The 72,089-nt window shown below is 43.5% G+C and overlaps 1 protein-coding gene across 1 annotated transcript; it reads left to right on the top strand.

The window, feature by feature from the left end:
- Nucleotides 1-4,478: 4,478 nt before the first annotated feature.
- TMEM267 (transmembrane protein 267) lies at nucleotides 4,479-47,915 on the top strand. The gene is made up of 3 exons (XM_089687796.1): nucleotides 4,479-4,636; nucleotides 17,569-17,941; nucleotides 42,251-47,915. Exons 2-3 carry the CDS (start codon nucleotides 17,630-17,632, stop codon nucleotides 42,584-42,586), a joined length of 648 nt encoding a protein of 215 aa, XP_089543922.1. The 5' UTR covers nucleotides 4,479-4,636; nucleotides 17,569-17,629; the 3' UTR covers nucleotides 42,587-47,915.
- Nucleotides 47,916-72,089: the final 24,174 nt, after the last annotated feature.

The raw sequence follows: 72,089 nt of genomic DNA on the forward strand, positions 1-72,089 counted from the left end.
TATCACAGTACCAACACTTGAATTCACTGAGCTCCTGAGAGCGACCCATTCTTTCACAAATGTTTGTAGAAGCAGTCTGCATGCCTAGGTGCTTGATTTTATACACCTGTGGTCATGGAGGGGATTGGAACACCTGAATCCAATGATTTGGAGGAGTGTCCCAATACTAGGTGTAACTAAAACCTTCAGGGTGGCGGAACGCTAGTGCCCGGTCACAAGTGCAACCTTTGCAACAGTAGTAGCTCTGCTACTGGTGTCAGTAGTTTTTTTTTTTTGCTATTTTATTTTTTTTATTTCTTACCACTGTATTTTTTTTTTTTACAATTTTATTGTTTACAATTTTTTTAGGAGCCCTGTTAGGGGGCTTTGGTGAGATATCAGAGATCTAAGCAGACCTCTTGTCAGGAATGGACTTGCCAATAGTGGTGGGACTCACCTGCCTTGTGGGCTGCAGTACCAGGGCTGGCCAGCAGGTGCTCTCAACAACCAGAGGCTCACTTTGGCAATTAGCCATCACCTGGGGCTGACTGCAGGTGGTGTATTTAAGGGATGGCCAGACCTGCAGTCTGTGCCTTGTTGTACTGTTTGCTTGGCCCTGGTTTCCTGATCCTGTCTCTGCTGTCCTGACGCTGCCTGAACTCTGCCTGTACTGACCTCGGCTAGTCCTGACCACTCTCCCGCCTGCTCCTGGTACTCCGTTTGCTACCGACCCGGATTGCCTGACTACTCTTGTATCGTATGTTTGTTATCTGTTGGAGGTTTGGTTCAGTTTGTTTGCACTGTGTTATGTTTAGTTTTGCACTGCATTTGTATTGTTAGTCTTATTAAATTATATTATTTACTATATCTGAAGCCTACGTTTCCCTGTGTCAGTCCACACACTTCTGGTCACACCCGCATTCCTGACACCTCTGATGTTCTACCTTTGAGACAGAGAAAGGAAATTAAGAGCACAACCCTCAATCTCTCATCTCTGCAGCCTCAGCTATACAGAATGTATGGACAGCGATAGCTGTGTACAGAGCTTCTCATTCACTTACAAGCTGAAGCATAGTAAACACAGTTTATTATGCCTCAGTTAGGAATGAACAGTACAGATCACTGACTCTATTCATTAGGACAAGGTAGGGATCGGTATATGACACATTTAACAGCCCCTACTCACAATCTGCAGCTGCTGGTGGGAGAGGGGGCAACCCAGAAGTGCTGCAGGGGATGACGGAGGGGTCAGGCAGGGCTGGGTCTAGCCTGTCTGATCTAGTGGTGTAGTAAAAAAAAAGTCGAATGGCCTGCCTTCTGAATGAAAAAAATGAGACATTGCGAACTGCTGATGTAATTTGATAAAGAAAACGAACTAGGTAATGTTAGCCAAATTATGTGCACAGGCATGTGTTCATGTTACGCCATACAGGGGTTGCTGCATTACACACCACAGATAAAGCAAATAGATTGATGGAGATTGCCCCTCTCGTTTTTTTTCTGTCTCTCCAGCTCCCCCTTGGACTGCCCTACAAAAACAAAAACCACTAGGCTGTGTCATACTCCTGATCATTGCACACTGTAAGCTGTGCCATATATTACATACCTCTACCTGCAGGACTCTGTATACCATGCAGAGCAACAGTCATGAGTACAGTGCAGGGGCCATTAATATTAAATACCTTCTTCCTTAAATGACACCCCCTAAAGTAACCATCCACTGCTCACCTCTGCACCCCTCTTCCATAACTCAGCTCTACGCCCCCCATCCACAGCTCATTTCAGGGCACCCTCCCCACCATAGCTCACCTCTACACCTGCTGTCTACAGCTCTCCTCTGCTCCACTTGCTACAGATCTTCTCTCCCCCTGTCCCCTGTCCAAAGCTCACATCTGCGTCCACTTCCACAGCTTACTTCTGGGTACTCATCCACAGCTGATCTTTTGTTCCTTCGTCCTCAGCTCACTTTGGCGTCCCTGTCCTCAGCTCACCTTGGTGTCCCCGTCCTCAGCTCACCTTGGCGTCTCTGTCCTCAGCTCACCTTGGCGTCCCCGTACTCAGCTAATCTTGGAGTCTCTGTCCTCAGCTCACCTTGGTTTCCCCATACTCAGCTAACCTTGGAGTCTCTGTCCTCAGCTCACCTTGGTGTCCCCGTACACAGCTAACCTTGATGTCCCCGTCCTCAGCTCACTTTGGCATCTCCGACCTCCGCTCACCTTGGTGTCCCCGTACTCAGCTCACCTTGGTGTCCCCGGCCTCAGTTCAACTTGGCATCTCCATCATCAGCTCACCTTGGCGTCTCCGCCCTCAGCTCATCTTGGCATCCCTGTCCTCAGCTCACCTTGGCATCCCCGTCCTCAGCTCACATTGGCGTCCCCGTCCTCGGCTCACCTTGGCGTCCCCGTCCTCAGCTCACCTTGGCGTCCCTGTCCTCAGCTCACATCTGCATCCACTTCCACAGCTTATTTCTAGGTACTCATCCATTGTATTTTGTTCCTTTGTCCACAGCTCACTTTGGCATCCTCGTCCTCAGCTCACCTTGGTATCCCCGTCATCAGCTCGCCTTGGTGTCCTCATCCTCAGCTCGCCTTAGTGTCCCTGTCCTCAACTCACCTTGGTGTCCCCGTCCTCAGCTCGCCTTGGTGTCCACGTCCTCAGCTCGCCTTGGTGTCCACGTCCTCAGCTCGCCTTAGTGTCCACGTCCTCAGCTCGCCTTGGTGTCCCCGTACTCAGCTCACCTTGGTGTCCCCGTCCTCAGCTTACCTTTGTGTACTTGATCACAGCTCATCTCTGCATCCCTCCTCCACATCTGATCTCTGCCTACTTCTACATTTCACTTCTGCACCTCCTGTCCTCAGTTCACCACATCCACAGCCCCCTTTCTCACCACAGCTCTATCGTACCTTCTCCGCTGCAAACCCCTCCTCGGCTCACCATGTGTCTGGCAGTGTAAGGGCTCGTTCACACTTGGCTGTTTTGCCAACGCTTGCCAAACGCCCCTAAAGCGTTTGGCAAGCGTTGGTCCGGCGTTTGTGGGGCGTTATTAACGCTCGGCAAACGCCGCATGCGCGGTTTAGTGGCAGTTGCTAGGCGTTTGCCGAGCGTTAATAACGCCCCACAAACGCCTATAATACAGTTTGAGTGGTGTTACCGCTCTGCAAACGCCCCGCAACCGCACCGCAAACGCCAGCTGGGCGTTTGCGGAGCGGCACCATAGACGAGAATAGGAGGCTTCAAAGCCTCCTGACTCGACCAGAGGCGCCCGTTTTGCCGCGACACGACGCGACGCAAACGCTCCCGTTAGAACAGCACCATGTGCTGTAATGTGCAGAATTGGCAGAGGCGTTTGGGAAGCGGTAAAAACGCTTCCCAAACGCCTCTCTGCCGCCTGCACACAAGGCTAGTGTGAACGTAGCCTAAAAGGAAACCTGGCTGGCAATTGGCGTCTGCATGCGGGGCAGTAGGTGAAACATGCAGGCATGTACCCTGAATTTCAGGGTTGCTCTGCAGAGAGGTGACACCACAGCAGGATTAAATCAGGAGCACTTAGCCCCGCACAACCTCCAGAGCAAACTGCGGCATGGCACAGAAATCTGGGAGGCGTAGCTCACCCCCCCAGATCTGGCTATAGGGCTGGGGCAGGGGCGGACTGACAACTCATGGGGCCCCCAGGCAATAGGGGATCATGGGGCCCCTGTGTCCTCGCCCCCACACTCAAACCACACCCAAAAAACCCTATGAAAGGTACTAGGGGCATCTCATGGGGCCCCCTACTGACCCTGGGCCCTCGGACAGTGCCCGAGTTCCCAAATGGTCAGTCCACCCCTGGGCTGGGGGAGTTCACAGGAGCCCGGGGCTGCAGGAGGTGGATAAAAGGGGCGGTGAGGCAGTATGTAGAGGGACTGCCCCCTCCATTTTCCTCCTGTAGCTGCTTAAGGGCTGCAGGAGGAAAATGGAGGGGATCGGTTCCTCTATATGCCGCCTCGCCGCCCCTCCTATCCAGGTGTACAGGGGCCTCATGGGCCACCTGGAGCACGGGGCCGGGTACTTACATCCCTGTACTTACATCCGTTTCAAAGGATCACTATCCAGTATTGCAATCATTTTGATTAAGTTTTCCAATAATGTTTGTATACTATGATGTTATCATAATTGGACTAACACCAAGCCCTATGTGATAACATGGTGCACATGACAGGTCCTCTTTATGCAGATATCAGGGGTCTAGGAGAATCCTGCCGTCTCCCCTGCAGCTCCCCAGGACCGAGTTTGGTGGATTATCTGCTCCCACAGCTACACCATCCGGGGAATGACAGCTGAGAAGCCGGAAACACCCAGAGATAACATCTCCGGCTTCGTACACAGAAACAGCTGTCTGCCGCCAGCAACACCAGGCGTGACTGGGCATGACCCGCCTCTGCAGTCACGCCTCCAACATGGGTGGGGTTATGTGAGTGGCTCCCTAGGTCAGCCAATGGCATGTTAAACTGCACTGGCCAATCGAAGGTGGCTATAGGGGCCAATCCCACCAGCGCTTCCCGGAAGAGCCCGGCAGGTGCGGAGGGATCGTCTGTGGGAGAGGAGCTCTGTCTATGTGCCGTCCTCTGGGGGCCCATCCGCTCCGGGGCCACAGTCTGAGCCGTATGGAGGACTGGAGGTAAGGAGCCGCTCTGCCATCCCGCTTTAGACCGACAGGAACCGGACTAAGCATGGCATGGCTCCGTGTGTCCGGGCACGGTGACTGGTAGCCGGGAATGCAGGCTGTGCTGCTGTGTAGATCCGTGTACAGGACAGGGGGCCGTCCGCATCATTATGTACTATGGAGGACAGACTGAGACCGACTGACCGCATACCTACCGCACAGGGACCACCACCATCATTAATGACAGGAATTGCAGTATTCATACTCTCTTTATTATTCCTAATTCGTTTTATTATTTTTATTAGGAATAATTATAAGAATCATTTTATACCTAATAATATTAGTATTATCCATAATAATGTTCTATTATACCTCATTTTATTATTTTTCTATTTTTTATGCTTAATATTATTCTTATAATGCCTAATATTTTTATTATTCCCATGATTAGTTTTATTTTATTATTCATCCTACTTATTATTATTAATAAAACAGTTACACTGTTTCTATTTATTATACCTTTCTTTACTTATTATTAAAGCAGTTATGCTATTTTTATTTATATTTTTTCTTCCTCTTTATTATTATTATTATTATTATTATTATTATTATTAAAGCAGTTATGCTATTTTTATTTATATTTTTTCTTTTTATTATTAAAGCAGTTACGCTATTTTTATTTATATTTTTTCTTCCTCTTTATTATTATTATTAAAGCAGTTATGCTATTTTTATTTATATTTTTTCTTTTTATTATTAAAGCAGTTATGCTATTTTAATTTATATTTTGTTTTCTTCTTCCTCCTTTATTTTTATTATTCTTACTTATTATTAATAAAGCAGTTCTGAACTCTGAAAGCAAAAAATTAAGTCAGCAGCTACAGGAAATGTCACTAACCTGTAGCTGCTGACTTTTAATAAAAGGACACTTACCTGTCCCAGGGATCCAGCGCCATCCTCTCCCGGGCTAGTTCTTCACTAACCTTTGGGTTCCCGGCGTAGGCATCCTACCTGCCGGCAGCTGGCTATGCTGCTTGCGGCTTCACACTGCACATGTATGGGTGGCATTGCACTTTGTGAATGGTGCGGCAGTGGTTTGGGATAGGTGACAAGTCTCAGAAGACTGCAGGGAGGGAGGTGGGGAAGGAGAATTTCCACTTGAATGGGAGTGGGTACCTGTCAAAACGATGTACCTGCCTCCCCTCAAAAAAAAATGAAAAACAAAATTCATCCCAGATATGGTGGGGGGGTGAACTTAAAGCAGAAGTTCCACTTTACGGATAATAGTAGAAATAATAAAATTATTCTTAATAATATTCACATTTTTATGATTCTGGTTATCATGTGATTCTCTCTTTTTAGAGCGTGATGCTGTCTTTTTATGTTGTAAATTGAGTGAATTGCTCCTGAAAGTGGAGCTTTACCCCTCCCCCACTCTCTTACGAGATTACAGCATTTTATTTGTTCTTCTAACCACTTTTCATATATGCGGCCTCTCGGCGGGTGGGCCTTAACATTGATCAGCCGCGTATATGCGGCCTTGTTTTAAACCGCTTGCCATGCTGAGAGCGCACTCCCAGCATGGTAGCCGGAGGGGATCCGGTAAGCTCCTAATGCATACTTGCCATCAGGAGCTTTCCAATCATGTGACAGCCAATCACAGCGACCATATGTCTCAAATGCCGCCTCCGCCTTCCGATGTTTACAAGCTCTTAAAGGGCTAGGAGGTCCTGCATCCTCTAACCAGCTTCTTTTGGGTGCTGAGCTGCTGTCTTGACTGACTGGTCCAGGATGATGTCACTCAGCACGGGAGTGGTTGTAAAGGTTGAAGGTTTTTTTTTACCTTAAAGTGTTACTAAACCCACAACAGTACAATCAGTCTGTATATGCAGTAAAACATGCTTGTTATACTCCCTGTGGAACCTAAGGGGTTAATCCTCTGCATTGTGTAAAAATGCTGTTTGATCCTGTCTTCGCTGCCCCTCTTCTTGTTCAAATGTCCATGCTGATAAGACAGATTGAACCCGTAACCCTTCTGCACATGCTCAGTTTAGTGTGTGTTGCTAGAGAGGTTTTTTTTTTCTTGGGAGAGTGTATGTGATCAGCACAGGGCCAGTCAGCACTGTCCAGACAGAGGTCAGGGGTTCTGCATACTCCTAGAGCAGAAAGAAAACTCCTACAAGCTTTAACCAGTGCTCTGCTGAAGTCTCAAGACTGCTCTAACTTCTGATGACAAAAGATATATTTACTAAAATAATTACACTTTAATGTTCTGTATACTGTGGGAGACCAGATGTAGTAAATGCAGGGTCCGGGGCTTAGTAACACTTTAATGTAATCTCTGCTTTGAGGTAAAAATCCATCTGTGTGCAGCTCCCCCCCCCCCCCCCCCCCCTCATATTTACCTGAGTCCAATCTCTGTCAAGTGCTCCCTCCTAATGTGTTCAGAGGGAGCAATTGGCTCCTGCTGCTGTCAATGAGGACAGAGCAGGGGGTGGGGCCAAGCCATGCGTGCCCCCATAACAAACAGCTGGCTCTGGGGGTAGTCAGCAGGGTAGAGGAGGAGGAGCGCCGGGGGGCGCAAAAAGAGGAGGACCAGGGCTGTTCTGTGCAAAACCATTGTACAGAGCAGGTAAGTATAAAGTGTTATTAAAAAAAGAAAACTTTTAGGTTTACAATCACTTTCAGTCATCCCAGCACACAGGATCTGTGCTAGAAAATGAAGTAGGTGTCTTGTATTGCTTAAAGGAAATATTTCTCTTGTGCAGTAAGCCTGCTATCAGTTTAATTGGAGATGTTCGTTCTGCTTTAACGAGCAAATAACCCTTTCCGTGCCGTGGACCCCATTGCAGGGAATTGATCCAGCTTCTCAGTTGATCCTCTAAGGCACGGGTGTCAAACTGGTGGCCCTCCAGCTGTTGCCAAAATACAAGTCCCGTGAGGCATTGCGAGACTGACAGTTACAAGCATGACTCCCAAAAGTAGAGGCATGATGTGACTTGGTAGTTTTGCAACAGCTGGAGGGCAGCCAGTTTGACACCTCTGCTCTAAAGCTTCATTCGCATGGGGTGTGGTATACTGTACGTCTGTACAGGGCCATGTTGATCTGCATGGGGATGCACAGGTGGTCTGTGCATTCCCATTGATGTTAGTTGGGGCACAACGGCTGCTTGAACACAGCCGCTGAGTTCCAGTATGACATTCATGTGGGTCTATGACCCCTAACTCTGTCTGCAGTCAGGATCCTGCATCCACTCTGCTTGTCTGCAGCACATCTGCTCTCTCTCCCTCACAGGTCTCAGAGGCAGCAGCTGGAGCCATTGGCTACTGCTGCTGTCAGCCAAATCCTGTAAGGAGGCAGTGGGGCCAACCCATGCTATGCCGTAACTTTTTGTTAACTACAATGCATACGTACAGTTGGAAACTCCTGAACCCAGAAGACGGGAAAAGATGGCCAGCAACAGAGACGGGGGGGGGGATTGTGGGTTTCAGCGCTTGATGGGGGCATTGCACCATAATGAGCAAATATGCTGTGTGCACATTATAGCAAGTGTGTGTGTACTTGGTGTTCTTTAAAAGGAGCCCGGCGTTCTGCTTTAAACTCACAGTGCGAAAAGAAAAAAAAAATCCCCTGGGCTTTGTGTCTCCCTCACTGCAAGGGTTAAAGGCTAAGTTCACCTTTAAAAAAAAAAAAAAAAGTGTGTGTGTATGTGTATACACACACACACGTGTATATATATATATGTATGTGTATATATATATATATATAATAATTCACATGGTTATGCAGGTTAAAACAAGGGTTTTTATTTTTCTCCAGAGACTGCAGAGAATTGTCCCAATGTTTAGTGGATTGGGGATGCCATGTCAGGCTCCTGCAGGTTTCTTGCCTGTACCTCTATACCAGTGATGGCGAACCCGTGGCACGCGTGCCACAGCCGGCACGCCGAGCCTTATCTGTGGGCACACCAGGAGAATCCAGCGGCGCACTGTCTTCCCGGCTGTAGTGTGCGTGACAGCCGGGTCCCAAGTGCGCATACACAAGAAGCAGTGCTCTTTGTGAATGGTAAGGCGGTACCTGGGACACATGACAGATCCCAGAAGCCGCCGGACCAATCACAAAGCGCAGCGCTTCTCGCGCATGCGCACTGGGCATCCGGCTGTCCGAGCGCCCACACTACAGAAGACGGGAAGACAGCGCGCGGCTGGATAAAGGAACAGGTAAGATAAAAAAAAAAACTCTGCGGAAGTAAGAGCGGGTACCTGTCAAATTCTGGTACCCGCTCCCCCTCCCTCCCCAAAGGTCAGCAGTCATCCCTGTGCTGTCCGCAGTCTCTGGTCATCCCCTGTGCTGTCCGCAGTCTCTGGTCATCCCCTGTGCTGTCCGCAGTCTCTGGTCATCCCCTGTGCTGTCCGCAGTCTCTGGTCATCCCCTGTGCTGTCCGCAGTCTCTGGTCATCCCCTGTGCTGTCCGCAGTCTCTGGTCATCCCCTGTGCTGTCCGCAGTCTCTGGTCATCCCCTGTGCTGTCCGCAGTCTCTGGTCATCCCCTGTGCTGTCCGCAGTCTCTGGTCATCCCCTGTGCTGTCCGCAGTCTCTGGTCATCCCCTGTGCTGTGTCCGCAGTCTCTGGTCATCCCCTGTGCTGTGTCCGCAGTCTCTGGTCATCCCCTGTACTGTGTCCGCAGTCTCTGGTCATCCCCTGTACTGTGTCCGCAGTCTCTGGTCATCCCCTGTACTGTGTCCGCAGTCTCTGGTCATCCCCTGTACTGTGTCCGCAGTCTCTGGTCATCCCCTGTACTGTGTCCGCAGTCTCTGGTCATCCCCTGTACTGTGTCCGCAGTCTCTGGTCATCCCCTGTACTGTGTCCGCAGTCTCTGGTCATCCCCTGTACTGTGTCCGCAGTCTCTGGTCATCCCCTGTACTGTGTCCGCAGTCTCTGGTCATCCCCTGTACTGTGTCCGCAGTCTCTGGTCATCCCCTGTACTGTGTCCGCAGTCTCTGGTCATCCCCTGTACTGTGTCCGCAGTCTCTGGTCATCCCCTGTACTGTGTCCGCAGTCTCTGGTCATCCCCTGTACTGTGTCCGCAGTCTCTGGTCATCCCCTGTACTGTGTCCGCAGTCTCTGGTCATCCCCTGTACTGTGTCCGCAGTCTCTGGTCATCCCCTGTACTGTGTCCGCAGTCTCTGGTCATCCCCTGTACTGTGTCCGCAGTCTCTGGTCATCCCCTGTACTGTGTCCGCAGTCTCTGGTCATCCCCTGTACTGTGTCCGCAGTCTCTGGTCATCCCCTGTACTGTGTCCGCAGTCTCTGGTCATCCCCTGTACTGTGTCCGCAGTCTCTGGTCATCCCCTGTACTGTGTCCGCAGTCTCTGGTCATCCCCTGTACTGTGTCCGCAGTCTCTGGTCATCCCCTGTACTGTGTCCGCAGTCTCTGGTCATCCCCGTACTGTGTCCGCAGTCTCTGGTCATCCCTGTACTGTTAATTAGTTTGCACTACTGTACGAGTTGTTTTTTCTAAACCAAAAGCTCGATATTCAGGTTTCATTGCAGTGTTGGCACTTTGAAAGAAATAAGTTGGTTTTGGGTTGCAGTTTGGGCACTCGGGCTCAAAAAGGTTCGCCATCACTGCTCTATACTGACTTTTAGTTAGAAAGCTGTAGGGAGTGTTAGTAAATGACTTGGCACTCATCAGCACCCTTGCAGTCCATTGAGAACAAGAAGCCGTCTGCTGTGATGGCATCATTCATCCATTAGTTCATCCATTTACAGATTAGTGTGAATGAATGATGTGACTGTGAGGGGCCCCGCCCACTATTATTTTACATTTTTGTAAAGAAGCTTTATTGCCATATGCACACATATACATAGCATAACACTTCTTGAGTCATATTACCAAGTACAGAAATCTTAGAAAACCATATTTTCACCATGTATTTATATACAGTCATAACATGACAGCACACTTTTTGGGTTATCTGAGTTCCCAGCCAAGTGATATCAGCAAAGCAATGCTATAAAGAAAACCGTAACTGACAACATAAGTACATATATATCATTTTCACATTTTTGGATTTGTCAATTTGTGGTTATTACATATGTAGAGAAAGGGAAAAACAAAAGGCAAATTTGAAACCAAACTTTTCCAAGTAAACGGCTACCCTTCCATCACAAAACAATATACTAGTGTCAGTGTTTTATTGATTACCAGTGCACCAGATCGGCAGTATATACAGTGGACAGGTGACCTGTATATCTTACACAATACACTAAGTATATCCCTGAAGGGCTGTTTTTCACCGTATCTGAAGACTCTCCATCTAGTCCAGGGGTGGGTAAACTTTTTGACTTGAGGGCCGCAATGGGTTCATATATTGGACCCGGGGGCCGGAGCAAGAGTAGATGAATGATGTGTATGTGTCATCCATAGTAAGTATAGTAATATTCCCCCATAGTAAGCATAGTAATTAATCCCCCATATAGTAATTCATCCCCCCTATAGTAATTCATTCCCCATATTAATTCATCCCCCATATTAAGTCCCCAAGTCCCCCGTGTCAATTCACTTACCTTTGCTCCGCGCGGTCCTCTCGCCGTGTTCCCGCGCCGTTCCGGTGTAGCATGAAAATCTGTCTCCTATGAGGATCTGTCCCCCTCGACGTATCTGCGCATGTGCCAGTTTCAGGCATTAGCAGCCGATCGGCGATCTCCGGCACATGCGCAGATACGTCGAGGGGGACAGATCCTCATAGGAGACAGATTTTCATGCTACACCGGTCTTCAGGGCGGACTGTGAGAGGAGCCTAGCGGGAGCCTAGCTCCGCGGGCCGGATTAAAAGGTCCGCCGGGCCGTAGTTTGCCCATTGCTGATCTAGACCATATTTACAGAAATTTTGTCATTTCATATAGAGACATTAAAATGTAAATTTTTTTTCAGGCTGCTAAGCCAATGAGATATGTTTGTGTCCAATGTAACACTATCAGTTTACTCACATAGAAAAATCGTAATCTCAAAAAAGTTTTTGTGGATTTATCCATAATATCATCCTCAGTTACCCCTAGAAGGCAGGTCAGCGGGCTCCATATGTTTGGAAAATCGAAAGTGTCGGCTATAAACTGGTTGAACTTTAGCACATTGCCACACCATATCCCGGAATGTTCCCTCAGCTGGCAAGCATTTATGGCAAGTTGCAGTGTCTCTCCTGCCCATCTTGAATAAACACGCTGGTGTATAATACGTCTGGTATAAGTATCGGAGTTGTATCATCTTATCTTTGGAAGAAATGACAAAAGCTACATATGAGTGAAGCACCCCTGCCCACATCTCTTCTGTCATTTCTGGTATAAGAGCACCCCATCTTTCCCTGGTCCTATGGCATTGTCTATCATCAAAGTCAACGCAGAATAATAGCTAGATGCCAATTTATTATGCTCCGGCTTCAGAAGAGCGTTTCTAATTTAGTATTAGAGACACCACCTCTGCACCAAATTGTCGTAGTGCAGCATATTTGAGCTGAGCATAATCAAAACCCTGAGAGGTATGTATGCCCCAATCAATCTGCAATTGTTGAAAGGATTTAAACCTCCCATCCTCATATAAATGACAGGTATTTAACCCCATAATATGCCCATCTACGACCGTCATTTAAATGTGAAAAATCGCCCAATCGCAGGTTATACCACACACAGCGGAACACTCGGAGTAAGACCCAGGAGCGCATAGAAGATTTGATTCATGTACAGCCTCTGTATATTTTTAGAAACCTTCAGTATGGTCATGCCCCCAGAGGAAGGGACCTCACCTCTATAGAAAAAGTTGAGCAGCGCCTCATAATAGGAAGCCACCGCTGCTTCAACTGCCATTGCTGCATTGTTTAGTTGAGGGAACATTCGCCAATGTGTTTACATCACTTGGGATGCAAAATAATAAATGCGAAGATCCGGAAGCGCAAGACACCCCCTCCCCCCCCCCTTTCCACAGGATGTTGCAGAATTTCAAGGAACCCCCAGGGTACCTTAGTACCCCACAAAAAGGAACTGAGCAATGAATTAATATGGTTAAAAAGCCTTTTAGGAATATATATTGGAGCATTGGAGGGAATATAAAGAAATTTAGGTGGGTGGATCATCTTAAACAAGTTAATCTTACTCAACAGAGTTAATGGGAGATCCTTCCTCTTCTGAGCCCGTTCTTGAAATGATCTAATAACAGGCCAAAGATTATTATCTAAAAAGAAGGGTAGTGGGAGCCAAATATTAACCCCAAGATATTTAAAGTTATCTGAGACAGCAATGAGACAATGAGAAGGAGGTTGCAAGTTGGGTTGATTGTCCAAGTCGATTTATCCCAGTTAATGTGAAAACCGGAATAGTCTCCAAATTCCTGAATGATTGAGAACGCTGCAGATAGTGAGGAGTCCAGATCATTTAGGTATAATGGCATATTATATAATGAGAATCGCTCTTCAAATTCCCGCTATATATTGGCCCTGGACATCAATGCCCCCCTCTTAATTTCGCAGCCAATGGCTCAATGGCCAGTGAGAATAGGAGAAGAGATAAAGGGCAACCCTGTCTGGTTCCGTTTAAATCTGAAACTGGTCCGAGATAAGCCTGTTGACCCTTACTTGAGCCACTGCCCACTAATTTTGAAATGTGACAGTGGGTGTGGGGAGGGAACCCCTGATTGCTCTATCAGGTGCACCCTAATAACATGCTGCGCCTTCAAGAAGGGAGTAATGTCTAACGTGCTTTAAAGGCTTTAAATGCTTGTTTGGGTCTACGGGAAGGGAAAAGCAGTTTTACTTGCCTGATCCTCCAGTTATCCTGGCAGACTGCTCCCATATGTTTTTAGTGATGGATTGTACCTCAGCGTATTCTCATCTAATGCAGGGCTGTGGGCTCTGCATTGGTCTTGATGTCAGAGCTTCCAACCGCCAGAGCATGGAGTAGAAGTGACTGCGGGGAACGGTCTTGCAGAGCGGAGGAGCCTGCGGGAGCAGAGGATCAGCTAAGTAAAACTGCTTTCACCCGATCTAGACCTAAGCAAACGTTCAACCCTTGTAGTGCTGCGGCAGCCACACTGCATGGGGGGATGTTTACTTTGGGTCCTCAGAGTTCAAGTTCCACTTTATTACAGTTAGGAATTTCATCAAATATAAGAAATACTGTAGTCCAAACAGGTTATATAACAGATGGCATACAAGGGTTTTCCTACAGCGGAGAGAGGATTTATATTACAGTCATAATATTAATGGGCAGACAGAAGGATGTAACATTAATTACATTGTACATCAGGATGAGAAGGGAAATGGATGGGCACAGAGAGCAATAAAATAGGAGGAAACAAGGCAGTGTCTTCTGTAATTCAAGGTCATAAATAGGAGAAGATGTAGGTTAGATCAGTGGGCACCTGAGTCACTGTGCGGCTAATTAAACAAAGAGCCGGAAATAGTGTTTTACAGCTGCACTGCCCTCATTTATTAGCTTGATATATCCCCGCAGTGATTAATGGGTTTCTATAGCCGCCCTCCATATCCTGGGCAATGAATATTCATTTCTAGACTTCTAATGAGCAAAACTCCTCATCTTATAGGTTAAATTACCCATTTTGTAATTTAATGTTGTTAAAAAGGGCCACTTCATTCTCCATCAAGCTGTGAGTTTCTAAAACTATCATGCCTGTTTAGACTTCAGTGCTTGCGGTAGCACGCCTTTCCAAAAAGCACAGTAACGCACTTTATATCTGCGTTTCCATTCATTTTGTATTGCACACTATAGTGCGTCACAACGCACAGGTGCAAATGCTCTATGTCTTGCAGTGTGCTGCATGCAGAAAATACCAGGTTTGTATTTCGTGGACTCAGCATCCAAAAACATATGTACCACGCATGCTTGGTGTAAATGAGACCTACACATGTTACGTTTTGCTTCCCTACAACCCTGGCAACAGGACTGTGATCATGTCATATACACTGTTGGAGGAGACGATTCTGGCCATGGAGAATGATAACCCAGTCTTATAACGTTCCCTTGTTCTCTGAGGGCCTGTTCATTTCATTGTGGACAGATGTTTACATTCATCATGGGAAGATGGATGGAGCCAAATACAGGGCAATCTTAGAAGAAAACCTGTTAGAGTCTGCAAAAGCCTTGAGATTGGGGCGGAGGTTCACCTTCCAGCAGGACGACTGTAAACATCCAGCCAGAGCTATAATGGAATGGTTTAGATCAAAGCATATTCATGTGTTAGAATGGCCCAGCCAAAGTCCAGACCTAAATCCAACTGAGAATCTGTGGCAAGACTTGAAAATTGCTGTTCACAGACGCTCACCATCCAATCTGACAGAGTTTGAGCTTTTGTACAGAGAAGAATGGGCAAAAATATCACTCTCTAGATGTGCAAAGCTGGTAGAGACATCCCCAAAAAGACTTGCAGCTGTAATTGCAGTGAAAGGGGGTTCTACAAAATATTGACTCGGGGGCTGAATACAAATGCAGACACACTTTTCAGATATTTGTAAAAAATTTTGAAAACCATTTATCATTTTCCTTCCACTTCACAATTATGTGCCATTTTTTTTTTTTTTTGGTCTATCACATAAATCCCAATAAAATACATTTACGTTTTTGGTTGTAACATGACAAAATGTTACATTTCCAGAAGTATGAATAATTTTTCAAGGTACTGTAATCGTGGAACAACACTGGGCAATTCAAACTAACCATAGGATGGAAAGTAAACTCATATAAGTCACCTTCAGTGCAAACCACATGTCAAAATGAGGGATATATCGAGATACAGGCAGCTCAAGTTATGTACAAATCTCTACTTTGCCCGTAAGGCACCTTTCACAAGGGCGGACTTCGCCTGTGTCCGTTTTCTCTGCAGGGGATCTGTCCGCTGAGCAGGCGGATGACTGATCCGTGTTCGCTCCACTTATGCAGAAGAGACACAGCCTGGTCTCCTATATGAGTGGTCGGATTTAAACGCCTGTCCATTTACACCTGACTGCCATCATTTACGATTTCCCCCCCCAGATGGAGGGGAGTGGATCCCATCCATTTGTTTTTAACGGATTGGATTTTATGTAGGTTGGTTGGACACATGTCCGTTTTATTCCCTCCTCTCCATAGAGGAGAATGGAGGCTCCAATTGGATCTGCATGAAAAACCAGAAGGGGACTCGATCGGACCGTTTGTGTGAAAGGGGCCTTTAGCTTGTTCTACCACTTGAGCCTTCCTGTTTGCTTTTTGTGTGGTGGATGGCCTCACTGAACACTAGGATGCCTCAGGAGGTAGCAGGGACAGGGCTAAGCTTGGCTTTTTCAGAAAAGGTTGAGATTTGCACATCAGCTGTCTGTTATTCTTGATTGGATGAATTTGCTGTGCTTATACATTTTTATCCTATGTTCTGCCCAGACAAATTTACTCTCTTTTACAAAGTAAACTGAATTGAGCTGCACTTCACAACACATTCATAATATTGCAGGTGGATGCTTGCGAAAACATTTTCTGGCTCCATTCCCAGTGGAAATATTGTAAGTGGCCGTTATTAATAAGTTAATTACCAAAGCCCAGTAGTACTGTTGGCTAGATGCAGCTCTCAGTACATCTCACAAGATGATTTTTTTTTTTTTAATCTACCGGATTTGCTTTTTTGTTTTCTGAGTTTGATAAAGATTTAAGCTTGATAGCAGAACAAACGTCTTGGCTGCCATCCTCGGTTCTTCCCTTTTTTTTTTTTTTTCTTTGAATACCAAACCTGTGATGAGAGAAATGTAAAAGATGCTGTTGCTAATGCTCTTGTGAAAATACCAGTTGCCTGGCTGTCCGACTATATTACTGTCAGCGACTTAAAACAAGCAAGACAAGTTGGAGGGAGGTCAAAACTTGAGATGTACAAACCTTCTCTGGGTCAGTGACTCAAAGTATTGGTAAGCCAGATAACTAACATTTTTTATATTGAGTTCAGCAATAGCAGCCTCCTTGTATCTCTCTGGTGGTTTTCTTTTAAAGCTACCCTTTTAAAATGCTTTTTTTAAATTTTTCTTTTGCACGTGAGTGGGTGTTCTCTGCAAAGTGAAGCTTTACCACATTTACTAGGCTCAAGGGATCTTGCACTGTACAGTATATTTTCCTTTATTAAATCATCCACCACCTAGTGCATAGCTCAGCCCCCCCCCCCCCCACTACCACTGGCTGTGATTGGCAGCAATGGGAGACAATGACTCCCTCTGCTGTTGCTCAGCCGATGAGGAGAGAGAAACCTGGGAGAGCCGCTGCTCACGTGCACAGCGCTGGATCGAGATGGGGCTCAGGTAAGTATTAGGGGGGTTGTGGGGGGAGCAGCAGACAGGAGGCCTTTTAACTTCATGTATAGAATGCATGAAGGTAAATACCCTTCAAGCTTTACAACCACTTGGCATACCTATAATAGAAGTCTTTAAATATCTTTTCTGCTGACCCTACCACCAAACTCCACTTTGATGCTGAGAAATCTTCTCCTGAAGTCTGCACTGAAACCAACATTTCTGGAAGTATCGATCTCCTGGGTTCCCACAGCTCTTGGTGGTTCCTTCTTCCACCTCCAAGTCACTGCTGAATACTATGATGGGTAGAGAAAAATCAGAATGAGGAACCAGTAAGAGCTGAGAGGGACTTTTACAGGTACTCCTGACATTAAAGTATCAGTATTCCTTTTCTTAAGCTTTCAGTGCTTGGGATTAGAAAATGTATACACATCCTTAATGAAAACTATGTTATATATGATGTCTGCTATTAACCATCAGCATCTCTCTTTCCAATCTTCACTCTTTTGCAAAGCTACAGCTACATGTGTTTTCTTTAACGCATTTCTCTTAAAATGTTTAAAATGGTAGAACTATTGTGGAGATGCTTTCCTTTTCCAAGGTTTAAAATGTACTCATGCATTCCTGTATTTTTCAGAATGAACCACTGTTGACATGGGCTGGTGGCGACCCGGAGATTTAGTGCCTTCAACGTTGCAATGGCTTCAGAGGTGGAGAAGGCAGATGCTCTCCTCCAGACGTTCAGCACTGCCTCTGTAGTCTCCAGCTTGGGCTTGGGTATTTTCTGCTTTCTGGCAGACAAGGCGCAGCAAACCTCTTTAATTCAACAAAATGACTGGCTGAGAGCCATGTCTGACAGTGCCACCCATGGGGTGATAGGCATGTGGTCATGGGCCATTGTGATTGGCCTTCGTAAGAGAAGTGACTTCTGTGAAGTTATTCTTGCTGGATTCTTTGCTTGCATCATTGACCTGGATCACTTCTTTCTGGCTGGGTCTATATCATTAAAGGTAGGTGATAATTTTGTTTTCTACTTGCCAAAACTGGATACTAGTATTTGTTAAAGCAGACATTCATCTTAAAGGTGATGTTGTGCCTCCTCTCCCTCCCTCTCTTACCATTAGAACATTCTTTGTGCTTTCCGCCTTTATCACCTAGTCAAATGTGCCACAAGTCTTTGGTCCCGAACAGAGGCGAACTGACAACTCATGGGGCCCCCGAGCAATAGGGGATCATGGGGCCCCTGTGTCCTCGCCCACACCCAAAAAAGCCTATGAAAAGTACCAGGAGCATCTCATGAGGCCCCCTACTGACTCCAGGCCCTCGAGCAGTGCCCGAGAGCTCGAATGGTCAGTCCGCCCTGATCTCGAAAGAGCCCTGCAGCTCACTTGTGAATGTACCAGTTTAACCATTCATCTTCAGGGTTTTTCATGCATGAACAAAGACTGCTAGCTGGGAAGCCTGGATAATTCCCAGTCTTTGCATGTGCGTGGAAATTCATCTGCACGTGTGCATATGTGCCGACGAGCTCTGCCGGGACCCAAAGGCTAGGCAGAGCCCATGGGCACATCTACGTGTGTGCCATAATCATGCCATTCAGGGAGGATGGACTGAAGTTCATAATTGTTTAAAGTTATTTTAGTCATCTGTAAGGTAGGACTACACCAATTTGTTTTCTGCTGTAGAGCTCATTCAAACTAGCAGCTGAGGGGCAATAAAACTCTGTGGTTGAACAACGTTTTTACCCACCCATTCAAATGTGCTAGTATGGGGTTATATCAGGCAATGAGGACACAACGCCTTCTCACTACCTCACAAATAATCTCTGAATAGCGATCTGAATGTAGATTGCTCTTCAGAAATCAAAGCACATGTGAACAAGCCTTTAACCTCCCTAGTGGTCTGATTATGTCCATATTTCTGTGCTCAAAACCGTACATTTTTTGCATGGATATATGTATTTTTTTTTCTTTTATTGTAGGCCTGTAATTTTTAGGAATAACTCACTGAAATCTGTCCGAACAAGAATCTAGTAAACATCCTGGGTATGATAAAATTTCAAACACGAAATCTTAAATTATAATTTAATAAATAATCATAAAAAATAATAATATAATAATAATAAATTTAATTCAATAATATAATCAAACCAAAAACACTGAAATTTGAAATATAGCGCCAAGTATGCATATCACTGAGCAAAGTCGCAAAATCGTTTTCAGTGTCTGACGAATTTCCCCACGAATCATTATCACTCAATTCTGCAAGTGGTTCTGATTTACTATCGCTGTTCTCTAGTTGATCTAAAACTGGTTTTGACCTAAAGAGACGCTTTTTGGACACCATGGACATTTCTCAGTTTCCAGGCAGAAAGAACGATACAAATGCAGGCAGGGCACAGGACAAAGCACTCGGGACAAAATGTATGTGAAATGGTTTGATACAGTAATGTAATACTATGTGATTTTAGTGTATTGAGTAAATGTCATTTTCAAATTTCCCGCCGTTCTGTCCCCGTACGTCCCGACGCTTGCAGAGGACGGAACCCAGATGACAGATGCCGGCATCCGCCAGATTACATTGCCGGGGACACCGCAGGGGGGGCATCGCGGGAGCGCAGGACAAGATAAGTGAAGAACAGATCCCGGAGCAGCGCCGCATAGTAAGCCCGAGTGTAGCTCGGGGTTACCGCTTTTGGTACTGAAACTTTACCCCGAGCTACACTCGGGAATACCGACAGGGAGGCTACTACAGTAAAATAAATAAAATGACATTATAATAACATTGTATGAATATAAACAGAGGCGTCTGTATTATAAATACAGGGAAATGTTATCAATGTTATATAATAGGATCCAATCCAGATCTGCTCTACATCCCAACATCCAATCCAAAGCCGCTTGGGCTGGATCCCAGATGAGCCAATCAGAGTAAAGCAGGCTGAACAGAGGAAAAGGAAAAGGAAAAGGACAATGATATGAAGATTATGGAGGAACGAAGAAATTTCATCAAAGACTCCCCAGATATCCGCATGGAGGGGGGGAGCATGAAGATTATGGAGGAACACCGATATTTCATCAAAGACTCCCCAGATATACGCATGGAGGAGGAGAGAACCATGAAGATGATGGAAGAACTGGAGCAGGAAAAGGTCAGAGAATTGGAAAACGAGTCCCCAGGACCCATCAGTTGTTTTTCACTACTGGCCACCACTCCATTCTGGTATAAGGGGACAGCCCTGATAAGTGTTCTCATTCTGAGGTACATCCTGCGCAGGAATCGCCTGGCCACAATATTAGCACAATATTTGATGTTCCTGGAGCTGATTGAATTCTTTTATCTGCTACTCGATATCTGGTACAGCAGGGGGCCAACCTCAGACAACACAGTTCTACCCATGCTTAAAAATGCCACTGACTGCTACCAATGGATGGTTGCTGAGCTCCAGTCAGTCTGGTCCAATGGGTGGGCAGCCTTAGAGAACACAATCCCATTCATGCTTATAAATGCCGGTGATTGGTACCAATGGATGGTTGCTGGGCTCCAGTCAGTCTGGTCCAAGGGGTGGGCAGCCTTAGGGAACACAGTGCTACCCATGCTTATAAATACTGTTGCTGAGCACCGATCAGAATGCTTGTTGGGGCTTATCATCTTGCTGCTGGTACTGTTCCTAAAATATTTCAAGCCATTTCACCAATGGATCCAACCAACGAAAAGCAACATCAACCCACCGACGATTGACATCAATCTAACAACAGACAGCACTATGGACCAGGCTGACTTTCGTACTCCCATCCCCACACCTCCTAGGAATAACGTCCGTTTTCACATAAAGGTTTTACTCCAGGAAATGAGGAGGATCCAGCAAAACAAGCAGCTCTGGCACATTAACATCTTCCCATCAACAAGTGAAAGTGTGGACAGTGCTATGGAAGAGACTGACTTTTCTATTTACAGAGTCGCACCTCCCAGGGATGACATCCGTGCTCACCTACGGGATTTAAGCCGGCCAATGAAGAGGCGCAGGCCAACCAAGGAGTTCTGGCATGGCTACATCCTTTCATCAACAAGTGAAAATGTGGATAATGCTATGGAAGAGACCGACTTTCCCATTCCCAGCATCCCACCTACCAGGGATGACATCCGTGCTCACCTACGGGATCTATGCCGACCAATGGGGAGGCACAGGCCAACCAATGAGTTCAGGCACCGCAAGCTCAATCTACCAGAGAGTGACCACATACCACCAAAAGATGAATATGCGGACAGTGCTACGGGTGATTCTGAAGTTCCCATTTCCAGCATTACACCTCCCCATGAGTACCTCCGTGCTCACCTACGCCGGCAAATGAAGAAGCGCAAGGCAAAAATGAACATCAAGGAAAGAAAATACTTTCCACTACTGATGGACGTTCTCCGAACAAGTGTCAAAATTGCAGCTGCAAGTGCAGACAGTGCTGTGCACGAGACTGATTTTCCCATTCCCAACGTCGCACCTCCCAGGGATGACATCCGTGCTCACCTACGGGATTTATGCCGGCCAATGAAGAGGCGCAGGCCAACCACAGAGTTCAGGCATGGCAAAATGTTCTCATCAATGAGTGACGTCATTCCACAGGTTGATGATGCTGTCCCATCAACGCATGACATCATTCCTAAGAGATATTCTACCATGTCATCAATCAGTGACATCATCCAACCACCAAGCGATGACATTAGTTCTGGGACTGACCAACCGACTGGCCATCCCAGCGGCGCATCTCCTAGTGATAGCACCTGCTTTAATCTACACAATTTATTCCAGCGAAAGAAGAAGCACAAGCGACCTAAGGTGAAAAATTACAAAAATCCCACCTCATACCAGGTCGGCGTCTTCTTGTGCGGGAGACATCCAATTATATGTCCAGCAGACTGTTTCATCTTCGACATCTCTTAAATATCGCAGCCGTATTCACCTATTGTCAGGGGTCGGGTGTTCTGCCGCGATACGCCGGGTGGCGCATGCACAGAACAACGACACGCTCTAGCCAGCGGGCCCTGGGCGATCGTGGCAGCGGCGACAGCCGTGCATGCGCACTCACGATCGCGGACACGTGCCTGGCACCAATGACAGCGCAGGGCGTGCTATTTAAACAGGACATGAGGTATGTGTAATTGCCGTTTAGTCTTATTGTCCTGTTCCTGTCATCTGATTTGTGAAGTTTCCTGTTGCCGACCTCTGCTTGATCCTGACCCTGCTGATTGTCTCCTGCTTGACCCCTGGCTTGACCTGACCATTCTCTGCCTGCTCCTCCGGTACCTCGCTGCCCGCACGTTGCTGAACCCGGCTCGTGACCCTGACCATTCTCTGCCTGCTCCTCCGGTACCTCGCTGCCCGCACGTTGCTGACGCGGCCTGCCTGACTACCCCTTACGTTACGCTGACTGTCCATCCATCCCGCATGGATCAGTCCCTGCTGCCAGGCCTACCAGCCTCTTCACGTCAGGCTCTATTTCCCGCAACACCTCTGACGGTACTCTCTACCACTGCCGGACGTACTCAGGGGTCGCGCCCTGGTCTCGGTCTGCTCCAAGTCCATTCCCACCATCAGGGGCCCTGGTGCATAAGCAGATTGGGACTTAGACCCTGCGTGCTGAGGAACCCCGCACTGTGGGTTGCTAGAGATACCGTCAGGGGGTATCTGACACCTATAGAATGTATTGCGGCTAAAGAAGAAGCGCGGGCCAACAGAAGAGGCCGGACAGAAGACTCAGAGAGAACATTGGATACACAGATATTCATACACATTTCTGCGTGTCGCCTATTCAAGCGTTTGTCGCACCAAAGAAACTCAGGGACAAAATTTCAGCCTTCAGCCAGGTGCGATGTAACACACACGTTTTCCCGCAATTCTCATGCGTCTTGCCATGCGACAATTGCAGCAACATCACACTGCATTCGGGGCGCCATGTTGATGGTGAACGTCTCTTTGGTGCCTCTTCAGACTTTTCCATAGAGGACGTCACTGGCAGGAAGGGTTCTCATTGGCCCCAGCAGAAAAGGAAGACTTTGAAGACTCCTTCTGCCTCTGAAGCCAATTATAGAGTTCCTTTCTTTTCTCCCAGGCTTAAGCCTCTAAGACCAGACCTAAGCCAGGGGCCCAGTTCAGTCACAAGCCTGGGGCCCCTAATCCCCAAACCTGCAGTCAAGTCCTATTAAACATCCTGAAGGGATTTCCCTACTTTCTAAAGTGGGGTGACGTCTGTTGACCTTTGGGGTCACCTGGTCAGCAGACATCTCAGAAGCTCAGGTAAGAGACGTGGTGTCCAGGGGCTACAGGCTAGAGTTCATCTCCCTGCCCCCACCCTGCTTCGTGTTGTCCCACCTGTCGGTGTCCCTGCACAGACTAGCGGTCCTCCATGCTGCTCCTGCAGATCTGCTGACCCAAGGAGATCTCCTCCTCCCTCCCCCCCCAAACCCCCCCCCCTAATTGGCAGCATTTTCCTGTGAAATCTGTAGTTAAAACGCTTCATTGTTCAATATCGTATTAGTGCGTTCCGCGCATACTGAGCCCCCCATCCCCTCCCCCGCTCCCCCATCCCGTCCTGACTTTAAATCGCCCTTGTGGAAGAAATTCTAAGTGAATTCATCTGGGATTTAATGGACGAGACCTATTACCTGTCAACGCATATTTAATGTCACCGCCGCCGCTGAATCCTAATAACATCCTCACTAATTGGCGGGTCATTCCTACGGAAGAGGCGCCACGCTCCTCGCGGGAAACCAATTGAAAGAAAACACGATTTTATAATAACGGTGTAATTTCACCATTAACCTTTTCATCTTTTACAAATTTTCAGGCGGCTTGTGGGGGGAGGGGGTGTTCAATGCTTGTTTCAATGCTCTTTACACTCCACATCTACTGTACTTGCCTCATAATGCATGTAAATGTGTAGGGTGGGCTTGTGGCGTTTGGTTTAAATGTCAACTTATCCTACAGACAAAATGTACGGGGCTCAGCTGTCTCTGCTGAAGACAGACCTCTCCTCCTCTGCTACTATTGACAAGTCATCTTCCATCTATGGCTTGTGAACATAATCCGCCAGTTTTTTCCCAGTGGGTGCAACAGTATGTTGCTGGGGATCCTTCAATATCCAGCAATATTCAGTGTATAGTGTAGCTTGGGGTAAAATGTCAGTACCAAAAGCGGTAACCCCGAGCTACACTCGGGCTTACCATGCGGCGCTGCTCCGGCAGATGCCGGCATCCGGCTTCCGTGTTCCGGTCCCTGTGACGTCGGGACGTACGGGGGGCAGCGGGAATGTTAAAAAAAAGTCTTTTTTTTTTCAAAACGATTTTTCATAGTAAAACATTGCTGTTTCAACCCATTTCACATACATTTTGTCCCTAGTGCTTTGTCCTGTGCCCTGTCTGCATTTTGAATTTTCTTTCTGCCTGGAAACTTAGAAAAGTCCATGGCGTCCAAAAAGCGTCCCTTTTAGGTCAAAAGCGGGTTTAGATCAGCTAGAGAACAGTGATAGTAAATCAGAACCACTTGCAGAATTGAGTGATAATGATTCGTGGGGAAATTCGTCATCAGACACTGAAAATGATTTTGCGACTTTGCTCAGCGATGTGCGAACTTGGCGCTATATTTCAAATTTCAGTGTTTTTGGTTTGATTATATTATTGAATTAAATGTAATATTATTATATTATTATTTTTTATGATTGTTTATTAAATTATAATTTATGATTTTGTGTTTCAAATGTTATCATACCCGGGATGTTTAATAGACTCTTGTTCGGACAGAGTTCAGTGAGTTATTCCTAAATATTACAGCCTACAATAAAAAAACGACATATTTCCATGCAAAATAATGGTACCACTTTGAGCACCAAAAATCTGAAATAATCATACCGCTAGGGAGGTTAACCAGAGATGGCTCTTTCAAAAGCAGTGTTCTTTTCATGTGCAGTTAACCTACCAGTCTGGCACATGGGCAGAAGGTCTGTCCCTTCAGTGTAGAATGTAAACCCTTTCTTGTCCATTTCTGATTATCCGTTAATTATTGCACATGCTTTCTTGATACCAAAGTTCAGATTGATGTCTGAACACTATAGACTGGAAGTGCATAAATTAAATGGAATCTAACATAAATAAATATAGATGGTGACGTTGTGACCTGTGATCATGGCTGTGGCTCACAAATATGGAAGTGTTCCACCTAGGCATGTTGGAAATGCATGTAATGTTTCTGCTTTGAAACCCATGTGATTGTCTGTTGTCCAACGGAAAATTCTACAACACGTAATGCCGTACAAAGCATCTTGTTTGTGGGGTTTTTTTGTGTTTGTTTTTTGTGCTTTTTTTTTTTTCCTTTGCAGTCTGCAGTTAAATACTGTATGCTTTTGTGACCCAGCTAAATGAGTCAGCTTGATTTTGTCCTCTCTCTCCTCTCATTCTGTGTATGTAGCAAGCCTGAACTCACTCTGTGATTGGCTCACTGGTCTTTCCAGATGTTTGCACAGAGCTTTCAGTCCAGTGACATGCATTCCCTACATTTGAGCACTCATCTTTGGTGTGATAAAGTGGAGCACTGAAACAAAAATTCTGGTGCCAAAACCAAAAATTCAGGATGCAGCAAAAACTGAAATGGAGAGTTTAATTACGTTTTTTTTAAAATGTGGCTGGCTGTTTTTGCATTGAAGACTATGGGACGCAGTTTTCCATCGAAGTCGATGGGATGCAGCATGCCATTATCTGCTTTTTATTTTGAAATTGGCTACATGCTTACAACCCTATTTTCGGCTTTTTAATTTTCAGTGGCCGATATATTGGTGCATCCCTAGTGTGATAGTTTCATGCTCGTGTAGAGGTATATGCTGGGGCTGTGGATTACCTAGGCACTAATTGTGTGATTATAGCAGTCAGTGAAAAGCTCTGCTGACACTTTTCAGAACTATCTCCAGTATAGAAAATGTAACTTCCTGAATTGGTTTGTTGACTGGCCCCACCCCTTTACATCTCCCAAGCTTTACCATTGGCCCAATACTGTACTGGTACCCAATGTGTGTGTGTGTGTATGTGTGTGTGTGTATGTGTGTGTGTGTGTGTATGTATATATATGTATGTATATATATATATATATATATATATATATATATATATATATATATATATATATATATGTAGAAGGGACCTTCATTTATGTTTGTGCAGAATACAAACAAAATACATTCACTACTCTGCAATGCATTCACTTTTCCCCATGGTTTATATTTTACAATACAAGTTTAGAAAACACCTGGTGATCTGGTCAAAAATCCACTGAGATCTCCACTTACCAATGTTGGCTGACAGCAGTGGCTCTGCTACACAGACATCCCAGCCAGCAGTACCTGCTCACCCAGTGCTGGAATTTAAAAGAAAAAAAAAAACTCCACCTATCCCACACTATTCTTAGTCCAACTGCAAATGCATACACTGATTTCTTTCCTGATAAAACAAAGCTGCTGCCTTAACTTTGAAAAGCATACGCACCACATCTACATCTTGGGAGTGCTCCTACACCAACAGGAGCTTGCATAGGCTACTCCTGTAAAGTGTGACTCCTGTTGCTGTGCCTTCCTCCAGCGATGACAGGTCAGGGCTGCAGTCACTGCTCCATCCATTGCCACCATCATGTTCCCACTGGTTCTTCCTGGACCTAAAGCCATCCTCTTTGGCTAGTGGGTAGCTATTGATGATGTAATTCCAGTTCAAGTGCACTGCATCATCCCCAGTACCTGGCTTTATTCTCGGCATAAGCACTTCTTTCTGTCTTTTTTTTTTTTTTTTTTTTCTCCTATTATTACATGGGAAAAAAAACTGTTTCTGCTAGCATTTCTTAAGTGGAACTTTAGGGTGCCTGTTGTGTGCGGACAGCATGTAATGCTTGAGGTTTGCTTTAAGAATGAAGAAAATCCGTAGGTCTGACAGCCCTAGAACTTGCACTTTGACAAACATGTCCGCAGCAGTAGTTTCCATTTATCTCTACTGACAGATTCCCTTTAAAGTTCAACTCCAGATATGATCTTCATTGCATACTTAAATTGGTCCATCTTAAACTGATGTAAGTATGCATATCTCATACCTGAGGAGCCGCTCCGAACCCCTTGTATTCTTTAATTTAACTTTAATTGATGTCACAGTCACCACCCATCCAGTCAGAGAAGTCTTGTAACCTTTAAAAAAATAAAATAAATGGTGTCCTGTAAATAGTGGCAAGGCTGAGTGTGCAGAGGGGAAGCTTCTCCCCACAGGACCCAGAAGACGATCATTGTACTACATCAGTGATTGTCCGCTTCCCTGTCTGCCGTGCAATACAATGTTCCAATCTGGACCATTAAGTATGCTTTAATGTTTAATCCAAGAGCCATTCTGCGATGGGGTGTGTGCAGCATGTGCTTGCACTGTAAGTGGGAGAAAAAATACCTTGACCTCTAACTCTAGTTTTAGGTGCTTTTGGCTATTGTCATTGCATCTGTATGACGTGTACAAACCTGCGGGCAATGATGAGGAATAAAGGGTTTGTAAATTATAAAGGGATGATGGTATGTCTACTGATTTGTCCTATGCAGTATATTGAATATATAAACTTATGATCTTGTCATTGTGAAAAGGCTGGGAAAATTTAGAATGAGATGTTCTTGCCGATGTTTTCAAGCAGCTGGAAGCTATTATTTCTTGGGTTAGTGTTCATGTACTTTGATTACTGCAGCCCGGCCCGCCAAGGTGTAACATCTGCATGCAGTATAGTGAAGTCTGCTGAGGGAAAGCTTTAGGACTCGGTGATTGGGATTTAATCAGATAAACAATTTGCTCTGTATGTGACATTCAAAGAATCTGACATACAAAGGTCAGAGGCAACACTGGGGAAGAAGGTAGGGATGAAAATAGAATTCTGATGAGAGGAAAAACAGATTTGACAGAATGGTTTCTCTGTTAGCTGGTAGGCCGTTCACACATCTGAACGCTAGGTATGTTTTTTTTTAAAGTCCATATCCTGGCACACACAGTCCTCATTCCCCCATTAGAATTAAAAATTAAAAAAAACACATCTAACAAGTTATTTTCAACAGCCTGAATCTGCTGCCTGTGTACCTTGCTGTCACTGTTTTTCATATGCAAATATTTTGAGCACTGCTAAAGTCATCACATGCAAAGTACTGTCTGTTGCTAGTAAGGATTGGCTCCCTGCAGAGAGAAATACAGGAATAAATATTGTAAACAGATAGCATTAAATAGTTACCCTAACAGAGGGGGGCCATCGATAGACGGGCAGTGAAAATCTGACAGATGATGTCACACAGCAACATATTTTACAATTTAAAGATAAAGGAAGCTAGAAAGCAGACAGTTGGATGGTCCACTCCAGCCATGGCCCGGGGGCTGGCACTGCTTTGATGGACTGATCTCCTCAGTCATGTCATCATACAGTGCAGTCCTCGAGAAGAATGTGGCACTGGACGGCCATTAGAAGTTGTCCATGTCACCCATGCAGCAACAGGAGCCTATGGAAGGATATGCCATACTTAGCTGTAGGTAGTGGAGAAGACATTGGACCAGCATATCACATGACCCATGGTATGGAAAAGGTGTTACAGAGCTGCTTATGTGTGTGTGTGTGTGACAGTTAATCAGAGAATGGGTAACGGCCCTGTAAACTGCTTTAGCCTAGGTTCACACTATGAATTGCACAGGAACTGCACCACAGTGCTGTGCAATCCACATGCAATTCTGTGCGGTGCCATTTGAGTCCATTCCTTTTAAAAAGCTCAAATCGCACCACATCTGCACCAAAAAGTGCATGCACTTTTTTTTTTTTTTTTGCTGCACTGGAACTGAATCGCACAGTTGTTTATACCCGTGTGATTTGGTTCAGGCAAACTTGCTGCATTTGTAATCTGCTTTTGGGGTGTTGATACTTTTAAGTTGACACTCACAGCAGATCGCAGAACACAGTGTGGTTATGATGCAGTGTGGGAGACATGGAGATCACTGCGTTTCCTGCACCGCATATGTGTGATCCAGGGCTTAAAGCTCCTCTCTGGGCAAAAATAAAATCCCCGCCCATTCACCAATTATTTAGTCTTATCAAAACCCCTTTGCGTTTTCTTGACTGTCGTGTATGTGGCTAAAAAGCAGCAGGAGAATGCAGTTCTGGCCAGGAGCTCATCTGTAACTAAAGCAAGATTTGGAGGGGGCTCTGGCAGGAAATTGGGGTGGATGATGATAATGGACTGAGATGGTGAGACGATCAGCAATTTATTTATTTTTTCTTATTTCTACATGATTAACTCTGTTTTATTATTGGAAAATCATGATCGGCTCTGCAAATCATGTCATGGCTTTAGCCTACGCAATGTAAATATAGTCAGCCAGTAATTGGGTAACAGTCAGTAGAGTTCCTTGACTAGATATGTCTGGATGATGAATCTCCTTTTCTCCCAGCGTGTCGGCCTGTTTAACATGCTTCTTATAGACTTGAAGATGTAGTGTCCTTAATTACTGATCTGTCACGCTGGTTCCCATTACTTACAGTGGCTGAATGTTCTGTTTTTACCCAAAGTGGTAGAAATGTCTGTTATTTATTGATCATTGAAGTCCTATCCTTTTTTTTTTTTTTTCAATTAAAAAGACTCATTAAGTTTGAAATGGTAATAAAACAACAATAAAACAACAACATCAATGCGGAGAAAGACATGCACCTATGTTATGCAGTCAAAGGAATAGATAAGACAAGGCCACTGCAATGTAGCATACGCTGAAGGAATGTATTATATACACAATGGGCAAGTTATCAAATATTATCAATATTTTCACACGAATAGAGCTTTTTTTTTGGTGGTATTTGATCCAGAGTATATTGGTTGGTTTACATGAAAGTTACAGCGTCTACAAACTATGGGACAGATGGTGGCATTTTTATTTATTTTTTTAATACTAGTGTGGCAGCGATCAGCGGCTTATAGCAGGACTGTAATAGTACAGCGGTCAATCTGACACTTTGCGGGAACCAGTGACACTAGTACAATGATCAGTGGTAATAATATACACTGTACTAATGACACTGGCTGGGAAGGGGTTAACATCTAGGGGCGATCAAAGGGGTAAGTGTATGCCTTACAGTGCTTTTTGTGTATACTTATACTTTTACTAGGGGACGATCAGGTTTTTATTCCCCGCTTTGCAGAGAAACGAAAATCGGCACTATCCCCCGGACAAGGCAGAGCTCTGTATTGTTTACATACACAGAGCTCTGTCCAGTTAGCCCCTTCGCTGATCACTGGGTCCCAGCCGTGAATCATTGGCCGAGACCCGCTGATTGGCTTGTTCTGTGTCTAATCACAGCACAGCCGGGGCATGTGCACCCCACTCAGAAGAGCTGAATCATGTGCTAGGTACGTGATCCAGCGCAGGAGAGCCTCCTCGCCGCCGCACATGTAAGTGATGCAGTCAGCAAGTGGTTAAAGTGATTGTAAAGGTAAATTATTAAAGTGATTCTAAAGGCTTTTTTTTTTAATAGAAAAAATAACAAACATGTCTATACTTACCTTTTGTGTGCAGTGGTTTTGCACAGAGCAGTCTGCATCCTCCTCGGGTACCCCACAGGCTCTCCTGGCCCTTCCTTCCTGTCGGGTGCCCCCACAGCAAGCAGCTTGCTATGGGGGCACCCAGTGCTCTGTGTGTCTATTCACACACGGAGCCGTGGCACGGCCCCACCTCCTTGCACTTCTCATTCTCACTGGCTGGGATTGACAGAAGTGGGATGCAATGGCTGCCGCTTCTGTCTCAGCCAATGAGAAGAGGAAGTCCAAGAATAGCTGAGACTCCAGTGCACATCGCTGGATCGAGAGGGGACTTAGGTGGGTATTAGAAATGCACATGGGGGATTCTGAACATAGAATGCATGAAGGTAAGAAACCTCGAGCCTTTAGAATATTATTATTATTTATATTATTGTTGGGGTTGTTTTTGTTTTGTTTTTTGTTTTTTACCACAAGCCTACCGGGCACTTTTACCCCCTTCCTGCCCAGGCCAATTTCCAGCTTTCAGCGCTGTCACACTTTGAATGACAATTGCGTGGTCATGCAACACTGTACCCATATTAAATTTTTATATTTTTTTTGTGACAGAGCTTTATTTTGGTGGTATTTAATCAACTCTGGGTTTTTTGTTTTTTCTTAAACCAAAAACCACTGAACAGTTTGAAAAAAAAATGTTTTTTCTTAGTTTTTGTTATAAAATTTTGTAAGTAAGTGATTTTTCTTCTTCACTGATGTGTGCTAATGAGGCTGCAGTGATGGGCACTGATGAGGCACTGGTAGGTGGCACTGATGGGCATTGACAGGCATCACTGATGGGCACTAAAAGGCAGCACTGATATATGGCACTGTTAGGTGGCACTGACTGGCACTGTTAGGCAGCACTGACTGGCACTGTTAGGCGGCACTGACTGGCACTGATGGGTGACACTGAAAGGCAGCTCAGATGGGCACTGATATGTGGCATTGATGTGCACTGGTAGGCACTGATGAGCACTGACAGGTGGCACTGCTGGGGCTACACTGATCATCAGGACACACTGGTCATCAGTGCACATGTCCCCTCCATGGAAAGCCGATTACCGGCTCTCCTCTCCTCTTGAGCTGTCAGTGTGACAGCTCAAGAGGAGAGAAATGCCGATAACCGGCATTTCCCTGTTTTACATGTGATCAGCTGTGATTTGGACACAGCTGATCACATGACCGAGCCGTCATCTTCGGCTCTTTCCGTGATTGGTGATCCGCTGTGTCCGAGGGACACAGCGCACAGCCGATCGCCGCGCTGCATGCTCCCTGAGCCGTCATATGACGTCCTCCCAGAATGGAGAACCACCTTGCGTCCGTCATATTACTATATGGCGGGCGGGAGGTGGTTAAATAACAAACGTGCTTTGTTCGGTCTCTCCAATCTAAGCATTGATAGTGTGATCTCGGTAACTTCCAGTTGTGATGAGATAGCGATAACTTCAACCTCAGTTGGGTACCACAGTCAGTGACTCAATGAGAATGACATCTTGTAGATCTTGTGAAGTTTATTCCATAAACTGAGAGAATCTTACAACAATGAACATTCCATAGATCAAAAGATCATACTGTTTCTGCTTCTTGCCATGAGGCTTGCTGCAATGCATTCCTGGGAAAGGGGGAGGACTATCTATACAACATTAGCTAAACCAAAAGAAAGGGAGGGGCAGAGACTAGATATAGAAAACTCTTAAAGGCATATGACAGTCAATATGACAGTCATGTGAAACATGACATGCTTACCTGGTTCTCTTCTTGGGTCCCCCACCAGTGCTCCTTGCTCCTCCCTCCTGCTGAGTGTCCCCATAGCAGGCCACTTACTATGGGGCACTCATGCGTGTTCACTCCTGAGCTGGCTGTGTGTGTTCTTAAGACACACAGCATGGCATAGCTCCGCTCCCACTTCCTCCTCACTAGCTGTGATTGTCAGCAGCAGAAGCCAATGTCTTCCACCACCGTGTTGGAGCCAGTGAGGAGGGAGAGAGCGGGTGCGCAGTGCTGGATCAAAATCGGGCTCAGGGGGAAGGGACCTGCACACAGAAGGTTTCTTATCTTCATACATAGAATACATGAAGGTTAAAACTCCTCAGCCTTTAGGACCACTTTAATTACTGTCCCTCAGTCATTGGTGGGGCAGCTCTGACATGAGGAAGCAAAGCCCTGCTCCTCTACTAAGGTGACCATCTCATACAGACACACTGTGCAGAACAAGGCATGGTAAGTCGGTAACAGGAAACTATCAGCTGCATGGCGACCAGAGACAATGGTGACTAGTCCTCTGCTTTCAAAGTCCTGTTCCTTCAGAAAAAAAACTGCCAGAAAAGAAATTTTCGGAGCTGCATTCTTTGGTGTTTTTATTTGTAACAAACACACACCCATGATACGTCTGTTCCATAGCTTTATATATTTTCACAGTCCCTGTAAGGATATAAATATGGGATTGCTGACTTTGTTTTAAAGATGCAGGATCTGCTTTCAGTTTGGTTTTGGCTCCTAGGACTGGAATAAGCACACGCACAGTAAAGTCTGAAGAGTCACATACTCACATATCACATACATGTTTCAGGCTGGTGATGGTGAAGACCGAGGATGAAAGCTCTGGATTCTGTGCTCTTTAAAAGAAAAAGAAACAGCCTGCTATAGCCGCTGCAGTATTTCTGTATGTCGTTCATTGTGTATTACAGGGAATCGGTACCAGTTATTGACATTTTTATTGCTGTATGCTCATTTCCCTGGTTTTCTTCAGTGCACAATGCTGGTTGAAGTATTGTTCCCATTGCTACAGGTAATTGAGTCTGTAATAATGGAGCTTGTTTGTGTCCAGTTCCTCAGGGAAGTGTTTCACTGCAAGGTTGAAATGAAACGCCGACAGAGCTCCATCTCAGCACTCAAATGTGTGATCTATGCGTCTGCCGGCTGGTTACCGCTATGTCCAGGGAAGGTTTATTTTCAGCTTCTTGGAGTGAACAAGCTGTGCAGTAAAGAATGGGAGCAGCTAACCCAATGGCTTCCATTATGTTTTACTTCACTGGTCTGTAGTTCATTTAAAGAGGAGCTTCAGTCTCCCCTCCAAAAAATTACGTCAGCAGATACAAATACTGTAGCTGTTGACTTGGAATATTTGGGCACTTACCTGTCCAGGGATCCAGCACTGTCCTCACCCAAGTTGATTCTTCAATTGGCTTTGGGTCCAGGTGCCAGTGTCTAAAGGGAACCAGCTGTGAAGCTTTGTGGCTTCCCCGCCGGCTTCCCACTATGAAGTGCACTATGCTTTGTGAATGGTCCTGCAATCTTCTGGTGCCTGTGACGTGTTCAAGAAGGCTGTGGGCAAAGGAGGGGGGCGCGAACTTCTGCTTGGATCGCTGAGGCGATTCGACCGGAGGTGGGAGATGGTATCAAAACCAGGTATCCGCTCACCCCTTTCCTCCAAAAAAGTACTAATTGTGGAAGTGGAGGGGGGGAGGATGCAAACAAGTGGGACTATCCCTTACGGGTGAAGTTCTGCTTTACTAGTGAGGTAGTATGAACTTAAGCGCTCGTTCACACTTGACTTTATTTCTAACTCTTGCCATATGCCCCTATAGCGTTTGGGAAACGTTTTTAACGCTCCCCAAACACCGGATGCGCGGTTTTGAGGCAGTTGATAGGCGTTTGCCAAGCATTAAAACCGCACTACAAACGCCTATAATGAAGTTAAATGGTATTAACACTCCACAAATGCCTTGCAACCGCATCACAAACACCTGCCGGGCATTTGAGGAGCGGCACCATAGACTTTAATGGGAGGCTTCAACTCCTGACTGGACAAGAGGTGTCAGTTTTGCCACAATGTAATGCTACGCAACGCTGACCCTTCAGTGTGAACAGCACTGTGTGCTGCCATGTGCAGAATTTTCATTTGCGAAGCGTTAAAAACGCTTCCCTGACGCCTGCTGACAAAGCTAGTGTGAACTGAGCCTAGGTGAGATTATTTCCTCCTCTGATGGAGGGTGCTCCTTACTCCCGGACAGTGTAATGATGTATGAGCATCGTTTTGGGCCAGCATTACAGCCTTGGTGTCCCAGGAAGCAGGTTAAATGATTCTGGGCACCATGAGATACAGAAGGTCAGGGGTGGGCAACTGTGGCTTTCCAGCTGTTGTGGAACTACAAGTCCCATGAGTCATTGCAAAACTGACAGTTACAAGCATGACTCCCAAAGGCAGAGGTATGAGGGGACGTGTAGTTCACCAACTGCTGGAGGGCCACAGTTGCCCACCCCTGCACAAGAGGACTGGTGCTGAATAGCAAAGTAGTGAGTTGGGAGGGAGTGGGGGCACATTTTGTGAAAGTGAAGTTTGGCTTTAAAGTGATATTAAAGAAATATTTTTTTTTTTTTTTTTTTAACCTCCCTGGAGGTATTCCCGAGTGTAGCTCGGGGTATAGTTTCAGCACCACAAGCGGTAACCCCGAGCTACACTTGGGAATACCTTGCAGCGCTGCTCCGGGATCTCTTCTTTACTTACCTTGTCCTGCACTCCCGCGATGTCCCCCCCGCAGTGTCCCCTGTAATGTCCTCCGGCCGATGTCGGCATCCATCTTCTGGGTTTCCTTCCCTGCGACATCAGGACGTACGGGGGATGGAACAGCAGGAAGTTTGAAAATTGTATAAGTGACATTCAGTAATACACTAAAATCACATAGTAAAACATTACTGTATCAAACCATTTCACATACATTTTGTCCCGAGTGCTTTGTCCTGTGCCCTGCCTGCATTTTAACTGTTCTTTCTGCCTGGAAACTGAGAAATGTCCATGGCGTCCAAAAAGTGTCCCTTTAGGTCAGACGCGGTTTTAGACCAGCTAGAGAACAGCGATAGTAAATCAGAACCACTTGCAGAATTGAGGGATAATGATTTGTGGGAAAATTCATCATCAGACACTGAAAACGATTCTGCAACTTTGCTCAGTGATGTGCCAACTTGGCGCTATATTTCAAATTTCAGTGTTTTTGGTTTGATTATATTATTGAATTAAATTTATTATTATATTATTTTTTATGATTATTTTTACTATATTATAATTTATGATTTCGTGCTTCAAATTTTATCATACTCTGGATGTTTACTAGACTCTTGTTCGGACAGATTTCAGGGAGTTATTCCTAAAAATGACAGGCCTTCAATAAAAAAAAACATATTTCCATGCAAAAAAATGTACCGCTTTGAGCACAGAAATATGGACATAATAAATCTGTTATATGAACCTGCTCTATGGCTCTCCCTGCTGTCTCAGCCAGTGAGGTGGTAGAGTCCCCAAAGAGCCCCAGGCTCCACACCGTTTTTTTTTTTTTTTTACCTTCATGCATAGAATGCATGAAGGTAAAAAAAACCCTTGAGCTTTTATGTTCACATTAACATTATGGCCAGAGTTTTATTCATTAGTACCTGTTTTTACCCCTCTCCATGCCAGCCAGCTTACATTCCCCTGCTACTGGTTCTTACCTGTTGCAACACAATCATTTGCGTGGAAGAGGAACCTCTAGAGGACATTATACTGTGTGTGCGAGCCTGGGACTGATCACCTGCATCCTGTTCATTTTGTGTTTGGTTCTCTTTGCATTCACTGTAACTGTAGTGTTATGCAGTAACATGCTGTAACCCCTTCACAACCCCTGTACGCACAGCATGGTCTTTCTTGTGTGTTTTTGTTTTTTTGCTTTCTCTGGTTGAATTTCAGAATAGGAATAATGGAGTAGTTTACTCTGCAGAAGACCACAGCACATCTTTACAAACGTTCCCATTGAAATGTAATCTATATTCCAAGTTCTGGATTTAACCTGATGAAATTCATCTTTACAAGGCCCTGGGCACAGAAGGAATGAAGATGCCTCATCTGTACACCGCGGAGCATTCTCTATAATGCGTCACTTGCAGCCAGAGAATGTTTTCCTGCTGTGACGCGCAAAGCCATGATGATAAATTGGGAAAGGCTGCACACGAAGCGTAAACCTGCCTTTCACTGCAGGTCAGGACGATGCCAGGTTAAATGATAATTGGGTATTTGCAGCACAATGAAAACACTCAGCCTTTCTGGTGTGGGCGGTTTCCATAGAAACAGAGGACAAGTTCAGGGAACACACGTATGTTTAGCCTTCCAGAGCGGATGTCGGATTATCTCCAGCTCAGTAGATACCTCAGAGGAGGAGAACCTTTTGCTTAAGCAGTAAATATTCGAGTTCTAGAACAGGGGTGGGCAAACTTTTTGACTTGAGGGCCGCAATGGGTTCATATATTGGACCCGGGGGCCGGACCAAGAGTAGATGAATGATGTGTATGTGTGAATTCATATAAATTAAATTAAAATTTGTAACATTTCATCCCCCATAGTACTATTCCCCCCCCAAGTAGTAAGCTAAGTCCCCCCTGTGTCAATTCACTTACCTTTGCTCCGCGCGTTCCTCTCGCCGTGTTCCCGCGCCGTTCCGGTCTTCAGGGCGGACTGTGAGAGGAGCCTAGCTCCCCTCACGTTCGTCACGCTGCCCCGCCTACACACATCCTGACAGCCAATCACTGGCTATCAGGATGTGAGTGGCAGCGAGACTGGCCAATCATTGCATTTGAGCGCGCTGAATGATGCAAATGTTTGCCTGCCCTGGCTGGTTTTTTTTTGTATCACGCTCCGCGGGACGGATTAAAAGGTCCGCCGGGCCGTAGTTTGCCCATTCCTGTTCTAGAAGGAGGGGATTCCGTTTTGGTTCAGCAGAACAAAGGCTGGGAAGTGGCGTGTTTGGTTTGTTCTTTCCATACCCATGTGTCACCAGGCAGAGCAGACACTTGCCGGACAGAAGTGGTCACAACTTTGACCAGTGCCGTGTTCTTAGGCTTTTGATTACACGTGTGCAGCGGGAGACTGGTCAACCCTTTGTAAACGAATACTTCTGTGTTCTATCTCGGTGTACTCACAGTACTTCTCACAAGAGTTAAAGCCCAACTCCGGGAAATCCTCCTTGCATTGAGGCTGTGCCCATACTACAGAGATTGGCACCATTCCCCAGTGCTCCAGTTGTGAACCTTTTGGCATCATGATGTTGATGGCAGGGCTGTGGACCTTGAATTGGGGTCTTGATACTGTCAGGACTGCTGGAGCATGGCGAAGAAGATGCTGTGAGGACCAGTGTGCATAGGATAGGGTACGTATACATCTATGCCTCCTGGACCTAAACCAGAAGATAACCCTTACAGTTTGGGCTCAGCCCCATTGCAAGGAGCAATTTTACATTTTCCCAGAGTTGGGCTTTAAGGTGTTACCAAACCTACAACAGTAAAAGCCGGCTGTATATGCAGTAAGGCAGGGGTAGGCAACCTTTAAAGAGGTGGAGATCTACCTGACCATCAAACATCACCAGGCACAGTGTCCCCTCCTCACACCTGATTTAAACCTCTAATTCCCGTACTATTGTGTTGCAGTTGTGTGCATTGTATGGCAATCGTGCGTTTAAATCGGAGGAGCAGCAGTGCCTGCTTCACTTGTGAATGGGACCTTAGTTGCATTCAGCAGTGGCATCCTTAGGGCTCGTTCACACTTAAAGTTGGGAAGTGGTAAAACCCTGTGGTTTAATTAAGGTTTTGCTGCCCCTCCAATCCCTACTCCCTTTAGCTGCTGAGGCAACAACCAAAGGTGTACACATCCTGCAGTAGAAATTAAACCCCCAGTTGCTTTTGGTGGGTGCTACCATCTGCCAGTCATGACCCACTCAAATAAATGGCACCACTCTGCAAGAGCCCCGCGACTCCATGCTTCTGGGAGGTTCACGGGGTTAAACAGGTGGGGAGGAAGCAACAATGCTGCCTGCTTTACCCCTTGTTTGCTGTACTGCACAAGGTTGCAGGACACTTGTAGAGTGGCCTCATTCTCTGGAATGGGTCATGCTTGGCAGGTGCTACACCCGCCATGCATGACCGGGCGTGTAACTCCTGCAACATGTGTATTCCCCTGGCTACTGCAGCTAAAAGGGGGTGCGGTTGGGGCGGGGATGGTAAGAACATACATTGCTCAAATAAATTAAAAAAAAACACTTTTTAATCAGAGTACAGCATCAAGTCATTTAATCTCCTGGGATATTGATCTGGTCAGTTAAGTAGCAGAGGGGGTTGTTAATTTAATTTACACCAAAGCAGCTGAAACTGATTAACAGGTGCACTAGATGGGCAACAATGAGACGACCTCCAAAACAGGAATGGTGTTACAGGTGGAGGCCACTAACATTTTTTCTCTACTCATCTGTTCTGACTGTTTTGTTTTTCACTAGTTTTGCATTTTGGCTAGTGTCCGTGTCACTACTGGTAGCATGAGGCGATACCTCTAACCTGCAGAGGTTGCACAGGCAGTCCAACTCCTCCAGGATGGCACATCAATATGTGCCATTGCCAGAAGGTTTACTTTGTCTCCCAGCACAGTCTCAAGAGCATGGAGGAGATTCCAGAAGACAGGCAGTTACACTAGGAGAGCTGGACAGGGCCATAGAAGGTCCTTAACCCATCAACAGGACCAGTATCTGCTACTTTGTGCAAGGAGGAACAGGATGAGCACTGCCAGAGCCCTACAAAATGACCTGCAGCAGGCCACTGGTGTGAATGTCTCTGACCAAACAATCAGAAACAGACTTCATGAGTGTGGCCTGTGGGCCTGACGTCCTCTGTCCCTGCACAGCCCCATAGAGTTCATTTTGCATTTGCCACTGAACACCAGAATTGGCAGGTCCTCCACTGGCGCCCTGTGCTTTTCAGATGAGAGCAGGTTCACCCTGAGCCATGGAGAACGTTGCTCAGCATGACCTTTTTTGGTGGTGGGTCAGTGATGGCATATCCTTGGAGGGACGCACAGACCTCTACAGGCTAGACAATGCCACCCTGACTGCCATTAGGTGTCGGGATGAAATGCTTGGACCCATTGTCAGACCCTACACTGGTGCAGTGGGTCCTGGGTTCCTCCTGGTGCACGACAATGCCCGGCCTCATGTGGTGAGAGTATGCAGGCAGTTCCTGGAAGATGAAGGAATTGATACCATTGAATGGCCCCCACGATCGCCTGACCTAAATCCAATAGAACACTGTTGTCTCATTAGGAGGATGCCCCAACGTTGTCAGGCATGGATACAAGCATGTGGGGGCCATACAAACTACTGAGTATCATTTTGAGTTGCTGCAATGAAATTTCAGCAAAATGGACTAGCCTGCTGCATCATTTTTTCACTTTGATTTTTGGGGAGCCTTTGAATTCAGTCCTCTGTAGGTTGATCATTTTCATTTCCATCAAACAATGGGGCATCGTTACGTTCCTAACACATTACCCCGTCGATATCGGTATAGATATCCAGCATGAGATTTTTCCCCATTGAGATCTAATGTGTTTTCAAAGTGTTCCCTTACTTTTTTTTTTTTTTTTTTATCTTAACCATGGGGTTTTACCAACCCCCAAACTGCAAATGTAAATGAACCCTGACTGTTCTGAGCCCCTATAAGGCTTTCACACTGATGTGCTGCGTGTTACCTGCACCACAGTGCATCTGCGACTTTCCTTGGTTAGCTGCGCTTTGCAATATTCTTCAAAAATATCCTGCAGGTGTGGTGCACTTTCTGAAAGCGAACCAAAACTATTGCATTCAGGAGTTTTGGTTTGCTGTCAGTGCAGCAAACCTGCAGAATATAATAGAAGTCTATGGCTAAGCGCAAGAAAGCTGCAGGTACACTGCACTGCACCCGCGCTGCTGGTAAACCGCAGCACATCAGTGTGAAAGCAGCCCTATACTACTATGCCCATTGTACTGCGTCACACTGACCTGAAGATCTCTGCTTTCCTGCTCCTGGCACCACTCTGAAGACCGCTAGCCGGGATAAAAGGTGGAGTGTAGCTGGTATCGCTTGGCATGGGGCAGGAGACCGCACTACAGAGGAGGCATCGGCTTATACGGCTCTTGCACCCTACTACAGCTCCAACTTTACAGATGGCCCCACCGCATTGCATTCTGTTTGATGCTCTGGGATGGTGGGTCAGCAAGCCCAGACCACGACCTACCAGTCACCTGGCTACGGGTTGCTGACCACCGCATTAAAGCATGCTTTTTATACTCACTATGGAACCTAAGGGGTAATCCTCCGCATTGTGTAAAAAGGCTGATTGATCCTGTCTTTTCTGATCCACTCCGTTTGCTGTCCACTATCCATCTGCCATAGTTAGAGTAGCAGTGGCAAGACTGCACATGCTCAGTTTGGTGTGTATTGCTAGAGTCTTTTTTTTTTTTTTTTTTTTTTCCCCTCTGGGAGGGTGCATGTGATCGGTACAGAGCCAATCAGTGCTGTCCAGACAGAGAGACAGGAGTCAAGCAGCCTCATAGGACAGTTAGAGGAGAATGAAAACTCCTATAGATAACCAGTGCATGGCTGGACACTGATAGAAGTGCTATATACTGCTGATAAGAAAAGGTATTTAGCAGTTTATATTTACTAAATTAATTGGATTTCTATGCTCTGTGTACTGTGGAAGACCGGATATAGTGAATGCAGGGTCTTGGGTTTAGTAACATTTTAAGCACTCATTTACACTGCCTGTTGGGCAGTAAAACCCTGCAGTTGAGCCCCTTTTTTTTACTGCTCCCTCTTAAGCTGCAGCAGCTGGGGTGTACACATGCCACTATGCTTTGTGGCAGGAATTATACCCCCATTGCTTTCTGCAGGTGTAGCGACCACAGAGCACAATTTATAAGTGAATAGGGCTGCTCTGCAAGCTAGTGTGGCAGCCAAGGGGTTAAAGCAGGTGGTGAGGAGGTGAAACAATGCCTCTTCACAGCCTGTCAAATGCTCTCTGAAGAGCTAATCAAATGTGGATCGCTCTTCAGAGACTAAAGCAAGAGTAAATGAGCCCTAAGGGTTTGGGGCAGCTTTTTTACTGACCTTTATTACTGCTATAAACAGTCCAGTCAGGTGGATAAAAGGAGATTAAGCCATGAATCGCTGGGATATCAAAAGCTGGCTGTACATGTGGCAATTTTCAATGACTTTTATGCCATTTTCCACTGGCTGTAAATCACAAATATGATCGCAAGTAACTGACAGCATTTACCACCCACAAGTTCAGAATGAAACCAAATATGGGGGAAGAAGCTACAGCTATTTCATTTAAATCAAGATCAGAAATGTCTTTGTGGTCAATCAAACCATCACTTTGACGTCTTCTGTGATTATGATAAAGAATACAATTGAAGGTTGGTTTGCTCTATCAGATGGCCACATGCATGGGCGGCTTTATTCTTGCGAACTGAACTGAGTTTTATTATGTTGCCTTTGAGGTTCTCCATGATGATATCAAGAGCTTTTCTAGGTTTTTCTATGTAGAAATTTAGCTGTTTTGACTTGTGTACCAGAATAGACCTAAATAGTATTTCTTGGGTATAGCTATGTAAAAAGCTGAAGCTCTGGAAGTTGCATGGGTTTTTTTTTTTTTTTTTTTTGCATTTTCAAGTTTCCAAAGCCATTTGGAAGTAACAGAACTCAGAAGTGAAAGCTAAGCTGTTCTGAAAAAGGTCATTCAGCTGTGAGATAGCCCTTTTAATATCTAAATGAAATCTTTTATTATCTAAACTCTATTTAATTCCTCTCTATCATTGTGGTAGAATATATTGGCTACAGCAAGTATGTTTGATAGTAATTAACTTTTCATTATCCTTCTTCTTTTTTTTTTTTTTTCTTCAGGCTGCTCTCAATCTTCCTCATCGTCCTCCTTTGCATTGTTCTACAATTATCCCCATTATGGCTCTCGCCCTGAAGTTCCTCATGCAACTCCTAAGGCTGAAGGACTCTTGGTGTTTCCTTCCTTGGATGTTATTCATCTCATGGACTTCCCACCATGTTCGTGATGGGATCCGGCATGGGCTGTGGCTCTGTCCGTTTGGAAAGACTGCTCCTCTTCCCTACTGGCTGTATGTGGCCATCACTGCCTCTTTGCCTAATCTGTGCTCACTCATCATGTACCTCACTGGAACAAGAGAAATGATGACCAAAAAACATGGAATACACATTGATGTCTGAGTGTGAGGAGACCACTACAGTCTTGTAGGCTTGGGTGTTTAAAGAGAACCTGTTGACCTGGTACATTTTTATATAGGGCCTAATGCACTAGGCACATAAAGAAAGCAAAAGGGTATTTTTTATGCCTCTGTTCATGAGCCCTAGTAAAACTCAGTGGTAGAAATTCATATATAGACCATATGCTGTATGGTATCTACTCATTGTAGGAGGGAACTCTGGTACAAAACAATAAACAGAGAGAATCCCTGATGGGTTTATTTGCTAAAATAACCAATTAAAAAATTCTCCCTGCAGTATCACAAAGGATAGATAAAGTGGAAATTAACCCTAAGCAAAGGACATCATAGCCTAGAAACCGGACCAAATTTTGCAGTGTCACTATGTGTGACTAATGCTATGACTAATTTTGCCTTCCTAAATTATTTTGAACTTCCTTAAGACTAACCTTTTTTGTACCCTTTTTTTTTTTTTTTTTTTTTTTTTTTTTTTTGCCACCGCAATGCCAGCATGATTTTTCATTTCCTAAACATTATGGCAAAAAAAATCACCTTGGGGGTGGCCCACTTTACAAAAAGGGGTCATTGTGGTGGTGTTCCTAATATTCTAGTATTTTTATTCGATAATTGTTACACTAGAAAAAAGAGAATTTTAAAAAATGGTAATTTTTCCTTTACTATATGAATAAAAAAAAAAACGGTTAATAAATGCCACCAAAAGAATTTTCCATGTGTCTCAAAAATTATGTAAAATGAACTTGTGTACAGTGTTGCATGACCAAGTAATTGTCAGATAATCACAGCACTGAAAAATGTAATCACAGCACTGAACAATGGCCCGGACAGGAAGGAGGTGTAACATGCTGGTCCTGAAGAGGTTAGGCACATATAAAATTTTAATTTCATTAATATTTAGTAAAATTTATATTCATAATACCTAAATTTATAGTCTGACAAATGGACAAAAATATTTAAAATGTATTTTTGATCAGCTAATAATATATGATGATGCTGATAATGTAATATAATATATTTTTTTTTATATTTTTGTTTTTTGCTCTGTAATCTACAAAGATGGTTACAGTGGCACTGTTTCTTTGCATAAGGGACAGTGACAGTTTAAACTATCAGGTTTGTGTACAAATCTCATGTTATAATCCTGATTGGCATCAGTGTAATACACGATTGAAGTTCATCCCACTGATAGGGGTAAGAAGTTTGCATTGGGTGGATAATTATGACGGAGAATGGGATTTTCCATATGCCTGTCCACCTACCTAAGATGTAACCAAAATTGAAGTTTCCTGAGAGACCTGTGTGTTTCCTGAGCCCATGGTTAGGGATTACCGCGCTAAGTTATCATGGAAGCTGGAATCAAGTGTTTTATAATGCTTTTCCCAAAATTGCTAGAGCAAAGGGGCTAAAAAAATAAATAAATCCTATCTACTACAGTGTATCTAAACCCAATAACCTTTTATAGGAGTACTTAGCTTACACTAATGAAGTTTCATTTTGCCATTTTCCCCTACTTCTCTGCATTAAATGTTCTGCCAGATCCTACTTGGTTACAACTTCCTGCTCTAGGGTGACAGCGCTCTCTAAGCAGGGGCAGAGTTGTCACCTCCAAGCCACCCAACCCTACAGTTTGGATCCTGTAGCTTGTTTTGTGTGTGCGCCTTGTTTTGAGCCAGTCTGTGTCACCTAACAGTAATAAGCATTCACTTCAATCCTTTAAAAAAATTCAACGTACATTATTTATAAGGCACACATTTATTGGTATTATGGTCCGTGTCCTAAGAAAAAGAAACCGTAGGCGAGACTTTTTTTGCTGACCTAGCCCTGTCATACCCAAGAGATGTGGACACATAAACAGAAGTGGCCCCAAGGCTAGGAGTGGCTGTGCATGTCCCACGGACATTTGCAAAAATAAAAAGTACATTTTAAAATAGAATAAATAGTGCTTATAAAGATATTTTGTATTAAGAAATTAGTCTTTAGGGATACATGGAATACATGTCAGTCATGAAAAATTTCCGTTTATCTGGGCATAGGCTATCAATTTAGCGGTTCTAATTGTCATTCTGGCATTCAGCTTCTACATATACCTGCTAGCTACACCAGTATTGTGAAAACGCAAGTCTTAATTTAGGTACCCCTCCTCCAAGTCCATTTCTGCGTTGCCTGTGCACACTAGAGGATGAGAGTGACGCACCAGAAGCCATCCGAATAGTCCTTACTGCAAGGACTTCAGTATGAAATCAATGGTCTTACTGACTAGCACAGTGGCAACGTTTTCTGGATACTGTAAGTGTTACTATGTAAGGGACCAGAAGTACCAAGCTGACCAGTTCTCTTTTAAGCAAATATTTGTGTGCAGTTTGATGGATTGTAGTAGGGACATACTGACATTACTGTATATAAATTTGAACAGTGAAAGATCTATTGAAGGTCATCAGTTGCTATGCTACTGTTACTAAATTGTATAGTCTATTTATTTTTTACTAGCAATGCACATTTAATTTTGCAGTACAGTTTTTATGTATATAACACTTGTATGGTTGTGTAGATGTTTACAGGGCCTGGCTGGCCCACACCAGGGTTCATGATCTACACTCACTTGCTGAGTTTCAAGAAACAATGGTCAGTTGACGATCTTTATCAGTGTTCCAAACACTTGTGTAAGCCAATGGACATTCTCTTTCTCTCTGCTCTGCTACACTGAGGCAATACAGTCTGTGGCAGTTCCTGCTTTGGGCTCCCAGATAAACAGTGCCCAAAAGTTATTGTCTAAAATACAATCTACTTAAAATTTTCCAGACCATTTTAATAGCTTTTGCAGGAAACCATGTGCTGAACCGTTGGTGAGGCCATGTCACCATTCATATGTGGTTATGATCTTTGGGTAATAGACTGGGAAAATCGGGCACCTTTGCAAGGCTTATCTGTTTACTCGCCCAAATGGTGTGAGATGTCTGAGATCTGGAGGTCCTCTGTGGACTTTTCCTACCCTTGAAGACATGTATATACTATAACTACTGGGCATGACTATTTTAATAATGGGTATTTAAAGCCCTGATCCATGCTACTCGGACATGAGGTCCGCTAAGACTTATAACTGATGCAGATTGTTTTGGTGAGATCTTCTCCATCAAGGTGGAGATCTTATCTATCGAGGTGAAGATCATGAAGTCGCCACCCCACCTCTCCACCTTGTTCAATCAGATTCATTGAAAACATACAAGGTGTTCTGTGAATGGTGGCAACACCGAGCAAGCTCCTCCTGTGGTTACACTTCAGAAGGGTAGCTGCTCAGTACTAGACCCAGAAGACTGCTGCTATCACTGTAGTAGTGGCAATTACTATAATGATTTTCTGCTTTCACTGACTTTGCTCAAGAATGAGATATGCATACTTATATTGGTTCAACTGGACCAATGTAACAGTGTAATAAAATGAATACCTAAACTTCAAGGCTACAATGCTTTGGGAAGGAAACAAGAGCTCTTGTTTCAAGGGCCCTCCCGAAGCAATATTGTTTTCTGCCAGTGGGGAGCATTGCCGGGCCAGGAAGAGCATAATGATTACTGCTAGCAGCTATAGCCACCAGCAGTAATTGTATGTAAAAAAACTCTTTGACAGGCTGGTAGTACTCAAGTCCCTGCTAAACCAGCCAAGGTTCGATCCATCTATGACTGGCTTTACTCTGCACAACAGTCTCCATTCTATGAACCTGTTCAAGTGCAATATGGAGACTGCAGTGCTGATGTTACAGGGGGAGGATGGGAGGATGGTCACATGCCATTGACAGATCATGTGACCTGATCTCCTGGCTTTTTTATTTTACTTTTTTATTCACTTTAATTCATTCTCGGTTTTGTTTGTTTCAAGAGGGTTTTGCATTCTCTTATACTTCTATGGGAATGCAAAATTCAGTTCAGAAGGAGGTCTGATGCACCTCAAACTGATGTCATCAACACAAATCCAAAGGCTGTCGACATTGGCCTGAAAGCACATTGCTGTGATTTGTATTTTTCTTTAATTGTGCGTATTTTAGTGCATTTTTTTGTGCTTTTTAGATGCGTTTTTGAGGTGTCATCATGCTTCATGCACTTTTTTTTTTGTAGGAGGAGTCTGGTTGTTAAAAGACAAAAATACATGTACATTCGCTTTCAAGCACTCACATTGAAGTCTATAGAGCCAAAACACACTATGCTGCACCAGAAGAAATGCCTGCACCTATTCAAAAAATTGCATTGCACCATGTTGTGGTTGGTGTTGGTGAGAATAATGTGATCTCCTTTGCAGTGTATTGCAGCGTGACCGCAAACTCAGGAGAAATCACACTTGTGTGAACTTAAATAAGTTAAACTCCCAGGCACATGTGTGAACTGTAACAGTTAAACAACAATGGTAGGAGCCCATGAGAGAGACCTTTGTCCTATGTCCACTTACAGAAAACAGTGGAAGTATGGTATATGCCCAAAGGGGGTGGGGGATATATTTGAAATCCTCAGAGTGAGGCCAACCAACTCTGTTCATATCACTAAGGCCCCTTTCACATGGGGTGGACTCCGCAAGGAGTCCCCTTTCTCAATGGGGGGTCTGTCTGCTGATCCCTGAAACAGGCGGATGGCGCTTTTGCAGAGAGGACATGAACACAGCCCGCTGTCCTCTGTGGGCGGTCGGATAAAAAACGGACCAACTATCTGTTTACACCCGAGTGCCATCCTATCTGCTAGACAGAAGGGGAACGGATCCCCATCTATGTTTTTCATCAGATTGGATGTAGGCAGTTGTAAATGGACACATGTCCGTTTTACACCCACCACCCATAGAGGAGAATGGAGGGTCTGATTGGGTATGCCTAAAAAACTGACAGGCTGATCCGGTCGGTCCACCCATGTGAAAGGGGCCTAAGACTGAAAGATGAGGCAAATTTATACAGGAGGCACTTTCACTGCTGATAGGCCAAATTATACCTCTAGTAACATCCCCACATAAAAAGGTTTCTTTCAATTAGTTGACCATTCTGATGAGTCCATAAAGTAGAATTGTCTGGACATGCTGATTATTCTTAGATGTTTCATTGCACCTCTGAGTGTCTCATAAACACTGGATGGAGACAGTATTCCTTGCCTTGTGTATTTTAGATTTTATTTCTTTTATTTGCCTCTTACGTGAACCACTTCTACAGCACCCAGATATTTCCTCTAGATCAGGACCTGCACATCGATGGCTTCCACAAATTATAGGCACTAGGAGTTTTATAGGCTGTAATAAGTGGTCAAAACTTATGTTGTATGAAGAAATGAATAAATTAGTATAAAAATAAATGGTGGTAAATATTCTTTTGGCAAGATAATTTTTTTGCTATGGTTATTTCATTCTGCCATGCTACATACATGTGAAAAGTCACACCGATGTTTTACATTTGAAAAAAATGTTCTCCTGAAGATGTCTGTGTTGTCAAAATGACATTTAGGCATGCTGATTCATGTTGTCAAAGTATAACCCCAGCTTTTTGGTTTGTTTTAAAGAAGGTCTGTCCGTTTTTTTTTTAAATCTATGTTCCATTGGGAAGACTTTCCTTCACTTCCTGCCCCATAGCCAAAACAGGAAATTGGAGGAGTAAGGGAATCCGTGGTTGTTACCAGACCCAGTGTCTCTATTAGGAGACTTCCTCTCTTCCTGTTCCGGGGGAAAACCCAATATTTGGGATTTTCTTTCAACTTTCATTCTTGATGTTAACTACCTTTAGGACAAGTAGAGAATTTCACTCTCTCTAATGCTGGGTACACAAGGGCTGAAAATCAGCTGGTTCAGCAGGAAGCGGCTGACATTCAGTTAGTGTGTCCAACAGAGTGCTTTAGACATGCTTTTTTTTTATGTCACATTTTGAAGCAATTGTAAACAAGCCCTAGGCTTTCCTCTTTATTTTCACCTGGTGATCTGGCCAGTAACACACTTCCTCTCTTAGCACTGCATGTCTCCATTCTGGATGGAGGAGCAATGGAGACACAGCAGCATTGTCAGTCTGGGAAGAGGGTGTTAAGCTGGGTATGCATGGTCTGATTATTGGCTGGTTCAGCAGGAACCGACTGACATTCGGGCCATGTGTACAGCTGTCCTTCTGACAGAAGCTGGTCTAAAGACCAACTTTTGTCAAAGGAACATGCTGGAAAACCAAGTCAATGGCTGCCAGAGCTAATTAGTGCTGGCTGGAAGGGGGTGGGATTTGGTCCCCATGTCAGAACACAGTCACAACAGGAGAGATCACTGCACTAACATCATTTAGTTAGCATGGCGATCTCACCATTTTTTTTTCGCTCAGCCTGCTGGGTTGAATTTAAAAAAACTGCATTTTTGTACCATATTTAGATGCACTAGTAGATTTAAATGGCCTTGATTAACAAATTAAGGCCAAACTTCAGCTAACAGCTTTTCAAGCAGTTACAGCAACAACTTTTTTTCCCCCTTTTGGGATAAAGGCTTTATATAAATGAATAAAAGCCAACCATTGTAAGCATCTCTGTCAGTCTTGAAGTGGAACTTAACCCCTCGAATTAACTGTTTCCCAAAACCGTTAAATTCTAGCCATGCTGTGATTGATAACTGTCATGATTGTTTTTTCTCTCAACTGTCAAGCAAGCAAATGGTTGTTTTCATAACCGATCACGTGCAGCACCGTGGCAACTGCAGATCAAACAAGGCTAAGATGGCAACTTCCTTAGCTTTTAATGGTGTGTCACAACCCTCTAACTGCCATTTTTGCTGGACAGCCCCCCTCCCATACTCCTGCAACCCTGATGTCATCAAGGCCAACACTGGGTGCTGCATAGCCTTGCACCAGATGTGATGGCACCGAAGGGTAGTCCAACGACGGAGCATGGGCACAGGATAATCGTGTAAGTAATTGTTTCTCCTCCTTTTGAATCCTCTAGACAAAATTGGCTATTTATCCTTGCAGTGTGGCTGCAGCCCCACTGCAAGGAATAACTGTTTAGTTGCTTGGAGTTTGGCTTTAAGAAAGTTGAAAAATAAAAAACTTACTGGCAGGATCATGGGTGAAAAAGAAAAGTAATGCAGCCACCACATCTATGAATTGTTTTTAAGTTTAATGCCGCTGTAAGCCTATTACATTACTGTTATATTTTTATGTCTTTTACCACCTGGAGAATGTTGGCGGCTTCTAGTGGTCAAAGTTGCATATTACTCCTAGGTTTATCCCTGATATTTTATTATCTAAACCTGTTCTTTTCAGAGAACAGACCAAAGTGGTTTGCATGAACACTGGAACAACTATTTTGTTGAACTTTTGTTTGGGGCAAATTTAGGAAAATTCACCACACAGGTGTTTTTTTTTTTTTTAATCTAAACTTTGGGTTATACACTGCTTAAAAAAAATAAAGGAACACCCTTTCACGTCTGTCACGTGCTCAGGGTGAACCTGCTCTCATCTGTGAAAAGCACAGGGCACCAGTGGTGGACCTGACAATTCTGGTGTTCAATGACAAATGCCAATTGAGCTCTATGGTACTGGGCAGTGAGCACAGGGCCCACTAGAGGACGTCAGGCCACCCTCATGAAGTCTGTTTCTGATTGGTTGGTCAGAGACATTCACACCAGTGGCCTGCTGGAGGTCATTTTGTAGGGCTCTGGTAGTGTTCACCCTGTTCCTCCTTGCACAAAGGAGCAGATAGCGGTCCTGCTGATGGGTTAAGGACCTTCTATGGCCTTGTCCAGCTCTCCTAGAGTAACTGCCTGTCTCCTGGAATCTCCTCCATGCTCTTGAGACTGTGCTGGGAGACACGGCAAACCTTTTAGCAATGGCACATATTGCTGTGCCATACTAGAGGAGTTGGACTGCCTGTGCAACTTCTGTAGGGTCCAGGTATCTCCTCATGCTACCAGTAGTGACACTGACCCTAGCCAAATGCAAAACTAGTAAAAACAGCCAGAAAAGATGAATAGGTAAATAATGTCAGTGTCCTCCAGCTGTAAAACCATTCCTGTTTTGGGGGTCGTCTCATTGTTGCTCATGTAATGCACCTGTTAATCAGTTTCAGCTGCCTATGGTGTAAATGAAATTAACAACCCCCTCTGCTACTTAACAGTCCAGATCAATATCCCAGGAGTTTAACTGACTTGATGCTATACTCTGATTAAAAAGTGTTCCTATAATTTTTTTGAGCAGTGTAGAAACGTCAACATCGTACATGAACAATGGAGGACCTCTCAGTGTCCTCTGATACAGAACAATGGTAAGTATAAATAAACATCACCACATAAATGTCAGAGTGATTGTTTTCCATATAATAGAATGCAAAACATTTACATTCTCCAACAAATCCCAAGAGAATATACAGTATAAGGAGTCATGTATAATTTTTACTGCAAGACAAAGAAGAAAGAGAAAACAGGAATTTGTACAATTTTCGTACTGTTTAGGTATAGCGGGAAAGCATGTACCAACAAACGAGGTATTTGAAAAAATTCTAATACCTATACAGTGTAAGGGTAGAAATTATAGACTTCCACGGAACAGTTGGGTATCTCGAGAGAAGGAAGAAATGAGTAAGAAAGGGGAGATGTGTGAAAAGAGGAGAGAAGAAAAAAAAAGTGTGTGTGTGTGTATGTGTGTGTGTGTGTGGGGGGGATTAAGAAGGGAAGGGGTAAAGAGAGGGGTAGGGAGTGTGTTCAGAGATGGCAAAGCAGGTGGGAGTCTCTTAATTAAGAGTGGGTATAGGTTCCATTCTGCCTGCTGTCAGCCAGTCAAACCTAAGCGTCTCTCATCATGGTGGTCCTTCAGAGAGTATGGGTAGTCAGCCTTCATTGACAGGCCAGCACATTTTTGTATTCCTCCATGGTTACAAAATCCATCCAACAAGCCCAGGTCATGTAGTAGTTTGTCATCAGCTCTTTAGAGATAGCTATTAGTTCCTCCATTTCAGCCACTCTTAGAAACCAGTCTTTCATGGAAGGGACTGTTGTATGTGTCCAATAAACAGGGATGCATTGTCTCGAGTTAATTAAGTGCATGGGTAATGATTTTCTATATGATTCGTGCATGACAGAGGAGTGGTTCAACAAGAATTCCAGGGGGTATGAGGCCACTCTAAAGACAACATTGTGAACTTGTCACCAGTAGGTTTGGATACAAGGACAATTCCACCAGATATGAAGAAAGATCCCACCTCCTCCTCACATCTTCAGCATTTATCTGGCACGCAGGGTGAAATTTTGTGTAGCAGCAATAGCACTCACTACCACCTTGAACCCACCTTGTAGCAATGCTACTGTACAGTCAAATTGAGTGAGTCCTTATGGGTTTTCAAACTCGCAGCTTTCCATTCATGCTCCAAGAGAGGCTGGGGTTACATAGTCTGGCTGAAAAAAGACAAAAGTCCATCCAGTTCAACCATTAAAAAAAAAAAAAGTTATAATTTTATACCCACAGTTGATCCAGAGGAAGGCAAAAAAAACCCCAGCAAAGCATGATCCAATTTGCTCCTGCAGGGAAAAAAAATCCTTCCTGATCCACTGAGAAGCAATCAGATATTCCCTGGATCAATTTTACCTATAAATGTTAGTATCTAGTTATAGTCTGTGTATCCAAGAAAGAATGCAGGCCTTTTTTAAAGCAATCCACTCATCGTCCCCTGCTTTCCTAGCTATATCTAGGTTTGAGTGCTCCTGTACTGACAGCACAGGAGCACTACATATAGCTAGGAAAGTAGGAGTAGATAAATCGAGGAGATGAGGTCTCATTGCGGCAAACAAGATCTTCAAAAGGGGTAGTAGGTCGTTGGAATGCCTCCTATCTGGATATGTGAGTCAAAAAAGACAGTATTTGCAAGTATGGCAAAACCGGGAAGGCTGTCTCATCTGTCCAGCATGAGAGGAGCTGCAGAGAAATAAACTTTCCCTCAATAAAGAAGTCACCAGCCCTGAGAGTCTGTTGAAAACCACATTTTTGTTAGAAGACTGGACAAAGTCCCGTTGGGAATGCAGAGTTCTGAAAAATCAAGGTCATTGGCCCAGAGATAGGGGACAGCGTAGAGGTGTTGCAGAGCACCCAGAAGCAGCGTAAGGTTGCCGCAATAAGCGGGTGGCCCTTTAAGGAGTTATTCGGTAAGAAGCGTGTATTCCATGGGACTACAGCCAAGGAGTTGGAGAAATCCAATCCTTAGTCTGTTCGTTAATATGCCAGTCTACCTATCGTACTAGATGACATGCCTGGTGATAGCATTTAAAACTGGGGAGGCCAATACCACCTTTAATCTTTGGGCAGGTCAGGCATCTCAAACTAATTTGTGTAGGTCTTTTATTCCATATAAAGGAGTATATTAGTTTGCTTTGGTTCCGAAAAAACGAGCTTGTTAGCCAAATAGGAATCGTTTGCATAGCATACAAACTCCTGGAAAGTACTGTCATCTTTACAATAGTGGCCCTCCCAAACCACAAAAAACAAAGTCTATCCCATGTCTTAATATTTTGCTGAAACAATGTCAAAAGCAGTAAAAAGTTTTGAATATAGAGTTCTGACAGATTAGTGGGAAGCTGGATGCCTAGATATGTTATTGAGGTCAATGGTGAATAAAAGCAGCACAAAAAAATATATATACAGTACATGTATTTATATAAAAAACACTTGCAGAGTGAAAATGCGACACAAAATATAACACTGTAAATATACACAAATATTTAAATCATTTGACATAAGTCCAACTGAAAAATTGTGATGAAGTGCAAAGTCCTTATTGATCCACCAAAATCGCCATGCAAACAACATAACGATGACTGAGTAAAGTGCACTCGGATATCATCACCACGGGCTCCAGAGGTAAACCTCCCCCAATTCAGTAGCACTCCCCAGATATTGTGGCCCATCCAAACCTGATAGGCAATAGCACTTATGGTGAGTGTCAGTGTAGTACAGACCATTAATTAACAAGCCCTTCATCAATCAGAGACTGATATGATGGCTGGACATCTTCCAAACTATTACACTCTGTAATCAGGGAAAGATGTGAAAGGAAACTCATAGCGTGAATCCATTAAAAACCATTTATTGGGTAGAAAGTATCGCACTCACATGAAATAAATGAAAGCATGCCAAAATATCCACAATAACCGTTAATGTAATGTATATTACATGAAGCGAGCGTCTGACCCGATCTTCTTCGCTGCTCACGAGCGATACATCCCTTCCAGTGGGGGATGTAAGGTAGATGCCTCATTACAATTACATTACAATACGTTGTGCGGCCCGGTCCTGATATGTATTTTGTCACCTGACTTTATGAAAGGCCTTTCACTTTGCACTTCATCATAATTTTAATTTTGCAGTTGATGGACTTATGTCAAGTGATTTAAATATTTGTGTATATTTACAGTGTTATAGTTTGTGTCACATTCTCACTCTGCTTGTGTTTTTTATATATATATATATATATATACAGTTGTGTTCAATATAATAGCAGTCAGACATCACTAACCTGATCAATCACTGTTTTTGGTAGAAATGATATTTCTACATGGCAAATAATTTACTAGCAGGTATAGTAGAGTAATAGAAATACAACAGACCCAACAGTCATGACATGCATGCTGCTGATTCTGTGTAATTGAATCACTCATTGAAAGGGGCATGTTCAAAATAATAGCAGTGTGGAGTTCTATTAGTGAGGTCATTCATTTTGTGAAAAACAGATGGCAATTATTGCCCTTATTTAAGGAAGGAAGGCAGCAAATGTACATGCTGGTTACAGTGCATTTCTCTCTGAAATTCTGAGGAAAATGGGTCGTTCCAGACATTGTTCAGAAGAACAGCGTACCTTCATTAAAAAGTTGATTGAAGAGGGGAAAACATATAAAGAAGTGCAGAAAATAATAGGCTGCTCAGCTAAAATGATTGCAAATGCTTTAAAATGGCAACCAAAACCTGAAAGACGTGGAAGAAAGTGAAAAACTACCATTCGAATGGATAGAAGAATAGCCAAAATGGCAAGGACTGTTACAATTAGAAGACGCCTATGTAAAGCCAAGCTATTTGCAAGAAGCCCCCGCAAAGTCCCACTGTTGAAAAAAAGACATGTGCTGAAGAGGTTACAATTTGCCAAAGAGCACATTGACTGGCCTAAAGAGAAATGGCGCAACATTTTGTGGACTGATGAAAGTAAGATTGTTCTTTTTGGGTCTAGTGGCCGGAGACAGTTTGTCAGACGACCCCCAAACACTGAATTCAAGCCACAGTACACTGTGAAGACAGTGAAGCATGGTTGTGCAAGCATCATGATATGAGGATGTTTCTCATACTATGGTGTTGGGCCTATTTATCGCATACCAGGGATCATGGATCAGTTTGAATACATCAGAATACATGAAGAGGTCATGCTGCCTTATGCTGAAGAGGAAATGCCCTTGAAATGGGTGTTCCAACAAGACAATGACCCCAAACACACCAGTAAACATTGGAGATCTCACCATAAGATTTAAGATCACGTAGTAGGTTCAGAAGCGTAGTTTGGGAGTTTGTGAGAAACAAAAGTACATCTTTGGAGTATGCTGCCATTTTTATATTTGTTGCCTGCAATACATACTTCTTGAATATCAGGATTGGAGTGGATACATTGCAGGAAGGGTTCAAGAGTAAGGATAAAAAGGATCGGGGAGAGGGGGAAAAATCTGTCGTGTTCCATTGGTAAAGAGGACGGCGTTCGACGGGTGACCATTTACTCTCACCCTAGCTTGTGGCATAGGGTAAAGAGCGGAGATTCTTGAATGCATACCACTTACTAGGCCAATTACTGAGAGGACTGCCTTCATGAAGTCCCATGCCACCTTGTCAAATGCCTTCTCAGTGTCCATGGACATAAAAAAGCCAGGACAAGAGTTGCTGATAAGCCAGTGCTGAATGTTGATAGCTTTTTACGGTATTATCACGAGCCTCTCTAACTGGAATGAAGCCCACTTGGTCCAAAGATATCAAGTGTGACAATGAAGGGAGAAGTCTAGCAGCTAAGATTCTGGTGTACAGTTTCAAATCTACATTAAGTAGAGATAGATCTATAATTCGTTACCTGGGAAGGGTCTTTTCCTTTCTTGGGGATAGGTGTAATGTGGGCTTTTAGCATAAGCAGTGACAGGGTCTGACCTTCTGTAAGAAAATTAAAAGCCAACAGCCAATAGGGTGCCAAGGTATCCAAAAAGCTCTTATAGTATTGTAGTGTAAGGCCGTCTGGGCCAGGGCTCTTCTCTGGTTTGGAGGATTTTATGGCCTGTCCCAGTTCTTTTACAGTAAAAGGCTTGTCCTGGGCTACTGCAACTTGAGCAGAAATACCTGGCATACCACTTTTACTCAAGTCTTGTGAGATGAGGCGCTGTCTGTGTTCACTCTGGTCATCAGATTCACAAGTAGGTATCAGGTTATAGAGTGTCTTGTAGTATGTGAGGAACTGGTGAGCTATATCCTCTGCTTTTTGGAATGTCTGACCTCCACTGTTATGAATTGTGTGGATTGTAAATTCTGCTCTTTTAGCCTTTGTCATTCTGGGACAAGAGTTTACCCAATTTATTGGCATGTTCGTGGAATAATTTATGACTAAGTGCAAAACGAAGCCGAGACTATCCCTCTAATTCCTCTAGGAGTGATTTTTGGGCCAAGGTACGTTCGGTTTAGGCCGATTGGGCTAGAGAATGGTTATCCACAGCTTCTAAAGCATTAATTTGTTTAAGCAAGGAAGATGCATGTGCCTGCCTCTCTTTCTTGAATTTAGTAGCTAGGGAAATACATTCGCCCTGAATTACACTTAGAGGGGAGATCTCCGCAGTATTATTATTGCGAAAGTAGTCCTGTAGCGCAGTGTGAAGAGCTTGTTGTGTGGGTAAATCCTTAAGCAGTGAAGGGTTGAACCTCCATGTTTTGTGGGTATGCCTTTGGTCCGAAAGCTCAAGGGTCATCATGATAGGGTTATGATCCGAGAGTGTCATGGGGTCAATTGAGGCCATCTGAAGGCACATTAAATCTGTTTGGGTGATAAAAAAAATTATCCAATCTGGAATTTTTTTGATGGGGTGGGGAAAAGTAGGTAAAATCCTTATCTGTTGGATGTAGAAATTGCCAGGTATCGTGAAGGAGTGAGGAGAGTTGCAACTTGATAGCTCAGAGAGCTTTGTGAGGGATGGAAGTTGCACCATTGGATTAATCCAGTGATGGGTTTAGAGGGAGATTCTAAGCTTTGCCTAAGATGAACGTTCCAGAGGCAAAGAATGCTGGTTTGTTCCCCACGGTCTGAAAGAAAGCAACGTGCTTCTCGTTAGGGCTATATATATATGCCAGGGTGACTGGTACATTTTCCAGCATGCCTTTAAAGAAAAGATAACGGCCTTGAGGATCAACCCTCTGGTCCACAAGTTGAAATTGGACAGTCCTAGCAAAAAGAATATTACTTTATTGAATTTATAATTTCTATTTATGACTATATATTGGCATATTTGCACAGAATCATATTTGTCTGCTAGTTGAATATATTTATATTGTGACTTGAGCACTTTCTAATATCACCCCCTATTAAGAGTAAATTAAACTGGAAAATAGGCAAGGATTACAATATAAAGAAGCTGCATACTCGGTAAGTCATTAAATCAGCTGCTTAAATACTTTAAAATAAACCCTCAGTTGTTTCTTTAAGTGGTTCTAAAGCCTTAAGGTTTTTCATCTTGATGCAATTTATACATAAGGTGAAAAACCTTTTGTGCTGCAGGATCCCCCCTTATACTTACCTGAGCCCGATCCAATCCAGCAATGTGCGCCCATGTCTCCCTCCTCCCTGGGAAGATTGATAGCAGTGGGAGCCATTGGCTCCCACTTTTGTCATTCAAATGCTGTGCCAAGCCAGAGGGAGGGTGGGCCGTGTCAATGGATGCAGACAGGGTGGCTTGGGAGCAAGCCCGCATGTGTACCCCCATGGAAAGCAGCTTTCCATGGGGGCACCTGCCGAAGAGGAGAAGCCTGGAGCGTCAATGGGGGACTCTAGAGGAGGAGGATCTGGGCTGCTCTGTGTAAAACCATTGCACAGAGCAGGTAAGTATAACATGTTTGTTGTTTTAGTAAAAAAAAAACAAAAAACGGAGGTTTAATGTCACTTTAACTTAACTCTTTCTTCCTCTATAAAAAAAAAACATTAATAAAAAAATGAAAAGGATTGACTGGCGTTGACAGCTCATTTATTTCCTATACTCACAGGTTTGTTTGTAATAACCTGTACCTGTTTGTTACTAGCAAAAAAGATCCATTATGTTCATTATTGCCTGGGGTAAAAAAAGAAATGCCATCAGTATGTTTTGCAACAATAAGGTTGTTAAGGTCTGGAGAGAGCTCTTTGCTTTTACCCATCATCAGATGTTTCTTGTGTGACACCTTGGTAATGAGGCACCTTTTTATAGGCCATCAGTTTGCGGACTTAAAAAAAAAAAAAATCAGTTGAGACTGAACAGTCCTGCAAAGAAGAGTGGGCAAATATTGCAAAGTCTAGATGTGCAAAGTTAGTAGAGACATATCCCAACAGACTAAAGGCTGGAATTAAAGCAAAAGGTGGCTCAACAAAATACTGACACAAGGGGGTGATCCTTTTTCCAACTCAGTGATTCTGTTTTTAAATTTATTTATTATTTTTTGTAATTCCTTTTTTTACCCAAAAGTTGATAGCACAACATACACCAAAGTAAAGCATAAAAGGATAAAAAGATTGCCAAATATCAGTATTGGTGTCTAGACAACAGAGTCTGCATAGCAATAATGAGCACATTAAAATATAACAAATTCAAATCAGTTATCAGTTGACAAGACGTAGATCTCCCTGCAGGAGGTGACAAGTAGAGCCTCCAGCCTACACAAACAAACATAGAAATATGAATGCAACCAGATATAGTGAATAAAGTTAAAAAATTCTGGAGTCATGCATAGGGTCCTAAGGGCCAAAAAATACCTAAAAGGAGAGTGTATCACCTCATAAGCAATGTATACAGGCATAGTAACAGCATAGAGCTCCAAACAATGTGTCTCATAACTGAAAGGGAGATAAAAGGAGGAAGGAAGAAAAGGGGGGAGCTCAGAAAAGAATTTGATACTAGGTGCCTGGACGGCACTAAAAAGAGACTCAAGGAGATATGGAGAATCCAGAAAAGCAAAGTTTCCTGCCCAGGGCCATGCTCTAGTGAGTTCCAGGGGTTTGACCGGGTTGTGAGACATCCTATACAGTGGGGAAAATAATGATTTGATCCCCCTGCAGATTTTGTAGGTTTGCCCACTTACAAAGAAATGAAGGGTCTATAATTTTTACCATAGGTGTATTTTAAATGATAGAAACAGAATATCAACCAAAAATCCAGAAAAAACAAATTATACAAATGTTATAAATTGAGTTTCAGTTCAGTGAGTGTATATAGGCATCGTTGTAAACATAGGATTGCCACAGCCTCTAGGTGTCTTCTTATTTTTTTCTGTCGTTGGGAGTAAACTCAGCTGAATAAAGCAGAAACTGTCTGTCTTCATTTCAGGCTTCAAAGAAACAAAATGTGATTATTTTAACCACATGCCGCCCAGCCACTGTAGAAATACGGCGTCAGGGCGGCACGGCTGGGCAAAACCACGTTTTAAAACGTGTGTTTTTAAAACAGGTAGGGGGCGTGCGCGAGGCGTGCCGCCGCCCTACCTGTCCCGCCGATCATGGCCGCGGATGTCAGTCACCGGGTCACAGCTGGTCATTACCGGCTTTGTCCCGGCGATTAGCGACAATCAGTGACAGAGAGCACAACTGCAGTAGCTCTGCTTTCTGTCAGTTCCCTGACAGCTCCTGACACGCTGATCGGGACAGAAGAGTTTATCTCAGTGGTGTTCCCTGCAGTACACGCCCCCGCCCCCTAGTAAAACACTCCCCTCACACAGTTAACCCTTTCACTGAATAATAAAATTAACCCCTTTCTCCCCAGTGCCATTAGTACAGTGTCAGTGTTTTTTTTTTGCACTGATCACTGTATTGGTGTCACTGGGGATGTCAGTGACCCCAAGTCAGTTCCCCCCCAGTGTCAGAATGTCCGCCGCAGTCCCGCAGTCACGCCATAAGTTGTTGATTGCCGCCATAAGTCACTGATTGCCGCCATAAGTCGCTGATCGCCACCATTATTAGTATAAAAAAATTTTTTAAATCCCAGTATCTTTCCCGCCATTTGTAAACGCTATAACTTTCACGTAAACCAATTAATTTACACGTATTGGGTTTTTTGTAGCAAAGACTTCGCAGAATGCATTTTGACAGAAATTTATGACTAAATTTGATTTTTAATTTTTTTTTTTTTTACTGGACATGTTTTATAGCAAAAAGTCCAAAATATTGTTTTTTTTTCCTCAAAATTGTCAGCCTTTTTTTTTATAGCGCAAAAAATAAAAAACGCACAGGCGATCAAATACCACCGAAAGAAAGCTCAATTTGTGGGAAAAAAAAGGATGTAAATCTCATTTATGTACCGTATTGCATGACCGCGCAATTGTCCGTTAAACTAGCGCAGCGCTGTATAGCAAAACAATGGCGGAAATTGCAGTATTTATACCATAGTTTGTAGACGCTATAACTTCCACACAAAGCAATCAATATACACTTATTGGGATTTTTTTTTACCAAAAACATGTAGCAGAATACATTTCGGCCTAAATTTATAACTAACTTTGAGTTTACTATATATTTTTTATAGCTGAAGGTAAAAAAATATTGTTTTTCTTCAAAATTGTTGGCTTTTTTTTGTTTATAGCGTGAAAAATAAAAAGCGTACAGGTGATCAAATACCACTGAAAGAAATCTCTATTTGTGTGAAAAAAAGGACGTAAATTTCGTTTGGGTGCAGCATTGCATGACCGCGCAATTATCAGTTGAATTACTGCAGGGCCGAGTAGCAAAAAGAGGCCTGGTCATTAAGGGGGGTAAATCCTCTGGAGCTCAAGTGGTTAAAGGGGGGGTAATTCTTTTCTATACCCACTGTATACCTGCTTGCTCTTCCATATATTTATTATAGGTAAAAGCTTGTCTATGCAGATTGCCATAGCCACCTCAATAAAATAACACAATAGAAAAGATGGAAGAAGAAGAAAAAGGAGGGCATTTTATGCAGACTATGACGGCAATACATAATATATTAACCTGAACAGGCTGTGTAGAGTGTACTGTATAAAACTGTGAATCTATTTCGAAGTGCTATGATGCAATATTAATGCCCCAAGGGCTTATAAAGGGAGGGGACACGGCCCCGTATGATGTTTTGAATTCTATTTGCTTCATAGTTATTTTTTAGAGCTTGGCCTGATAGCTGGTTTTTATTTTGAATGTTTTAATTATTGCTTTCCTAATAATATTTTTTTTTTTTTTAAATACTGGAGTTTTAATTGAAGTGGCCATGGCAATCTGCATATAAAAGTTATTTTATTAGGATTGTTATATATTGGGGGTTATTTACTAACACTACATGTTGCAAAATGTGGTGCAGCTCTGCATAGAAACCAATCAGCTTCCAGGTCTTATTGTCAAGGCTGAAGGTTTTTACCTTCATGCATTCTATGCATGAAGGTAAAAAACCTTCTGTGTGCAGCATCCCCCCAGCCCCCCTAATACTCACCTAAGCCCCCTCTCAATCCAGCGGTGTGCACTGGAGTCTCTGTATCCCTGGACTTCCTATCCTCAGATGTCCCACATGCCAACCGCTAAGTCAGATATAGAGCTCTCCAATAATGAGCATGAGTTTTGCTGATAGCAGGATTATAGGTCTGTGCATGTGATGAGCAGGGGTGGACTGACCATTTGGAAACTCGGGCACTGCCCGAGGGCCCGGGGTCAGTAGGGAGCCCCATGAGATGCCCCTGGTACCTTTTTCATAGGCTTTTTTGAGTTTGGGCAAGCACACAGGGGCCCCATGGTCCCCTATTGCCCGGGGGCCCCATGAGTTGTCAGTCCGCCCCTGGTGATGAGCCAATAGGTACGCCCTCAGGTACATATATCATTTTAAATTATACACAGAAATAAGATGTTTTAGTTACTCTAGGCCGATCACATTTGTTTTTCTGAAAAGACTTTACGTTCGCTTATAAAATCCTGTTTCCTCAATAGTATTTATATTAGTAGGAGACAGCTGAGAGTTGCAAGGAGAGGAACATCCCGTGATGCTCCTATAGGCAGGGGCGGACTGACAACTCATGGGGCCCCCGGGCAATAGGGGATCATGGGGCCCCTGTGTCCTTGCCCAAACTCAAAAAAGCCTATGAAAAAGGTACCAGGGGCATCTCATGGGGCCCCCTACTGACCCAGGGCCCTCGGGCAGTGCCCGAGTTTCCAAATGGTCAGTCCGCCCCTGCCTATAGGCATGGTCTGATACAAGCGTTCACCTTGTCCTATGCTAGGAACAGTTCCAATCACAGACATTTTCCTTCCATTCTTTAGATAAATGTGGATTTCATATAAGTACAGTTATGGTATGATCCTGATGTTCCCCCTTTCATTTCATGAAGGTGTACGTGGAATGAGTTTCTTGTAAATCACTATTCCGCTAGAAAATCGAATCTAAACCCTACAAATACGTGTTTTGGCCTCCAGCAGTAAAAGTCCCTACATTAAGGTGTCACATCTATTCACATGAACACACCCTGAATCTTCTAGAACAAAGAATAACATCCAGTTGCCAGAAGTGTAAACTGTGTCATTATCACAGGGAAGGAGGAAGACAATGCAGAGGGTGTTTTTTGGAAGGGGAAATAAAACTAGATGGGGAAATCCAAGGAGGATCTATTAAATCTCTTGTGTACATAAAACAAACACCCTGGTAGGTGCCTATCATTTCTTCACCAAATCACAATAAAGCCAGCTTTAATTTCTATTTTAGCCAACCAGAACCTTGAGCCCTTTAATCTGTTACCTAACATTCAGATGAGTTTCTGGACTCAAAACCACACATACTGTATGTAATCCTATCATCACCAGCGTGGTGAGTTTACATGTTCTGGACAATATACGAACTGACACCTATGACCCTATTTTGGATTTAAATGGATATAATATTTTGGTGCATCTAAAATGCCAACCAGCCTGCCTGTTGAACATGCACACAAGTTGTAATAACACGCAGTGTCTGAGCATTCTACAACCAAACCTAGCATACCCTTTCTGTTTTTCTATATAGCTCAGGCACTTAAAGTGGTAGTAAACTAATTTTTTATACTTTTACCTACAGGTAAACTTATAATAAAGCTTACCTGTAGGAAAAATGAAGATCTCCAAAATGTGCACTGCTTAGGAGATACTCTAGTGAGCGGCAGCCGGTGACATGACTGGCACAGGAGTGAGGTCAATGCAGCTTCAGCCATTCAAGGGGCTGCAGCCCATGAACCTGGAAGGAAAACTGGGTGAAGATGGAAGCCTCGGCAGTGGTGACAGTGCACACTGGAGGGCTTCATTCTCAGGTAAGTCTTTCATAATGTGCTAGTATGTGATGCAAACCAACACATTGACATTACCTTGCAGGGAAAAATCTTACAGTAAGGAAAAGTCTAAGGATTAGTCACCAGTATTCCCTGTAGGCTCCCTGCAGCTGATTGTTTCCCTAATAATGAGTTACCATACCCATAAATCCTCTGTATAATTGATGCAGATGCAGGGAGAACCTTGCACTGCAGCTTCCTCTCCAGCAAAGAGAACTGTGAGAAGCACAGTAGTGACAGCACCAAATGTCACTCCAAATCCTTTAGACGAGCAGTCAGAGGCAGCAGTGCCTTAGATGATCTCACACTGCAGATATACAGCTAGCAGACTGCTAATTTAAAACAGAAATTCAAGAAACAGATTTTTTTTCAAGCTATTTTTTTGGTAAAATGAGCAGTTCTTGATGTTACCTATAAGATCGCAGAGCTCTACTTTTGAGTTGAGGTCCTCTTTAATTAAAAGTTCATTAATTTGGCCAATACCTATTAAGAAACAAATCTGCAATGCCCAATACTGTCCCCCATAGACTCTCCAACCTCTGCTGCTACTCCTCTTCCAGGCATAATGGTGCCCAATATAATTCAACCCACTTCCCAAAAGCCTAGACAAGCTTTTTTCAAGCAGGGTGCCCAGGCACCTTGGGATGGCTTCAGATTTATTTAGGGGTGCCTTGTCTAAATACCCAAACAAAATTGCCCAAAATTGTATACAAGGCAATGGGTAGATGAAGCCTGTTTTTTAGTTACACAAAGCCAAAGGTTTTTATTGTGCACCATTACAACCTACCTGCCACCACTCTAACAACCAATGACAAAATCAGTTGATAAAAAGGACATCGGGCGCCTCCACGGCATCTTTTGTTTGCCCCTCCCCTGCCCCTCTCTATCAGTACTGGGGTCACAATAGCTGAGTGAGGGAGAGAAACTGAGGGAGAGGAGAAACACTGGCATACTAGTCAGTACCAGTGTGCAAAGGTATGTTTGCTTTGGAAGAATAAAACACCTTTAATGTTGGGTGTTCTATGTGTGTGGATATAAAACTATTAGTTTATTTTTTTTACATTTTAGAATGGGGTGCCTCGAGATTGTGCAGAATGTTAAAGGGGGCCTTGACTGGAAAAAGGTGAAGAAACACTGGCCTGTCATGGGCATACCCCCCTGGTAGTACACTGGTAGTACACCATCATTTTTGGCACCTCTTGGGGGGGACTGGTTTTGACAGGTACCCACTCCCACTTCCGGCTCAGTTTGCTGCGAAGTGAGCCCCCCCTCTTTCCTCCTGCAGTTTCCTGGGAACCTTCACAGGTCCCAGAAGACTGCCAGACCAATCGGAATGCGTAGCACAACTCACACATGTGCAGTAGGCACCCAGCCGTGAAGCTGCAAGGTGTCACAGCCTGGTACCCACAGTTGTGATACCGGCGCCGGGTGGAGAAGAGGGAGAGAAGAGACAGTGCGGGTGACCCTGGGACAGGTAGGTGCGTGTTTATTAAAAGTCAGCAGATACAGTTTTTGTAGCTGCTGAATTGTAATAAACACAAAAACAGCTGGAACTCCACTTTTGGTCTCAATTACAACCTCAGTTTAAATCAGCTAAATACATTCCAGGTGCATCAAAACAAAAGATGTTCAACATACTAACTTTTATTTTCTTTCTAAAGCAGCCAAAGTCCTAGTAGAAAAATGTATCCCCTGGCACCAGTGGGAACCTTGCTCATGCATTTTTGATGCACTTCCATTGAATTCTATGGAGCCAAAAACACTCTCCTAGCCACAGTGCTGGAAATACAGTATTAACTGTATGTTTCTGGCATAAATGATAGGATAATTTTATTTTACACAGTAGAACATTATCAGAGGTAACTTTTTCCTGACCACAAGTCACAAAAACCTCTCTGCCTGGAGCTCTACTTTATTCACCCTGTTGCAATTGAATCCAAGTCAATCTCAGTCATCCTAACCAGGCCAAGTTGTGTCTTGTCTAAGTAATATGAACCATGCTTGCTTATTTTTTTGGATTCCAGACCATGACCTTTACCATGCCTTTAATCCATTCTCTGTGACCCATCTTGCTGGTTTCAAATAGCTATTTTTACAAGAAAATGAAACTCCACACTCAGACTGGCCATAAATCACTCACATTTCCTACATCATATGATTGACCTGATCTTCCTCTAAGGGTAATTAGAGATAGGACACTAAGAAAGGCTCACTAAGATTGACAGGAGATTAGAGATGTATTCACAATCCAAACATCCCAGGAGTAATACGACTAAATCGTCAATCAGTGTACTTTAGGGTGTGGTTGCCATCATCCTTGTTTCAATACAGAAGGAATTTTTCTTACATTTTTGTGGGACACATAAATAGACTAGTAGTCCGCCAAGGTGGACTACACATTCACTTGCAATAAAGAAAAAAACAACAAAAAAACTCCCAAAATTATTTATTATGCATAATCCGAATCATTACTGACATTTGACTCACCATGCAATGTTGAAGTCGGGCCTGGCTTTGCCATTCAGACCATGGCCCTTCAAGGGGCCATCTGCATGCATAAAGAGTATGACCATTCCCAAAATGGGAATGAATATCAGCGACTGTATGCAATGGTACCAAAGGTGATATTTTATAGCGTCCCAGGTGGGTGTGAATCTGCTAGAGAGGAAGATGGCGCCCATTATGTGGTCCCCAGCGTTCATCTCAACTGCTCAGGCGCGAAGGCACCATGCGCATTGACGTCATATCCGACTTTGGAATTACATATTTTTGGAGACCAGGAATGGTGCCATGTTGGAGACTGCCACCAACATGGAAGCACTGCGGACTGCACCAAAGTGCACGAGAGACGGGAAGGACAACCCACCCCACCGCTCCCCACAGCCAAAAAAAAGGGTCCCCCCAGACAGCCATGGAGACCATTACCATGCCGGACACATCAATATGAGACCATCCCACCAGGAGGAAAAAAAGCCCATTTGCACAGTGAAATCATATACATTACATTTAACACACATTGAAAAAGTTAATACATAATCTGGACAGCAAATTATAACTTAATAAAAAAAAGGGAAGAAAGTTTTTTACATTAAATACATAACATAAACAGAGAAAGTCCCCGCAGCATATGATAGAACGGGAAAGAACTTCTCAGTTGGAGGGGAAGGGAGCATCCAATAAGCAAGCACATTGAAAGCAAAATCAATCTGTTTTACCAGAGGCAAAACCTTCTAAGAAGGGTCTATAACTTTCAGATTCATTTAAACCAGGATGGCGAGTGGCATCAAGACGCCTAATCCAGCACATTTCTTGCTGTAATAGTCTCTTGTTCCAATCGCCCTCTCTAATAGGAATATGTGCTCTATCTAGAACTGAAAAGATCACTTTAGGCATTTTATATTTGTGAAATTTGGCAACATGTCTTCCCAGAGGTACATAAAGCTTACCTATCCTCATAGCATGAACATGTTTGTAAATACGTTTCCAAAATTCTTTGTGTCTTACCTACATAAAAAGATCCACATTCACAAGACATGAGATACACTACTCCTTTTGTATGACAGTTTGCAAAATGTTTCCAGATAAACTTCTCTCCATTTGGTAGAGTAAATTGTTTCCTATTGCTCAGTAAGGGATAATATGCACATTCTCCACAAGGGAAGGTGCCAACATATTTACATGGGTCACATCTCTGTTCCCCTTTATATTCGCTTTGTACAAAAGAGTCCTTTAAAGATCCTGCCCTTTTATAGGTAATGGAGGGACTCTTACCCACCGATTTACCAATAATTGGGTCTTCTGTGAAAACTGACCAATGTCTCTGTAATATTTTTCTTATTTTAGTATGTTCATTGGGGAATTTTAAAATGACTCTAATTTCTTCTTTGTCTGCTTGTTTCTGACATTTAGAGCTGAAAAGGAGACAATGCCTATCCAAATTCTTTGCACTGTTAAAGGCCTTTTTAAGGCCTGTTTTAGTATATCCTCGTGTTAACAATCGTTCAGTGAGCTCACTAGCCTCTCTTTGAAACACACCATTATCTGTACAGTTTCATTTGATGTGTAGAAACGAAATGAGTGCTCAAAAAATGTGATGTTATTATTAAGAGAAGTATACCTTTAACAACAAAAAAATCTAGATAAAAACATTGAAGCTCTCTATATACAAGTAGCACTACTTAAAACCCATACTCAATATATTATTTTAGAGAGAAAATTGAAAGAACATCTGGAAAGCTTTAATAAACAGGTTCTTCAAAAGAAAGACAAAAAATATTGGAGAGACAAATTAGCTTTCAGTAAAATTAGAGCATACAAATGGCCTGGAGCCCAAAGATTACGTTATAGAAAACAAACAAATAATATGAGTACTAATTATTTTATCTGATTCATCGTCTACTTCTTCCTCTTCTCTTCCTTCACAGACAGGCTACTCCTTTTGAAATCGAAAGAGTTCACGTCACAATCAACAGCAGGGTGATGTGGATGTGGAACAGAGCATTAAGAAACGTGTGGTTGATCTACAAACTACACAAATTTCACAAGACAAAGGTGGTGGGTCTAAGAGTCACTCCGGAACCAATGCTTTGCAAAGTGATTCAACTGTTAAATTCACCAAGAAATTTCCAGAACAAGCACAAAAAACTGATCCGGGAGCTGTCCCTATGAAAAAGAAAGATTTTTTTTTTAGAACATCTCACCAAGAGCGGGAAAAGGGATAGAACTATACACAACTAGAAAAGCTACAATTTCAGGGGAAATTGTGTGAAGTGTTCTTGCCTCCACCAGTAGTCTACAACTGGAGTGGGCGGAGTAACTGGGTGGAGTGGCTTGAGTAACTGTTGTGTGGTTGGAGTGGCTGGAGTAACTGTGAAAAGTCTAATTTCTTTTCATAAATGTAGCTAGTTTTGAATATTCCACCCTTCATTCCTATGGGGACCAATGTCACCACAAAAACGCCGATATTTCGTGAACCATTCGGCGAAACGTTCCACAAAGTAATAGCACACCAATCGGGAACAATCCGCACGTTTCGGTATATTACTGTCTATGTAGTGTAAAAACTGTGTGAGGAGTTAGGGTGGTAAATTTGGCTATAATAATAAAAATATATATGTGAGATAACAGTAAGTGGTCTTGCCATGTAAGAACACTTAATAAAGATGACACAGAAAGGGAATTGAATATCATTAATCTCTCATCATACATACTTTCAAGAGAAGAGGAAATAAAAGAATGGATAAATTTGAAATAATTAAAGATATTAATCTTTTCGCACGTAAGCTTTTTTTCAAGAGTCTCTATGTTAACCACTTCCAGTCCGGACACTTTTACCCCCTTCCTGTCCAGGGCAATTTTCAGCTTTCAGCGCTATCACACTTTGAATGACAATTGCGTGGTCATGCAACAATGTACCCATATGAATTTTTTACCATTTTTTTGAGACAGATGAAACTTAATTTTGGTGGTATTTATTCACCACTGGGATTTTTATTTTTTTGCTATGTAAATGAAAATGTCCAAAAATTTTGAAAAAAAGTGTTTTTCTTATAAAATTTTGCAAATAAATAATATTTCATCATAAATCTTGGCCAAAATTTATTCCGTTATCTTTTTAGTAAAAAAAAAATAAGCCAAATTAGTTTATAACCAAAAATTATAATTTTTAAACATTTTTTTTTACATTTTTTTTTTTTATATTATTATTTATTTTATTATTTTTGTTTTTACATACTGTCACCCTAGCAGTACAGTGTCACCATGGTGACACTGTACTACTTTTGGGGGGTGATGAAGATTTTTTTTTTTTTTTACACTGATTGCTTTAACACCCATGTAGGATGTAAAAGCAATCATTTCTCTTTCTCTCTGTCTGCATTCTTGCAGCCATTGAGAACTACTGAGTGAGCTGTGATTGGTCACAGCTTGTCACATGGTACAAGGCTGTTGTGAATAGCCTTGTACCATGTGACCTCTGTGATCATTCACAGATTTCACACGTAGTAAGCAATGATGTCACAAGTGACATCTTGCTTACTACTTTGCATGTGATCACTGATTGGCCAATCAGTGATCACATGATCGGGACCTCGTACACAGGTCCCGTCCGACGATCGGTGTTTCACTGTGTCCGGAGGACACAGCGGGCACCGGATCGCGGTGCTGCACGCTCCCGGGGAGCGCGCACAAGCAGGGTGCGGGGAGGCCATTTATAAACAGCCACCCAACCCTGCAGTGCCACCATCTGGCTGTTTATATAAACACACGCATCAAACTGAAAATATTACGACAAACTTTACAACGGCGGACCTTAAAGCATTGAGAGCTCTAACTTTATTATTAGAGGAAAATTAACCCAATAATCAAACTGATGGTTGGGACATTGAAGATTTCTTGGAGCAAATCAATGAGGACATACAAGCACAGGACATGAAATTTCTCAAGAGATTTCATGTCTTTCAACGCTTAGCCAAAATCCAGCTATTACCCTATTTGTATGCCAGGTCACTAAGGACATTGAATCTTTAAAATTTCATATCCACAATAATCTAAGTGCGGCTGAAAAAATCACAGTGAGGTCATTATCAGCAAACACTAAAATAACTATTAAACCTTCCAATAAGGGAGGGAATGTTGTCCTTGTGGACAATATTTATGTATGAATGTATGTGTTTGAAAATTCGTAAAAATAAAACATGCTACAGGAAATCTCTGTTGCACTTGTAAATGAATTTAATCTACAGTTTTATGAACTAGTGGATCTAGCACATAAGAGTGGAGTCATTCAAAAAGCCCTATGGGAATATATTAGACCTATGCACCCTAGAATGCCAACAATCTATGCACTTCCCAAAATTCACAAAGATATAAACAATCCTCCTGGTAGACCTATTATTTCAGGAAATGGTTGTATTTCGGAAGGTATTAGTCAGGTAATAGATCACTATCTTAGACCTCATGTTGTAAGCTTAGCATCTTACGTAAAAGATTCTATTCATTTTCTAAAAACTATTGAAAATCTTGACATACCTCAATCTGCCTATTTATTAATGGTTGATGTGGAATCTCTCTATAACTGAATTCCACACAACAAAGGAATTGCAGAGGTTAAACATGTTTTGCAACAAAGGGGAGTACATAAATTTACAAAGGGGAATTCAATGAATTTATTTTGACTCTGCTTGACTACATTTTGAATCACAATGTTTTTTTGTTCAAAGGCTCCCATTACCTCCAGGTGCAGGGTGTGGCTATGGGGACTTCTTGCGCTCCCTCATATGCCAACCTGTACCTGGGGTTGTGGGAGCAGGATTGTTTTTCCAGTGAATCCCTCTCTAAGTACACACAACATATCATTATTTTGGCAATGATATATAGATGTTTTTTTCATCTGGGATGGTCCCGAAGGTTTGTTGAAAAAATGTCTGGAAATAATGAATCAGAATGACGCCAATCCTTTTTTCACTATGACTTACCATCAAGAAAAAAAATAACTTTGTAGATATCAATATTTCTAAGACAATAGGGGGACGTCTTGAAAGTAGTCTCTTCAGAAAAGAATTTGCCGGCAATACAATCCTGAATGCATACAGCTTTCATCCAGACCCACTCAAGAGATCCATCCCATATAGTCAATTTCTACGCATCAAATGAAACTGTACAGATAATGGTGTGTTTCAAAGAGAGGCTAGTGAGCTCACTGAACGATTGTTAACACGAGGATATACTAAAACAGGCCTTAAAAAGGCCTTTAACAGTGCAAAAAATTTGGATAGGCATTGTCTCTTTTTCAGCTCTAAATGTCAGAAACAAGCAGACAAGGAAGAAGTTAGAGTCATTTTAAAATTCTCCAATGAACATACTCAAATAAGAAAAATATTACAGAGACATTGGTCAGTTTTGACAGAAGACCCAATTATTGGTAAATTGGTGGGAAAGAGTCCCTCCCTTACCTATAAAAGGGCAGGATCTTTAAAGGACTCTTTTGTACAAAGGGAATATAAAGGGGAACAGAGATATGACCCATGTACCTGTAAATATGTTGGCACCTTCCCTTGTGGAGAATGTGCATATTATCCCTTACTGACCAATAGGAAACAATTTACTCTACCAAATGGAGATAAGTTTGTCTGTAAACATTTTGCAAACTGTCAAACAAAAGTAGTGTATCTCATGTCTTGTGAATGTGGATCTTTTTATGTAGGTAAGACACGCCAAGAATTTTGGAAACATATTTACAAACATGTTCATGCTATGAGGATAGGTAACCTTTATGTACCTCTGGGAAGACATGTTGCCAAATTTCACAAATATAAAATGTCTAAAGTGATCTTTTCAGTTCTAGATAGAACACATATTCCTATTAGAGAGGGTGATTGGAACAAGAGACTATTACAGCAAGAAATGTGCTGGATTAGGCGTCTTGATGCCACTCGCCATCCTGGTTTAAATGCATCTGAATGTTATAGACCCTTCTTAGAAGGTTTTGCCTCTGGTAAAACAGATTGATTTTGCTTCCAATGTGCTTACTTATGGATTGCTCCATTCCCCTTCAATTGAGAAGTTCTTTCTTGTTCTATCATATGCTGCAGGGACTTTCTCTGTTTATGTTAAGTATTTAATGTAAAAAAATGTCTTCCCTTTTTTTGATTAAGTTATAATTTGCTGTCCAGATTATGTATTATTTTTCAATGTGTGTTAGATTTAATGTACGTGATTTCACTGTGCAAATGGGCTTTTTTGTCCTCCTGGTGGGATGGTCACATATTGATGTGTCCGGCAAGGTAAGGGTCTCCCTGGCTCTCTGGGGGGACCCTTTTTTTGTGGCTGTGGGGAGCGGTGGGGCGGGTTGTCCATCCCCTGCTTCTCGTGTACTTCGGTGAAGTTCGCAGTGCTTTAGTGTCAGCGGCGGTCTCCAACATGGCACCCTTCCTGGTCTCCAGAAATATGTAATTCCAGAGTTGGATATGACGTCAATGCTAGGACTCTA

This window comes from Staurois parvus, unplaced genomic scaffold (assembly GCF_062004578.1).
Source record: "Staurois parvus isolate SC_StPar_1 unplaced genomic scaffold, SC_StPar_1.0 ptg000438l, whole genome shotgun sequence".
Lineage (NCBI taxonomy): Eukaryota > Metazoa > Chordata > Amphibia > Anura > Ranidae > Staurois > Staurois parvus.

Excerpts from the sequence above, each read along its gene's own strand:
- TMEM267 (XM_089687796.1), top strand. The coding sequence starts at position 17,630 with ATGGCTTCAGAGGTGGAGAAGGCAGATGCTCTCCTCCAGACGTTCAGC. Across the intron at positions 17,942-42,250 it reads CTGGGTCTATATCATTAAAG|GCTGCTCTCAATCTTCCTCA; the intron begins GTAGGTGATAAT and ends TTTTTTCTTCAG.